At 38.8% G+C, this 72,089-nt stretch overlaps 2 protein-coding genes and 1 long non-coding RNA gene across 3 annotated transcripts in view; all 3 read left to right on the top strand.

Moving 5' to 3' along the window:
* LOC131694886 (regulator of G-protein signaling loco-like) overlaps positions 1 to 3,381 on the top strand; it is a gene marked incomplete at its 5' end in the record, with an annotated part of 3,493 nt that extends 112 nt beyond the window's left edge. The window contains 2 exons of the mRNA XM_058983402.1: positions 1 to 2,030; positions 3,358 to 3,381. The exon at positions 1 to 2,030 is cut by the window's left edge and continues 112 nt beyond it. Coding sequence (XP_058839385.1) covers positions 1 to 2,030; positions 3,358 to 3,381 — 2,054 coding nt within the window. The remainder of the gene's footprint in view (positions 2,031 to 3,357) is intronic.
* A 7,015-nt stretch (positions 3,382 to 10,396) lies between these two features.
* Positions 10,397 to 17,069, top strand: LOC131694883 (uncharacterized). The gene is made up of 2 exons (XR_009306552.1): positions 10,397 to 10,567; positions 16,795 to 17,069. It is a non-coding gene; the product is annotated as an uncharacterized LOC131694883 (long non-coding RNA).
* An 18,805-nt stretch (positions 17,070 to 35,874) lies between these two features.
* On the top strand, positions 35,875 to 69,935 carry LOC131694885 (uncharacterized; the record flags this gene model as incomplete). Its single annotated transcript, XM_058983401.1, has 3 exons — positions 35,875 to 36,292; positions 43,995 to 45,947; positions 69,903 to 69,935. Coding segments are annotated over exons 2-3 (1,839 nt in total), but the record flags the coding sequence as incomplete, so codon positions are not given.
* Between the last annotated feature and the right edge of the window lie 2,154 nt (positions 69,936 to 72,089).

The raw sequence follows: 72,089 nt of genomic DNA, 5'->3' as shown, positions 1-72,089 counted from the left end.
GCTGTGATATTTCTAATGTCAGTGCGATGGTACGACTGATACAACTTAATCAGGATCAAGATGAAGTGCGAGCAGGTTCGTCACGAAATCAGCCAGGATCTGAGATTTCACTGGAGTATAAGGCTGTCGTTGGGTATCTCGGAACTATAGAGATGCCTAAACAGATTGCTACAAGTTCCAAGCTACAAACCGTTAGGAGTTGCATTAGAAAGATGCGTCATGAGAAACGCTGTCCGACAACGGTTTTAATGACAATACTTCCGTCTTGTTTGAATCTCATAAACACAAGCAATGCCATTATAGCTAAATATTCATCGGTTAGACTTAGTTACGTGAGCAGCAGCAGCGAAAATGATAATCGTTATTTTGGATTGGTTACATCGGCAATATACGCTGATGGTCTAATGTGCGAAAATTCGGATATCCTAAATCAACGGAAGGACGTTGTGATATCCAACAGTTGTCATGTTTTTGTGATTGATTCAAAGCTAGTTGATCATGCGTTTCATCTCGAGAAGGCCGATTTGTTTAAAATAGTGTGCACAAAGGATCCAATCACTAACCTTTGCTTAGAATTTCCTAGCAGCTCGGAGTACGTTGTCAGTCTAATTCGCAGCATGTATAATCTGAAAGCACCCGTGAAGCCGGAAGGAGCCCCATGCAGTAGGCCTCCTGTTGCTAGAAGCCTTAATCTAGATCAACCAGTTCGTCCCTATCCGCGAGCTCTAAATGATGCAAGGATGAATGGTAGGGCTGTGGAAGATCCTCACGACTTGCTGGCGTCAAATTCTCCACAGCCGAGCAACCACAGCGAAATCACTACAACGTCCAGTAATTCTGATTCAGGCATAGGTTTCCACAACGACTGTCGAAACATATCGGACCGGATTCTCGTTGTTGATTTTCCGGGTATCCCAAATCACCAGCAGATAGGTAATGTGCGAGCACACTTTCGCAAGTCACATCCATTCGGTCCACCCGTGCGTCCAGTTGGAATTATCAACGAACTACCTCCGAAATTAGATCCAATCCGTAATATTCGATGTACAGGTCGATCGGAACCTAGTCTTCAAATTTATCACGGTAAATCAAAATCCGCTGACTACAATTATCCAATGGCCTGTGGCATAGACCGACTCACCGTTCGAGCCCGCCCAGATCCAAAATCCTTTATTTCGGACCGTTCCCCTAGTAAGGACAACGCTCTGAACAACCTCAGCCAGCAATCCCCTGTAAAGTACGAGCAGATTTACCCAAATCTACCAAGTCAACTGGATAGTTGGACCGCTGGCAAAACAGTGGATGAGCTAGGTAATGTTGTTCAGGAACGTCCGATCGATGTCCCTAAACTGGAAGAGGTTTTCCATGATCTCGAACGCTATAACAGTGATAACGTGAAAAACAGTCTACTGGCTGCTCGATCCTGTGACGATATGATCCTGTCGTTCGACAAAGAAATCTTCGAACCGAAAGTTCAACTATCCGCCGATGATCTGACACTGATGGCAAAGAAAGAAATGGACCCCGTCGGAGACGAACACGTGTTCCTACAACCGGCGAAACCGATCAAACGTTCGAAGAAAGCCTGTTCACATAAAAGTAAGCAGAGTGGCCCACCGGATGACGCTTCCATTGGATCTTCATCAAACCGTTCGTCGCAGCACAGCGGTACCGGCGGTGGAGATAAACTGATGTCGTACAAACTTAGCCCTAAGGTGTTCGGTTTAGCTCGGCCAATGTCGATGAGTTTTGAAAACGTATCCAGCGTCGGCACCACCGGTGTTGAAGTAGATAAAGTGCGCAAAAACGAGAAGGAGGAACACAACGGTGAACGAAGAAGTCGGCCGTCGAAGAGGCTTAGTGGTGGGTTCTCTGCTATTTGGGGTAGTTTGCAGGAACTGAGATCGGGTCTGAAGCATGAAGATAGTGCAATGAACATGGAACGGAGTGATAAAGTGACTAGAAAACAGCAGGAACGTCGACTGATTCTGGAAGGGGCCTACAGTGAACCGGATCTACGCTATGATGAGGTAAGAATCAATTGGAGATTTGTTTTTTCAGGAAATGGGTCAATGAACCATAATCGCCTACGCCAAAAGATAAGACTAACGAATCCAAAATTTTTAGAAACGTGTCCAATGGAAAATATACAGAAAGCGAATTGCTGAAACTTCGGAAATTTGCTCTCTGTCTATTTTCCATTGGACACGTTCTTGAAAAACCTTGAAAAAAGGGAGAAGCATGACTCACGTCAAAAGCTAGGATTATATCCAATTTTTTTTATCGATCGCAGCAGGAAAGAGAAAGAATGTTTGTCCGACACTTGTTATTACTGGTACTGTTGTGCACTCCACAAGTGTCACGCGAGGAGCGAGTTTAAGTTTATTTCACAACTCTGCTCGTTGAACTCCACAAATTTCTTCGCAACCAGCTGACTGATCAGTTCTACAACGGGTTCCAGAACGTACAGTTCGTCCTTCAATGCAGTCTTGACACTTTTACATTGTCCGCCAACATCGAACATGACCTGCCCCGCCTACGTCGGCCTTTTTGACATCTGCGAGTGTTAAGCTCAAAACCGCACGCGTCTTTGACGCCATAAAAATGACCGATCGCTAGATATGACACGTTGACCTGCTATCGACAATCCATCTCGATAGACGATTGTCCGGCATAAAGAAAACTGCACGTCCAGCTCCATGATCTTGTTGCTTCTTCGCATTTTTGATCTTCAAACATCTTCTCTTATCATTTCGGCTTTTATTCCATCAACTTTTTGTTGCCAACCATCTCTTACAGCTCATTTTGAAGTGTTCAATTTGATTATGAAAGGGGCACACTTTTTCCTTCTGTTCACCTCTCGCATCCGATTTCATCGCCTTAATATGTACTGACTGTACTCGTTCAACCAGCTTGCTTTCACCGAATCGACAGTCCAGTCTGCGTCCATCCACGTTTACACTTTGTACGAACGTACGAATCAACGGAAGAACACTGCGATCTGCAGCGGCGCATCCGTCTTGTGCACGACAGCTGCTACCTTATCGCACAATAAATTCCTCCGCGTCCACTTTAATATGTATGCGCACTGCTAAGCATATCTTAATAATGCATCATAGTGGATATCGCTGCTCCTTTTTTATGGCTCTTCTTGAACGCATTCCACATTCCCTTGAACTGTTCGCACCGTTAACAAGCCTGAAACGATTCTCTTCCAGAAACAGTCAAATATTAGCCTGAGCCCTTTGGTCCTTATTTCGCCACTCGTTCGTCACTTCATTCGGTTCGCCGCGTCACTATGAGTCAGAGATCAGAGATCAAAGAACCAGAACTCGTTCGGATCTCCCACTCTCCCAGATTGTCGCGGCATTAAATCCGTAGATTTACTCTGCACTCAAAAAAGAAAGAAGTATTGTAGTGTTGTTCATCCCATTTAGCGATTGTGTGCCCAAACTCAATTCTGAGTCCAAGATGTGTTCATTAATGAAATGTTAGTTAGTACTCCATAAATGCTTCTAACAGTAGGCAGTATTTTTAATATACAACAGCAGTAAAAAGTATTTTCAGGTCATAGTGGCAATAGCCGTACATTTTTCCAAAAGTGAATGGTTCGAGAGCGTCGTTTCGAGCAAAGGAGACCGTTTAGCTGCGCGTGATTTGTGTCCCGTTTATTTTGTTAAAAACACTGTTTCTCCTATAATATTTGGAACAAACCGCTCAAATTTTGCACTTATATTCTGTCAAAGTAGACTAATCTATTAAATAAATTGACGCCACATCGCTTTAAACATGGTGAACTAGTTGATAGCTCCTATGTTTGAGTAATCCGGGAAAACGAGTGGATCACAGGTTTGCTCGCGAGGGGCCGCCGACGCACCATCGGAACCCGGTGGATCCCGCTTCGGATCCTTGGTCTCAGTTATGCGACGATGCCAAGGGTTAATTGGTATATACCCTAATTTTGGGTAAAACGGGCAAACGAGTATATCACCAGTTTACTTGCAAGGGCCATTTGGTATGCAAATTTAAAGAACAGCTTATGACTGAAAGAAGGAATCAACCCTTACGTTTCTGGCAAATATACACATATACATATTTGCCAGAAGCAAGGATTGATTTCTTCTTTAAGACATGAGCAGTTCTTTGAATTTGTATACCAAATAGCGCTCGCAAGTAAACTGGTGATCCACTCGTTTGCTCAAACTTAGGGGTTGATTCCTTCTTTCAATCATGAGCAGTTCTTTGAATCAATATACCAAATAGCCCTTGAAAATATCGCATAACCGAGGCCAAGGGGTCAAGAAGCGGCGAACCCTCACCAGCAACCTACTCGTTTGCCCGGGTTACTCAAACATAGGGGCTATCAACTAGTTTAACTACCATACTTAAAGCGATGTGGCGTAGCCACATTAGGCGTCGACATTAAATATAACAGAGATTTCAATGTATATTTCAAATTATGCCAAACGATCATTATGCCAAATGACCATTATGCCAAACGACCATTATGCCAAATGACCATTATGCCAAATAAACATTATGCCAAACGAAAGCATGTGTCCCTTGCTGTTATGCCAAATGAACATTATGCCAAATGAACTTATGCCAAACGAACTTATGCCAAATGACGTGCTCCCATTGAAATTTGAGGTGAGAAATAGTGAGAACATAAATAAATATCACTTTATAATAACAAAATATTTAGGGAAAATTGTAGCTCGATTATAACTGTTATATTCATTGAAATATGTGGTCAACTTCGATATTCAAATACACATACCAATGGATTTAGTAGATATTTTAGGATTAGCCGATAGATAATGACGGTTCTTAGATACATGAATGTAAATATCTTGACTTTTTTAATGAGAATTCATCGCTTTTATTTTATTCTAATTCTGACGGATCATGCTGGTTGAAAAAGAAATAAAAAAAATCAAGCAAGGCTTCCAAATTGTGTAGTAGCTATCCAGGAAACCGTCATGTTGGATTAGAAGCTATTGCACGAGTTTGGAGTTTTCGCTTTTGGTAGCTTTTTCGCTCAAATATTCCTCTGTGCAATGGATCTCTCCCCTAGGTTAAGGGGTTCAAACGCTCGTGCCCTTCGCGATAACACAAACCTGGTCACAAACGCGACCATGCAATTGCAATCCTCTACACATACAGCCGCGATTTTGCCAACACCCCGGTAGTTAAGTAAACGTAACACCTATAAACTTACAAACGCGGTCTCAAACATTAACCCACCACTCGTGCGATCTTGAAACGGCCACGTCCGGATGTCCAACCGAGGTCCTAGCAGCCTAGACCAATGCCTCCAGTTGAACCAACCAAAAATGACGCTCAAGTTCACTAGACAACATGTTCCATGGCGACATGACCTGGAACGCTAGTGATATGGGGAAACTGATTCTCTTCTACCATCTGTACCATACACTAAAAATTAAGCTTTAGATTAACGGTCCGCGCGCGATCATTAAAAAATACACGCAATATGATTATAAAATCGAAATTATACACGCAGAGTCACATACACGTGACAAACACGTTAATATACAAATGCTTGAGCCCTTCGCTACCATCCACGGCACCTACACCTGCGATCTCGTAAATATGAGAACATCCCGGTGATAAAGTGAATGTCTCAGCTCCAATAAATTTTCAAACGCGGTCTCAAGCGTGAACCTAAAAACTCCCGCGGTCTCACGATTAGGAATCGGTCACTTCCGGATGTTTCTATCCTTGATATCAACAGACTAGGTCCATGCCTTCAATTGGATCAATTAAAAAAGAAAGCTCTCATATCCACTGGACACCACGTTACATGGCGACATGACCGAGGCTCTAGTGATATGGGTTAACTTACTCCCTGTCAGAATGTGAATTGTACACCCAAAACTAACTCTCAGAATGAAGGTCCGTGTGACCATCCAAGAACGCACGTGTATATAGGAATGGCCACACGGTTACAAAATTCAGTCTTGCACACGCCAAGTCACGTGAACGCGAGTACACGTGACAAAAACGTTAACATACGAACGCTTAAGCCCTTCGCGATGAATAACGCACATCTACGTTCGCGATAGCGCAAACTTAATAACACCCGGTAATAAGGAGAACGTTTTAGCACTTACGAAGTTTCAAACGCTGTCTCAAACGCGAACCTACAGACGTCCGTTTTCGCGTGCTCATGAATCGGTCACGTCCGGAAACCATTACTCTCTGTCCCAATAACTTAGGTTCATACATTCAGTAGGATCAATCAAAAAATAAAGCTCGTATCCACTAGACAACACGTTCCATGGTGACATGTCCAGGAACTCTAGTGATATGGAAGATCTCACTCTCTTTTAGCATCTTAGCCGTACACCAAAAATAAAGTAATAGATTCACGGTCCGCGCGCGATTATCCAAGAACACACGCGAATGTGCGAAAGGCACACGGTTATAAAATAGAATTTATACACGCGAAGTTACATACACGTTAGCACACGCGACATACAAACGCACACGCGATCGAACACGTTAACGTACAAATGCTCGAGCTCTTCGCGATGATACACGCGATCGCGAGTCCCTACGCCCGCACATACCTGAACCGTACCGTTATCGGTTATTAGTGTATAGTTAACATTTCGTCGCTGTTGTGCTATCTTATGACAAGCGCCATTTAGCACTTTTCGAGAAAGACGATTTTCAAAGTTTGAGATTGAATATCTTAAAATTTATTAATGGTAGAAGCTTTTCGGAGAAGGCATTCGATGCTTCTATCTGTTCTGAAGTAATTTCTCGATTTGCACGAAGATCGGTTAACTATATTTACAGTTTTTGCTCAAAATGTAAACCAAAGTCGCTCGCAAACGTGTCATAAGTGTGTATTGATGATAAAATATGTATGACGTGTCACAAATGTGCACAGAAGATTTCATATAAAAATGAATCATAACTGATTCGTAGAATTATGCGTTATAGATCACTATGTCCAATATTATACTTTTCCATGTGATAGTAGCAATATCAGGTTACAAAATAAGGGTATTGGAACACAAAGTTTTCCGAATTTTCCTTCTTTATTCGGGAAAAACAATAAACAATAGTTGGTTCTATTAACAATTTAGAGACAATATATATGTTATTGTTGACAGGCGACTAGACGAAGCAAATGTTCTTCTTGCTTAATCCATCATTATATCTCGGTATACTTTCCAGAACTAGTGGAAATTTCATAAATCTTGAAAATATAAGCCAACCATTCCCAGAAAAAAGTATGGTAGGAAAAGTTTTGCTCCCTAGACAAGAACCTAGCTAATGGTTATGGTTGATCTTTATAGGAATTACCTATGTCATCAGAGACATCTGTTGGCCAAAAAGCTTATAGCAAGTCAACAAACTATGAATGTTGTCCGTTTTTTCTTTGTCATAAGATAGCACAGCTCGATCACTCAAGAAACTGGCGCTTGTCATAATCGTGTTTCGCTATATCTCAGTAACCCAAAAGAATTTCAAAATTCTGAAAACGCGACTTTGTAGAGATTTTAGAATTTAGTAGTAGAATTTAGTAGCATGTCTAACTCAGTTCACCTCAAAATGGCGTTTGTCATAAGATAGCACAACAGCGACGATTTGCGCATACCAGAATAGCCGCACGTGGCATATTCACCGAGTTGTCAAATATTATCTTACCGGTTTGTGTAGATATTCCTAGAATATTGTTTTTCAAAGCTTTTGTATTAAATCCACGTCTATATTTTCTTTTTTAAATCAGCGGCAAAGAATTCCAGTTGCTCCTTTCGCACGATGCAGATTCGTCTGGATATTCCTTTAGTTTTGTAACTTATCATTTGAGTACCACGACTTTCGAGGAAACAAAATGTCCACTGTGTCAGAGATTTGCTTAATACAGTAAGGGCAACGCCCATGATCCTCCGTTCACGACTGGCATATTTTATACCCGTCAGCCATTCAGTCCTCGACACGGAGATACATCTTGACTTAGCGATTCCTGCTTTCAGTCGCCTCTTGCTACTAGGGAGCAAGAACCCAGTTGATCCATTCTTGGCTGAGATACTTCAACCCAACGGATGCCACACGGCCCAAAGGTTGTTTTTTTAGAGAAAGATAACAGACTTATCATCCTCCTAGTGGATCACAGCCAACACAACAGGTTCGTCCGTACATACCGAAATTTGTAGACAGAAACCCAGCAAAACTTCAGCGAACTTCATTCAGCTGAAAACCTTAGCAAACCCCACACTGTTAAAAATCCAGTAAAATTATGCCAAACCTGTGCGAATAAAGTTCAGTGTGTAGAGTGAATAGTTCACTGCATCACTGACATAGGAATGCAGGAAGGGCTTCATACTGGAGAAGTCGCCCCGATACTTCCCAGGCTTCGTTTGTTTTTGAGAATATTTTAAACCCCCTGAACAATTTTAAACATAGCACAGGTCGCATGACACTATGGAATTAGAGTTCCCTGTTTGTGGGTTTTTACCACCGGAACAGGTTGTCCATAGTGTAATTCTTAGACGGTTGAAACAACCACTACCCGAGCAGAAAGAAAACTTCCGAATGCCAAATTCAGGTATACTGCACCCAATACTTGAAGACCACAATAAGGTATTGAGGGGCCTTGCATAAGAGGTAAAATACCTGAAATAATAACTGAGACATGTACTACGAATAACTAGTTTATAATGAAACGTATTATTATAATACCTGAATAATAACAAAACCTTTTCATCCTTCCAATAACAAAATTCACTGTATGGAGGCATTCAATAAGGTATTGATTTGGTACATAGTAAAATAAAGTATTATACCTCATGCAGGTATTAAGCAGGTATTAAGGACTGCTCCCATAGATGGCCAAACAGCCTAATTAAGATGTTTTCCCAACAGAAAAAAATATGCGTGGATCATTGTTGGTAACCTTCTACAAAAGTACACAGAGATAAATCCGTAGATTTCCGTAGAAAACATCCTCTTTCCGTAAATTTCATCTACGGATCCGTAGATCCTCCGAAAACCTTCAAATTCGTAGATCTACGGAGATTTCCGTAGATCTGACATCGCAGGACCACCCAAGAGTACGCTCATCACCGAAGCCCAGGGGATTTTGTTATATTAGTTCTTAAGAACAAAGCAATCACTAAACGATTGAATATTTTTTCGCTCAGCTGTCCAACACCGTCTTTAGGCAGGCAAAGTATTTTTTAGGTTTTGAAATTGCCAAGAATATTTAAAATTTGTTTAATGAACATTACCACTAAACACAAAATAGTTTTACCCCAACCGCCAACTAGCCCCGGGCTCCCCTAATTTGTCAAATGCACATGAAGGTGAAACTAGAAATACATCTGGTTTGGCATTTCAAATCTTTATTTTGAGTTATTAACAGGTTCAGAGGTAATATACATCGCTTTGTTTGAGCTTCAACAAATTCGTCAGTCGCCTTAAGGGACAACACTTCATATGCGACCGTTTGTGTTCATTTTGGTGTTGTCCCCTAACGCAGCGGTCGTGAAAAAAATTTCCTAAAAACCCATTGCATTTGACAGAAATCTATACGAATATTCAATCAATGTGTGTGTATAAAAGGTATGAGCATTGGGAAGAAATGCTGGTGCGGGTGACAACATACCATCAGGTTTTACTAGTTTTATTTAGATTTTTTTAGACCCCACGGTGTTGGGAACTAGAGGATTAAATAAAGGGCTTCAAAACTTCCCTGTTTGGCGCGGAACACACCTGGTGTTGCATTTGCAATGCCAATACTGCAAAAAATTGATCTTCCATCGAAATTGTGGCCTGTCTGAGAAACTTTGACTCTAGTAGCATCGAATTATATTTCTCGAAAAGTGCTGTATGGCGCTTGTCGTAAGATAGTAAAATAGCGACGATATGCCCATTTAAATTAAGTGCAAAATTTCAAAATATGATCATGGTATTTTTCCAACATTTTATAAATTGCTTGTTGTTTCGATCAATACAGGTCTTAATGAAATCTGCTGTACAACAAATAACTCAGTTTGTTTACCCTTATCACCCAGAACCATTTAATTCAGCACACTTGACTTTATATCACACCATATAGGTACGAACGAAGCAGATATCTGTTTACATTTTCCGCAGCGAGTGCACTATATGACATATGTGTGTACGTCCACAATCATCGATACTATACATAGCATTTTCGTTTGTTTTGAGTATGAATGAATTTTACGTCTTCAAGGCATCTGGCATTTTTTGGATGCTGCGGTATGCGAGCGGCACGCACCACGCATTGCTGGCCGGACTAAGAAGCTTAATGAGACAAGGGAATATCGAGTACGCTTCAATGGATAAGTAGAGCGATGCGTTAACTACGTTTAGTTCATTGCTGAACGTGGTATTGCTCAGAGCTAGTCGCGATAGAATCCGGACGCCGCCGGTTGTGGTATATCCGTTCGTGGTTAAACAGAAGCGCGTTGAGTGTGAACTTTTTGTGAACTATACATTACCTGTTTAAATTATCAGTAGTGATATTGGAAAGGGATGTTTAAATTTTAGTTTCAATGAGAACAAAGTAAGAATGTCTATTGTGATTATTTGCAGGCAACTTCCAAGCATGACTCACGAGTATGTAGTGACGGAAAGCTGTCGAGTGTCTGTCTCCCAAGCATGAATAGAACACGAGCACTTGTGGAGAAAATTGAAGTTAATTGAATAAAAAAAATTGTTCTAATTGGAATCAATTGAATGCTTTCGAGTAGAGGTTCGAGTTCATTCAGGAAGGGTGACACGGATAAAGTCTGCGCGCTTCGTTGTGTGAAGATTGTACTTGTGTTCGTTGGTTGACTCTGGTGTTAATAACCGGAAAAGACTTTGATCTACAGGTCAATTTGCAATGCTGATGCGAATGATTGGCGATTTGTCATGGTTGTAGACCGATGAAACAGTAAACAGTTTTGTTTATATAATAATTGAACCAATATGATGACAGCAGCAGACAAGTGAAAAAAGCAATTGTTTCCGGCATTTTTCGAGTTCTTGCATTGCGTTGATAAGTGATGTTAGCAGCTAGTTGTTATGGAATTTTTTCACATTTCTCTGGCGGTTGAGCGGAACACGTTCTCTTCTCAATATTTTAGATCCCACTATTACTTGTATAGCGTATTTCGCTGCACTTCTTGTGAACATCGGAATAGATTGATAACATGGTATTACAGTAATGTTGAACTGTTCAAGTGACCTGGTATTAGGGTTACCAAATTATCTGAGAGTAAATTAAGGACACGGTTAATCTCGATCGAGATAAGTTGGAATGGTTTAGCTGCTGTCAACGATGTCGAAGTTCTAACAAATGGCAGTGCAAAAGTTTTAAGTACGAAATTATGGGTTCGAGACGGGCGATAAAGAATAAGAAAATATCGCAACTTGCATGGAACCTATGAAAAATTAAGCAATATTTTCATCAGAAAAGGTGCCAGTGAAATTTACAGAAAAGAATATCTCCAAAAACGTTTTTTGTCATATTTAGACCAGAACAATAAATCTACTATTTTGATCGGATTGAGCTTTCTAGTCACCATTCCAAGAGTGTGTTGGAATTGTATCAGGCTAATTTGGTGCATTTTGTCGCTAAGGAATTCGCCGAATTGGTCTGAATTCTAAAGAATGTAAATGACATACGTAGGACATGGATACAAATTGACAATACCGAATACGAGTACACAAGATCCCACAGCGTGAAGCGAAAGTTTAGAGATTTTTACCAAACAATGATTTGGTTTATTTACACAAAATGTGCTTCAGTCTGGCTTCTCCCTCTCGCAGGTTGATGAGATTGCCGGTATTGTAAACATCACCAAGCCACAATAGATTCTATATACAGTGTGTCCCACATTTATACGTTCACCCTGTTTTTTCGGTATAACAGTAAAGAAGCAGTATTCGTCAGTTGTAAAGCTCAAGAAAGCAATCAAATCATTCTAAAACAAACTTGGAGCAAGAAATATAGAAAATCGTAATGATAAAATGCCGAAGCGATCGAAACTTGTATTCAAAAATGATGGGAATTCGATTGACTGATAAATGTAATGTTGATTATTACCGGATATTTACTTGAATAATGCATTTTTTGGGAAAAACTATATTTTTTCTTAGTGAACGTATAAATGCAGGAACAACTTTTTTTTTACTTAAACTGCCATAACAAACAAACAAACAAACAAAACGCACCAAAGCTTCCAAATTTTGAGAAACATCGCAAATTATGCTTTAAAATAATCTTAGAAAATTTGGTGCAGTACTTTTGACTGAAAAAAAGTTAATCTGAGAAAATAGGATGAAAGGATAAATAAGAGACACATTTTTCACTTGAATTGCCATAACAAACAAACAAACAAGATGCATCATTGTTTCCAAACTTCGAGAAAAATCGTTGATTAAACTTTAAAATAAACACTGAAAATCTGGAACTGTTTGTGCGAATAGAGAAAAAGTTATCCAAAAAATAGTAGGGTGAACGTATAAAGGTGAGACACCACTTTTTTCACTTAAACTGCCATAACAAACGAACGAAACGCACCAGGGTTTCGAAATTTCTAGGAACATCGTTGATTAAGTTTTAAAACAAACACTGAAAAATTGGTGCAGTTTGCTTGAACGAAAAAAAAGTTATGCTGAAAAAACAGGGGAATGTATAAATGTGGGACACACTGTATTTATCTAAATATAAGGTCCTTCGTTCTTTTTAGTTTCTATTTGCACCAAGTTCTATTACTAGAGGTTAATTAGTTCTCACGTTAATAATCCATCAATCATTATGACTACTCAGGATTTATATAAGAAGCCCGTTTCAAGATGTTGATTACAATACGCCTCGATAGTGGTATATCGAGGAGGCCGGGAGGGTTGATGGGAACCTTTTTTCTGTTCTGTACTTTTTCTCTCTTTACCAGTTCACAATCTACAATCAAACAATAACAAATAGAAAATTGAGAATGGATGTGCTATGTGTGGTGGTTGGCTGTTCAAGTTTGCGATTTCACCAATCGGTCTCTTCCGGAAGTCTATCCTCGATTCTAGAAGCCTAGGTCCATGTCTTCAGCTTGACCAATTAAGAAAATGCGCTCATACCTATTAGACAACACGTCTCATAGCGACATGACCGGGAACCCTAACGATATAAGGGAACTCACGCTCAGCTAGAATCTAAATCGTACACTATGTTACAAAATCACGTCAGCATACAAACGTTTGAGCCCTTTGCGATTGGCCAAGCAACCTACGCCCACGATCTCGCAAATATGATAACACCCCGGTGATAAGGTGAACTTCTTAGCACTCATAAACTTACAAACGCGATCTCAAGCGGGAGGCGCTCGCGCGATCATGAAATTGCCACATCCGGCAGGCTCTATCCTCGGTACCAACAGTTTAGGTCCATGTCAAACAATGGGTAGGCAAGGTTAGAGACATAATCGAAATGAAGTAGAATACACTTAGGCTGTTAATTCAAATACTGCAATTTTTACTATCTTCTGCATGGTTGCATTAGAGGGATTCCATGAGAAACCAGCCGACCACGAAATATGACCATCGTCGATTCGAACGAGACGTTGAAGTTGAGTTCGGCTTATGAATCTCCTTGATTTTCTCTGACAATTGCAATGTTTTGATACTAGAGCAATTTTTTAAAAGGGCGTAGACATTTCTACGTGCGTTAATTTCATTTTTTTTGTTCGTTTACTGTATTTTATACAGCAAACTTTTTGAGAACGAGTTACAGGGAATTAACATTTCTGTACAAAAAAAAAACACATACAGAAAAAATGTTATGTCATTTCTCATAAAAACTAAAATTTGCTTGAGCTTGACCTTGAGCTTGTGCGACCACCCCTGGCTGCTACTCCGTTATCGATCTGGACTAGCTGAAGTTGCACAGGGAATCAGTAGATAATTATGCTTGGGAGTAGCGAAACATCTTTCAATGTGCAACTCCTGGTAATCCTAAAGTGTTTATTGATCAATACCGGCGCCGGCCAAGCCTGAACGTAGATCGCGGAAGGAAAGGGAAGGAATTGTTAGTCCGATACTTGCTTTTGTTAGAGGCCGCACTCCACAAGTATCACGGGAGGAGGATATTTTTGTTAGTTGAGTATAGAAGTTGGATATACTACTTCTTTACCGACGCCAGAGAGGTGATTCCACTACCTAGACTAGATATCGATCCACCAATTTCATGGACCGGGGACCAACGGCTTTACTTCCCTTCCGAAGGAAGACGTGACCACAGATTTTTTCACCTCAGAAAAATCTCAACGACCTCGGCTGGAATTGAACCCAGGCCAACTGGAATGGGTGACGGTCACGCTTACCACTCAACCACCGGCGCCGTCAAATAAAGTGAAAAAACATAAAATAAACCGGTCCTAATGTGGATCTACAAATCCCGTCATACATGTAGCAGTTATACAATGAATCTGGTTCTACTGATTGTTATAAAACTGTGTTTCTAGCAGCATATACGAGTTGTTATAGTTACATATACGTTAGCACACGCGACATACAAACGCACACGCGATCGCACGTTAACGTACACACGCTCGATTCTCTCGCCATAATACATAAGCAGAATAATTCGCTTTGCAGAACAACATAAATTACGTTGTCGAATGTAATGACGTTTCATACAGCATCCCAGTATATCATTATCACTTGCTCTGTATATGTATATGAAGCTGATATAACGCGTACATGCTTCAAGGATCTTTAAAGCATGTATGCTTTACCTATGCATTTAGTGCCATTATAGAGCAAATATTAAGCCGATATAATGATATCGCAATGCTGTGGGTTGATTCTTTATGCAACTTCTATGAAATTTATATTCGGCATATTTCATTTTATTCGACTATATGCAATATAGTCTAGACAGCAAAAGCAGCGCAATTGTAAGGGACGCGGTAAGGTTTCTGTTCGAGACTTACTAAATTCAATTCAATTCAAACATTATTCATATCGTGTAAGAACGATATTCCGATAAGGATATCATTACAATGCATTAGAAGGGAGTCAATTACGGTTCTGAACAGGATTTTGATATTTTTCCTTTTTGTTCATCATACTGGAAAGGAATCATAAAAAATCGTTGCAAAATCGCATTGCAGAAAATGACAGTCAATTCAAACTTTCTAAAGTCATGCCAATATAAGGCTTCCAAAAACTTACATTTGTGCACTGAAGCTATATAATAGCATTAGTACCGCAAAAACGGGCTGTCAATCTCTGCACAGTAATAGCACAATATTTCGCCTTTTCTGGCTTAATACTGGCATTTTGTCAGAATATATGGGTTAATGGTTCTTTAGGACTGCCCCTTTAAGTTGATCTAAAGCAGATATTAGGTTACGTTATAAAGCCTTTTGATTACCTTGGTGGTAGCACAAACTAACGTAAGCGTTCAAAATACATGTCAGAATACGGGAAAATGGATACCGTGGGGATCGTGTGGTGAGAATGCATTCAAAAAAACATCCCCTCCTACCTGACCATCCAATACACAACGGAAAACCTTGCAAAGCAACTGCTCAGAAAATTTTATCTATTACGACCAAACCGCAAACGGTTGCTAATCCAATGCTTGCGGATCATGCAATAGCAAGTACTAACTTAACAGCGATCGTGCCACGAAACCCACTACCTTTCCCAAGTAACAACTATTGCGCCTAGTGCCTCTGAACCAACAACCAGCACCACAAATAAGCAATAAATGTCAACGAAGAGGGATTGGGTATTACATTTACTGTGTTTCAATAATTTCGTGTTCACTCAATAACGTCTTTTCGCTATCAGATTCTGCTTAAACGTTCGTTTTTTTGTTTGCTAGCACGCCGCTATTCCGCGCACTCTGTTCCGGTAGTTTTCAGTACACAGAAACGTTTGAGGATATCGTGGATAAATTTACGTGGTTGTCAAAAAATAATATTCTTATTTAATTTTCATTTAGCACAACTTTTCTGAACTTTCAGCACTAATAATTGAGTACTTTCATCAAACTGCTGTCAACATTTTTCGTAAACGATAACTGGAAGCGCTGTTCCAAAATAAATTGCATGTTAGGTGTTTAACTTCGCAGCACTTTAGCATGTACCTACCTACAATCAAATTTAAACGTTCTAAAGTTATTGTTGAACATAATAATGCTATAAACAGATTAGCCTCGTTTCTATCTATATGCGCATTGAAAGAGCTCACTGTTGTCCATCGACAAAAAGTGGAACAAAACATACAATTCAACGCTTTATTTACATTTCATCTTACTGCATATCTATCTTCATTTATGCCGTTCAGGGTGGGTTTCCAGTCAATTAAACTTTCATTTTCCCGTACATTAGTCTAGTTGCGTGGTCCAGTGGCAGTTATTTCCCTTTTCCATAATCGTTGTAAAAGGGACAGTGTTGGAAATGGAACCAAATAATGTAGGTTATTGATTGAAGATTGATTCGCGGAATGTGTGATCTAATGGTGACCAGCAGCGCTGCTTGAACCTGCGACTAGCAACCTGTAAAATGAATGAACAATGTTCGTAATGTTTTCTCGTCATCGCACAAAGCCAATTCGAATTCGTCGCACCCATTAACTTATGTACATCTTGAACCGAACGTCGTATCGGTTGACATTAAATATAGCATTGACGCACCTGATGCTTTGGCTTTATTGCTTTAAAAATAAAGTTTTGACATCATACCTTCTTATCAGTTTACTTGTCGTTTCACGGTTGTGTACCATTTGTGCATCGGGTTTGAGTTTGTGCCGATTGGACCATAGTTGTTTCCATAAATACACATATAGAACATCAGATCATCAGTGATGCAATTTCCAGCTTAAAACGAAGTAACATATACTATCGCTTGCGTAATGAGTGAGAAGTTGCCATACGATAATCAAGTGTGGATTTTTAATACGTGCGCCAAGTGCCAGTTGTTGTGTTGTAAAATCGCTGCACCATTGCTTCAAGTGGACTGACCCGGATGACGCTGGGCGGATTAATGTGTGGATTCAATTCGACGGAACTTTTATCGGTAAGATTGTAGTGTGATGGATATTTTAGTTATGAGTACACACTTTATCAGCGTTTCAGTTCCATGATCCGTTTGGTCTTATATTTAGGATGGTTTCAGATATGTGACAGTGTGGAGAAGTATTTCTTAATATGTCTCGGAATATAATACTATCCAAATCAATGAAAAAATATTAAATTTGGAATAATATTCAGTCCATTTAGCGGGGTCTTTGAAATTTTGCTTAGAAGGGAGATTCATCTTAATTATGTTTATAAAGTACTTGCTAGAATCGAGGAGATACGCAACCGTGGAAATCCAAAAATAATGCGACTTTTTAAGCAAAAAGTCTGCAACCAAAATATATCCATTTTTGAATGGTTTTAAGGGGGCGAGACTATTTTTCAATTTCCGAGCACAGGATGGCTAAATATATTGAGGTTTTTTGCACATTGCAAAAAACACTTTGGTCTTACAAAACAGTTTTGATGGCATGCAAAAATCGCTTAACCATTCTCCCCCATTTCCGCTCACAGTTCGATAGCAGAAAAAACACATAAATTAACGCTCCAAAAGATTTGTTTTGGGTGTATGGGAAACAGGGTTGCCATTATTTTTCAAAGAAAATCTGGCAGTTCAACTAAAAATGTCTGGTAAAATCTGGCACTTGAAAGCGACCTCAAAGTCATCGAAATTTTGTATATATTTTAGTTTTCATAGAACCTGCATCAATGGATTTTTGTAAAATTTGGGACATTATTACCCAAATTTCCAAAATGTGCGTGTAGCAGCTTCAAAAATTTAAAAATCTGGCAGAATGAGAGGTTTGTCTTTTTGTCTGGAAGCTGTCAAAAACTCTGGCTGTGCCAGATAAATCTGGCATAATGCCATCCCTGATGGGAAATACATATCTTTCATTCTAGGGTTGAGCACAACGACTTTTCGAACATTGATTTTTTGCGACAGCCTAATGCACAGCGACAGCCAAGTTGGAATATATTGGACAAAAGAACATCAGAAAACAAACTATACCACCAATATCAACGGCTTATTTAGGCCAATGGATGGACGGATGATGGAATTTGTCTATGTTCTGTATTATTTCCCACAACTGTACTTAATTTGATCTATAGTACACGAAATCTTTTTTGATACCTGAAACAGCGTATGGAATCTCGTGAGTAAATTGCGCATTTACTGCAGGTTTAAATTTATATTTCAGTTAACTCTTACGTCTCCAACCCCTATTTCAGTGAAAATATTAAATTTCAAAATAATGGTACTCACTGCGTTCCAACCAAACTTGATGCGGGTTTTTAGAAACGATCACAAAATTTGTCTAGTTTTAGGAACCAGGACCATCTTTCCGGAAATGGTCGTAGTTCCGGATATATTGTTGGGAGTACTGGGACCCCTCTTTCCGAAAAACTAAAAACTTTTGATTTTGTAAAACAAATGGTTTGTAAACATTATGAGGGTTTTTGGTCGAAATGACCACATCATAGGGTATTCCGGGAACCTGGTTCCTCCGGCAAAGAGGACACTTTTCATCCGGCTGTAAAATCAGTCTTTCGGCATGTCAAACTTTATGATTTTGCAAAACAAGTGCGCTGGATGATTTTTTGAAGGTTTTTGGGTCAAATTGGCCACATCCCAGGGTTTTCTAGGAACCTGGTTCCTCCGGCAAAGAGGACACTTTTCGACTGATTATAAAACCCATCTTGCGGCTAGGGTTCGCAGTACCGACCCATTTTGGCCGGAACCGGTACTGCAGTACTGAAGCGCCCAGTACCGATAGTACCGGTAAAGTACCGGTACTCGAATAATTTTTTCAAAAAATTCTCAAAAAATGCTTCAAAGAGAAACTGAATGCTCAAACTGATGTCTCAGTGCAGCAGAAGGTATTTTTCAAATGCGGCACATTATTTTATTTTGAGATCTAGGCCACTTTGAATTCAACAACAGCTAAGCGATGCGACTTTCGTCGAATTCAACAGACGGTAAATGTAAGAAACCCTATTATCAACAGTAAATCGAAGCCAGAATGTAATTACGTGTACGTTAGTCGCATTTCCTCTCGGCATTATCGCTTTGCTGTAAATTGGTTTCGACTTTTATGCATACCAAGCCTTTTAATATTCTGTAAACTATGAAGTTTAGCTGACTTTTCCGATCACCAAAAATTACGAACCGCTCCATTCGAAGCGGTACACCAACTCTAAAATTGTAAGCTACCAAATCACTGTTTTTTCTTTAATGGCCAAAGATTTAAGCGCAAACCAAATACAGCCATGACGTAGGCCACAACCTTATTACGCGCCTCCCAGTGAATAATTGGAGCCAATCAGAATATCGCTAGTAAAAAAAATTACTCTTATGCTAGATGTTATTTAGTAGACGATAGTTGAAATTTTATTTCGACCAAATAGTGCAGGAATTTAAACGATCAGTACAACAGAAGTTAGTAATATTTAACTTCAAGAATTATTATGATGATGGCTCCCCTCATTTCCCCACAAAGGCGTAAGCTGAACGATTTATCTAGAAGATAATTTAATATTTAATTTAAAGCCACCTTGCAGATCGATATTTAGAAACAGGTCTCGCTATAGAGTCTACATATTTTTCATATTTGTGTGGTACCGAAATCCCGATACTGGCTTTTGTTCAGTACCGATAGGTACCAATAATGGGTCGGTATTCCCGGGATTTTCGGTACCGGTATAACCGGTACCACAACCCTACTTCCGGCATGTCAAACTTTATGATTTTGCAAAACAAGTACAGTGGATGACGATTTGAGGGTTTTTGGTAGAATTGGCCACACCCTAGGGTATTCCGGGAACCTGGTTCCTCCGGCAAAGAGGACACTTTTCATCCGGTTATAAAACCCTCCTTGTGATGATGATGATTTTGCAAAACATGTGCACTGGAGAACGTTTTGAGGGTTTTTGGTAGATTTCGCCACACCCTAGGGTATTCCGGGAACCAGGTTCCTCTGTTAAAAAGGACACTTTTCGACTGGTTATAAAACCCACCTTGCGGCATGTCAAACTTCATGTTTTTTGAAAAACAAGTACAGTGGAGGAATATTTGAAGGGTTTTTGGACGAATTGGCCACACCCAAGTTATTCTGGGAACATAGTTCCTTCAGCAAAGAGGACACTTTTCATCTGGTTATAAAACCTTCATAATACAAAATATGAAATAAGTGCACTGGAACGCATTTTGTGGATTTTTTGGTCGAATTGGCCACACCATTCCGGTATTCCGGGAACCTGTTTCTTCCGGCAAATAGGACATTTTTCATACAATTATAAAACCCTCCTGCCCTCTCGCAGGTTGATGGGATTGACGGTATTGTAAACATCATCAAGCCACAATAGATTCAATAGAGTTATCTAAATATAAGGACCTTCGCTCTTTTTAGTTTTTATTTGCACCAAGTTCTACTACTAGAGGTTAATTAGTTCTCATGTTAATAATCCACCAAACATTATGACTACTGAGGATTTGATTTATATAAGAAGCCCGCTTCAAGATGTTGATTACAATACGCCTCGATAGTGGTGTGTCGAAGAGGCCGGGAGGGCTGATATGAGCCTTTTATCTGTTCTATACCTTTCCTCTATTTACCAGCTCATAACCAACAATCAACCAGTAACAAATAGATAATTGAGAAAGGATGTGCTATGTGTGGTGATTGGCTATTCAAGTATTAGTAGTGTTTGAAGTACTAATGTATGTCTCATGTGATGATCATAACTTCAGCTGTATCTTGTACCTATCTAATCTATTACGTCTCTCATATATTGTCTTTTATTTCTTCTTTTCGAGTCCTATACTGCCATTCTACACCCGCCTTCAGCTGGGTCAACAAAGATGGTGATAGTGAACGTCTTGACACTCACACATTCTCAAACGCGGTCTCAGCGGGAACCTACAAAAATGCCCTCGCGCACGCGATTGCGAATCGATCTCGTCCGGAAGTCTGTTCTTGATCCTAGAAGCCTAGGTCCATGCCTTCAGCTGTACCAATTAAGAAAATACGCCCATACCTATTAGACAACACGTCTCATGGCGACATGACCGGGAACCCTATCGATATAAACGATCCCACTCTCTGCCAGAATTCTAACCGCACACCGAAAATTTAATATCAGACTCACGGTTCGCGCGACTATTCAAGAACACACGTTACAAAATCACGTCAGCACACAAACCTTAGAGCCACTCGTGATTTTCCAAGCAACCTACGAACTCGCAAACATGATTACACCCCGGTGATAAGGTGAAAATCTCAGCACCCATAAACTTACCAACACGATCTCAAGCGTTAACCTACAAACTCCCGCGCTCGCGTCATCGTGAATCGGGATCGTCCGGAAGTCTCTATCCTCGGTACAAACAATCTAGGTCCTTGTTAATTAATAAAAAAAATAATAAAATTGAAAAATAACTCCCATATCCACTAGACAAAACGTTCCATGGCGACATGACCGGAAACTCTAGTGATATGGGATAACTCTCTCTCTCTGTCAGAATGTGATTCGTACACCGAAAACTAAAGATCAGAATGACGGTCCGCGAAGATATGAAGCGCCGCAGGGTTTCAAAATCGAATTTATGCACGCGAAGTCACATACAAGCGAGCACACGCGACAAACACGTCAACATACGAACGCTTAAGCCCTTCGCGATCATCTACACACACCTATGCCCGAGATCGCGTAAACTTGATAACACTCCGGCAATTGTGTGAACGTTTTAGTACTTACGACGTTACAAACGCGGTCTCAAACGCGAACCCGCAAATGCGCGCGATCATGAATCGGTCACGTCCGGAAATCTTTAGCCTTCATTCTAGCAATTTAGGTCCATACATTCAGTTGGACCAATCAAAAAAAAAATAAAGCTCATCCAATAGACCACGCGTTCTACGGCGACATAAATGGGAATTCTAATGATATGTAAGAACCCACTTTCTTCTTGAATCTGAACCGTACACCAAAAATCAAAAATTAAGTATCAGATTCACGGTCCGCGCGCGATTATTCTAGAACACACGCGAATATGCGAAAGGCACACGGTTATGAAATAGAATTTATACACGCGAAGTTCATACACGTTAGCACACGCGACATACAAACGCGCACGCGACATACAAACGCACACGCGATCGAGCACGTTAACCTACAAATGTTCGAGCCCTTCGCGATGATACACGCGATCGCGAGTCCCTACGCCCGCACATACCTGAATCGTACAATGAATATCACATTCAGAAGGGTTTTTGGGCGACCCTCCTTGCGGCATGTAAAGCTTCATGATTTTGCAAAACAAGTGCACTGGGAGACATTATGAGGGTTACACTGCATAATATTTCGAGGTATTTTGTGCAAATTGAACACAACCCGAGCTTTTACCTGAACTTAATTCCACCGAAAAAGAAAACCCTTTTCGAACGGTTTCAAAACCTGTTTTGCCTACCATGTCAAAATAGTATCTCGTTTTCGACACTCTTTGAAGTCCTTTAGATTTCTCCGGGTAAATTATTTGATACGGTTATTTCCGGAAAGATGGTTTCTAAAACTAGACAAATTTTGTGATCGTTTTTAAAAACCGCATCAAGTTTGGTTGGAATACGCCAGAGTACCAGGAGGAATTGGGGTAAACAGGTTCACACGTTTCAGGCGGTCATTCGCGTCCACGATAATCTGGACTTTTATACATAAGAATTGCTACTTTTGATCAGTCACACTAACTTTGATCAGCCGCATTAAATTTTATTCCGAGTTATGTATTCAGTATTGAAAATAAACTCAAACGGAGCAAAACAAGCACGATACCTTACCGTACGGTCGTTGTATATATTAGCTATTTCAAAAAAGTCTCGCCTGGGAACATTTTTTGCTCATTGTGCATCGTTTGGAAGGTTCCTTCACAAAAGTAGAGTTCACCTCTTCAACTAAAAGTAATGAACCACTGCAGGAGCTTTCGATGCAAACACCGGGAGAACTCGACTGCTCCCGGCCGTTCGGAAAAGACCCGGACTTTTTCGCCCAGTAGTAACAGCCAGGCTTGCGAAATGTACTGGAGAATGACACGAATCAGCAGACAGTCATGCAGTATAACTGCCGGCAGCTGCCGAACGCAAATTGCTATAACAGCTACGACTGAAAATGTCAAGGATCTCATCACATTTTCATTCCGGAATGTTATGTTCGTTCTTTTCTATAACTTCTCTTTTTCTTCCGAATCCAAGACCGACATGCTGTGGTAAACAGCTACCCTTTCTTCATGCTGTGACCGGTGAGCTACACAGTTCGGTTTTCGCTAGGCGCTCAGTGAAATTATTGCTATCGGTACTCACCCCATACAGAACACTCAATAATATATTCCCGTTTCGCTGTGCATCGGAAATTTTCGTTTTCTTTATTTTCGCTTCCTGCTGCCTCTCGGTAGGCTGACACCGTACAGTAGCTCAGCATTCTACGCATTTAGTCTATCAGTGCAAGTTCGTAAGCCGTTTGGAACAGTTGATTGAATTTATATGCGCAAGTACCCATCGAGAGCCGATATATGTATTCTATCTCAAAGTAATATGGATTGTACATGCTTATGTAGAATACATTTCCTTTGAATATATGAACAGTTCAAGCAATGAAATCAAATGTTATGAAATACTCCGTTTTTTAAGTATTTATGTTTAGCTAGCTTGAAAATTGATCAATATTCTTGTACTGAATGAACTTTAGTCTTCGTGCCACGTGTCGATGAAACGTATAATTATTCCTTCTCTAATTTATAGACATATAATGAGTTTTACTATTGGCGAAATACTCAGTTCATGCAAACTATTCTAAAAGTCGAACATGACTTTTATTTATAAGTAGAATTTATAAAGAGAGACAACTGCAGAAATTTACAGTTCCTCTCTTTTGAAACTTTCTAAGACAATAGCTACTATATTACTATACACATTTTTGCTAAATATCAAAACTGCAGAACTGAGATTCCATTAAATGTTGAAAGGTAAAAGTGTTTACATTTTGATATTTATAGCATCGATTTAAACCAAGATACTTTGCTGAACATAACAACTAAAAGAAATGCACTCCCAAAGCGCTAGATATTTTGTCTTGTTAATTTTCGTTCCTGCCCAACTGTGCAGTACTGTTTAGCTGGATTGTCCAACATTTAATAAAATATAATATAATTTGCTCACGAAGAAAATATTTTCGACCGATTAATAGTGTCAGATACTGCAAATGATGCGAATCAAGAGTACCTAATGTAAATTTTCATTAAAAAGCTGTTTTTTTCTGGACGAAGACCCTTATTTATTTATTTATAAAGGATTAGGCCAATAAATCAACAATTTAATGCAATAAAATGTAGAATAAACATATATTTGAAATTCCGCGCCCAAAAATTTTGGAACATATATTTTTCAGGCGCCCCAACATCTGAAGTGAAAATCAACTAGTTAAATTTACTGATTTAGCGTCATCTACAGTTGGTGTCACTGTTATTGAACAAGATTTAGATTTTAATATCTGAACTCAAATATGTACATGAAAATGGCATTCGTCGTTTTATGGAAGCTACCACAGCTACCTTTCATAAATAGGAACAATATCTCAAAATCTTATTGTCTATCTCGAGATAATCTTGCATTATGTCATGTTGTTGCTGTAAAAAAAGTCGAGAAAGTTTCTAATTTAGGAAAAAAATAATAACTCTGTCACTTTGCCAACTGATTTTGGTGATAAAAAGGTTGTCATATGCGGATTTAAATGTTCTTTCTAACTTTTATTGAAGCAAAGACGCTTGTTTGTAAAAATGTTGGGCAATTTTCACATTTTTCATGAAAAAATCGTAAAATAATGGTAATTTTTATATTGTTGTCCCAAAATAACATAACACCGTTATAAAGGTCTATTCGTCCTTCAAGAACAATCAAAAAATTTAGGATCAGTTGAAAAGCGTAGTTTTTTTAGTGCCGAAAGTTCCAAAAATAGTTTTTTGGTTTTGAATAAAGATTTCGAGGATATATTAAATTGATCAAATATTGTGATTTTGTGTTGTATTGGACCAAACCAACAACCGTTATTAGATCACTTACATAATACATTAATTTTTTTATTTTGTGGCTCTGTGTCATGAATCCGAAGGGATTTATATATTTCATAAATTACTACAGTTTAATGAATCTCTTTGCTTCGCTTATAAGAAAAAGATTGATAAAAAAGTGGCTTGATAATTGCGGTGAGTCTATGAACATACAAGAAACACTGCATTGAAAAAATATTTTATAATTTTATCTTTACCTGAATGCACTATTTAGAGAATTAAAATGATGTAACATTAATGGACGATTCAGACGATACATCAGCTTCCGTCAACGTCAACGGAACGTCACCGTTCCGTCAGGATAAGTTACATGCAGTTAAATGGGGGCATTCACACATATCATCAACGGCACGGAACGTTTTGGCATGCGGCACGTGTGAACGGGCGCAAAAGAAAAGTATTTAACATATCTTGACGGAACGGTGACGTTCCGTTGACGTTGACGGAAACTGATGTATCGTCTGAATCGCGCTTAAAGCTTTCCAGTCACACGACTTGACGTGCTTTCTATAAAGCGCGATTCAGACGATACATCAGCTTCCGTCAACGTCAACGGAACGTCACCGTTCCGTCAGGATAAGTTAAATACGTTTCTCTTGCGCCCGTTCACACGTGCCATACGTCAAAACGTTCCGTGCCGTTGATGTTGTGTGTGAATGCCTCCATTTAACTGCATGTAACTTATCCTGACGGAACGGTGACGTTCCGTTGACGTTGACGGAAGCTGATGTATCGTCTGAGTCGTCCTTAACAGTGTTTTTTCAACTGGGGGTGAATTCACCCCCAGGGGTACGTCAGATTATAAATTATTCCGGGTAAATTTCGACTTATACTAACATTTCCATCGAATTATTGTCTCTATATCATAGAGTCAATAATTCGATGGAAATATTAGGATAACAAATTGAAATTTACCCGGAATAATTCATAATCCCACGTACCCCTGGGGGTTAATTCACCCCCGGTTGAAAAACATTGTTCTATAATGAATTTTTTTTTATATCCTGGTGGATTCATTTTGGACTTCAGCCAAGGATGCAACACGATTTCTAGAACGGTTTGCCTCCTATCCAATAGAAATGGAATTTTCAGAAAATAAGCTTAGATATTTTCCAGCCCGATAAGCATACGTAATGCATCCAAAAAACCAAATGTTTAGTGAGAATAAAAAGAATATTATATTAGGTGACCAGTCTCTCACTATACTTTAGCGCCCGTCCTCCTTACGTCCTGCTAATGGCAAAACCAATACGTTCTCTCCCAGCTGTCGGAAGGAAAATGTTATGACATCGCTGTTATAGCTATGAAACAGCTCCGCTCTTGGGCGGTCATGACATCTCGAAATCATAACATTCCCGAAGAACAAGTTCAAAACGAATTGGGCAATACCGTGTAAGTTCATTAATACACTGCACCACTCAGAAACAGCAATGTCTTCGGCTACTGTTGGTGAACGCAACGAAGTGAAGAGTTCCGCTTAACGCTCGTGTGTGTCATACCTCTCGCGGTAACCCGCAGCACTCATTAAGCCACTGATATGTTACAGCAGCATGTGGCAGCAGTGCCTGTGGCTGTTTGTGATTGTATGCAATTCGGTGCCAGTCGAATTTGATGTTAACGGTTCGCAAGCCTGGTAACAGCAGTGTACAGATTTTGTGCAGCGAAGACAAATCGATTTAGTTATTACTTGGTGCACTTATGTACTGCTCTGTCTGAAAAAAAATAATTTAATCCAAAATACTTGGAAACACCTACTTAAACTATGAGATCATGGGTATAAAACTTCCATCACAGATGTGAAAAACTCAGAATGCAATTTATGAGAAACGAATTTCATTAAAATTCAACTAACAATATGTTTTATGGTAAGCATTTCAAATAGATGTATTGAAGCTTTCATATTACAAATTGTATTTACTTCTTGCTTGATTGCAAATAAATCTCCAGTTCTGCTGCTGAAATTGTACACATTTATCAAATTAAGCTAATGGCAACATTTTTTTTCCTTTTCAGGTAAGATTTCGGATTTACTCATATTTGTTGGTAAGTAAATAATTTGCGTGCTTCATTTCGAAGACACGAGTCAGAAAAATAGTGAATTTTTCTTTTATACTGTTTTAAACGTATTGGGGTTATTTGCTATTCGTTTTGCTTGTTTATTGATGACCAGACTATCTCATTATCGTCGAACGCTATCGTTATTATTAAGAGGATGGTCCGCTTCACAATATCGAAAAATCTAGTTTTCTCAATACTGGGCAGCTAGAAAGAAACCAGTAAGTTTCCATTGAATTAGATGTAACAAAAAGCATCCATCAAATATAACGGAATATTATGTGAGATTTGAAAATTATATGATCATAGCGTCATTAGATAAAAATGAAAACCGGCCATACTTAGCCACGAACTGGCAACCATTTCCTCATTGAGCAGGCCTCTTTACTAACTTACTGCGTTACTGTGCGTAATTTTACAACTTGCCCAACTTTTTTCTAGCGCGTATAGGGTTTCTAAAATATGTTATCTTTAGATTGTTGTCGTCAACGAACAAGAAAAATATATAATATATATCAAAACTTTATTTTTCAACTTTAACTTCAAATGTCCCTGACAACACTAATACAGCGAAATCTAATCAGTCTAAGTGCGAAGCATTGCATTTGAGTACTTTTACGGCGTTCACATGAAGCACGCGCATCTTACTAACAAACAACATCTTACTAACAAACAACACGGTGAGTCAAACCGCGAAGAGGATAATACAAACTGTTCATATTTTTTTATGCGATCTAAGATTTGAGGTTTGCCACACAGAAAAAAATTCGTTCATAAATTCATGGAAAAAAGCTCACGATTTCGTGAACTGAACGATTTACGAAAACCGGATCCTGAAGTTATAAATAATAAATTTCGTATTTATGAATCTATTCTTGTTTCCAAACAACTAGTTCCGAATACAAACACATCTAGTTCACTACGAATACAACGCATTCGAATGTTTCTTTGGATTACTCTGGTTGTTCTCTGGACATGTTTAGTTTGTGTTATGATTCTTGTTCATAGTTAGGGGATATACTGATTTGCATGAACTACATCAACTAGAAGTGCCGACAGTTAAACGATGTTCATGATTTCAGGAACTTTATTCGTAAGTTCGTATTTCTCTGGCAAATTAGCGTGGTTTATATTCATGATTTCAGGATTTTACTTAGGATTTTCGTAATGTCTATTCACGTTATCGTGATATTTTAAGTATGAGTAAAGTGATTCATGTTCGTGATTTCAGGATCTTAGTCATGAGTAATGGGATTTAAGTTCATGATTTGAGGATTTTAGTCACGATTTTTGACTTCGGATTGATAATCGATTATCACGCCAGAAACATCAGTTTAGATGAATATCCACTGCACAAAATGCAACATGCATATCAGTGCGGAAAATCACTCTGCTTCACGATATTGTTTACAACATTGAGAAGGCCTTCTCGCTCAAGCAATCTAGCTTCGGTGTATTCCTAGATATTAACCCATTCATGCCCATGTTGTTTGTGGACAACAACGTTTTTAAACAGCTATAACTTTTGATTAAGGCAAGATTTGCTCACAAAAACAAGTAAGGCTAATAAATGTGACTATTGGTTTTCATTTGAGTATTAACGGTTACAAGGATCAGCTCTAGAACTGAAGTTATTGCAGTTAGTCTGATTGAACTCCGATGGAGCAGTACTGCCAGGGACCGTTTACGTTGACGACGGAAAATAAATTTTTCATATAACTTCGTTATGTTGCAATATTAGTGAAAATGATAAGACTTATCAATTTAGACTATTTTTGGCTACGTTTTCCACGCAGTTGGACTATTGTAAATATTTTAGGAGAATTGTAGTGAGCATTGGAAGGTAAAAATTGAGCAGCTTGTAGCACTGCAAGGAAAGCACCTACCTTTATGAAAAAAGGTTTTTCGAGTTTCTTGATCCCACCGTTTTAAAGGAAAAATAGTTTTGAAACCCGACATGCACTAGAAAAAAGTTGGGCATGAAAGGGTTAAGAGTGCTTTTAACTGTGTGTCCTTCCAGTATATTCGGGAAACGACGCGCGGTCATGGAGTATCTGCATGTATCTTGGGTTGGATAAACGCAATGCTTAGTAACCGCATTCTTTGCTCGTCACTGAGACTGGCAGATATAAAGAAGTTGTGTATTTGTGGTCCTTCTCAGAGTGGCCTTCTGGCATCTTTGCTATGGAACCAGGATGCCGACGGTTTGTTGGAGAACCTCAATGAGGTTTAATTTCCAACCTACGGGTTTTCTGACGACTACCAAATACTAATTACTGGACTTTGCATCGGCACAATCTTTGACATTTTACAACAAGGATTAAGAGCTGTTCACAAGTTAAATTATTAGTTAATCCAAAGAAAACTTCAATTGTTCTTTTCACGAAGAAGCAGATAACAAACGGCAGGGTTCGTCCCTTGTAGAGATGGTCGGGTTTCAATTTTTTCGAACCCGAACCCGACCCGAACCCGAGCGCATGAAAATTTAAAAACCCGAACCCGACCCGAGCCCGAAATTATAAAATTTGAAAAACCCGAACCCGACCCGAGCCCAAACATTTTAAAACTTAAAAACCCGAACCCGACCCGTACCCGAGAATGAAAATTTTGTAAAACCCGAACCCGACCCGACCCTAGAATTTTAAAATTTGAAAACCCGAACCCGAAAATTTAAAATTTGAGAAGCCCGATCCGAATCCAACTTGCTAATACGGAGAATCAACCAAAGATCTCGAAGATTTTTAATTCTAGGCATCCGAGCTGGACCCTTGACTCATCTAAGAATAGTAGAATCACTCGAATACGCATTGAGTTATATCTGCATTTGGAAAAACAAATCACTACCGAGTAGAATCCGCATTTATATTTACTATTATTGAACGTCAAATTTGTAACGTGCTGAGAAACTTGATAAATCATTGATATCTTAACCGGCAATTAAGTTAAATCGGCGGCCAACTCATGAGGAAACAGAAAGCTTAATGGTCACAGTTTCTAACAACCTTGCCCGTCGTAATTAACCAAAATTTCTGATTTTTTATCAGAAACCATTCCTGCAAGGCAGTTTCGTATAGTTTATTACATGTATTAAATTAAGCTATGGCAATTGGCAAGTCGTATTCGACAGTTTACATGACGTCACCCAAGTTACTGGTTGGAACGGTCAACCCTGTATCGAAGGGTATCAATCATTTTCTGACGTTATTTTATGCTTCAGATTAAACGGTATGCGCGCCAATAGAGATGCTTCGACATCTCCAATGGAGCTCTCGGAACGACTCAAAACTTAAAAATCCGTTAATGGCTTCAACAGAACACACAAAATTTTTGCGATCATTTCGTTAAGTTCGTGGAAATTCATGTATTTTTATGAAGGAATCCGGATCATGCAACAGCTCAGCCCGGGAACAATCTGACAGAAAGTGTTTGTATCATATATGTACCACTGATTTAATAATGGTGCTATTATCCCATCACCATATGAGTGTCATGAACAACGAAACCTGGCGGAAGTGAAGCTAGGTTTAGGTCTGATGGAACAAAGACAGTTTCTAGAAAATAAATTTGGCCTAAACTATCTGCTTTTAAAAAAATAATGTACCCTTTTTAAATTTGAGCCGCCATAATGACACCAAAGTACCACCAAATTTATGAGTCCAGTCCTTATTTTTCCGTTGCAGTTTATTGCAAGAATTGCAATAAATCTTTATCATAAACCAATTTGATTATTAAACTTCCGTGAAGGCAGGTACAACCTATTTGTTTCATTTGACCAATTTAACAGTGCTTGCTTAAAGTTTGTTTGGGGTACAAATGTACCCCACAAAACCGTTAGCGTTAGTGTTTTGTCATGTGTACATAATTCAAAAAAAATTATATATATATATTATTAAAAGCAAAATATCGATACATAGTAAGCGAGAAACTTGTGTAAAATTGTATAAGTATCAACTTTGCTGAATAATAGTATCTGTTATTTGGTATAAGAAAGCACTATAGCAAAGCAACTAGAAAATGCGTTTGGATCGGTATCGTAATTTTTGCTTTTGCGGATGAAAGAGTCAAAACACATTCGTGAATATGATTTGTATATACTATGCAAGACGCATCATTCGAATCGTTATCTTCTGCAGCCCAGGCTCTGGATCATACTTACTTTATATACACGTACAATGCACCGGCTCTACCTTTTCCTTCGACGCCTTCCTGTTTCATCTCTGTTACTGCATATTGCTGTATTTTTAACGTTTGTATTGGCGTTTGGTTTTAAAAAAGCATCGGAATAAATATACTTTTTGACCGGTTTTTGAAAAAAATTGTTCAAAAGGAAATTTAATAAGCTTTACAACGTCGTATAAATGGTCAAAATCGATTTGAAACTACCGGAGTTATAGCAATATGAAGAAAAAAAGAGAATTTTGACGTATTTCAAAGACTTGTTCTATACAAAATGAAATATTACCTAATTAAATAGCCAAAACACGAATATTTTTAAACAGGTTACTTTACGAATGATTTTAGAATAAAACTATCCAATTTAATTATAAATTTAATAAAAATTAGACATACTAGAGCGATTTTCGTTCTGGGGTACGAATGTACCCCACAAAACCGTTTACATAGAGAAAAAGTCGCCGCGGTCTAAGTATCGGTTTTAAAGTACTTGTCGAAATTTATATTCCATTATAGAAAGTTGAACCGATATTTTCTGATAAATTCCTGTTGACTTGGTTTATTACTAATTATCATGAAAAATAATGCGCAAAGAGATTTTAGATGTGAAACACGTATTGTTGAATGATCTTTCATGAATGTTCGTTTAAAAAAATAAATAATTCAGGCAGTTTGCGAATCTGAAGAGACGGAATTTTATGCAAGAATGAAAAAACACAATATTTGAGCACCAGAAAATACGACGAATTCTAGCGATTCAGAGGTGCTAACATTTGGTACGGTTATATGTGTCATCCATTCGTATTACGAAGTATAATTCACTACTACAAAAAAGACTGCGTTTTGTGTATAGACGCAAACAGTGTCCTGAAATGGATGGGTTGTTTTGTTCAAAACCCGAACCCGATCCGACCCCGATAATTCCTAATTTGAAAAACCCGAACCCGACCCGAGCCCGAAAGTCCAAAATTTCATAAACCCGGACCCGACCCCAACCCGAGAATTTAAAATTTGAAAACCCGGAACCCGACCCGAACCCGAGAAGCTTAAATTTACAGAACCCGAACCCGACCCGAAACCCGTCGGGTTAGGGTCGGGTCCGGGTTTCGGGTCCAAAAACCCGAACCCGACCATCTCTAGTCCCTTGCAGTCTTTGACTCTGAGCTACTGTGTGCAGATTAAGTTAAATACGTTGGAGTTGTATTGGATTTTTTTGATTTGATCTGCTTACATTGAGTTTAGAGTTAAGAAAGCATGCATGGCCTTCGTGCAGTGCAGGCGGACATTCGGAAAGACCTGGGGTCTCAAACCATCTATTGAATTTACACTGCAATTGTAAGTCCAATTTTATCATTTGAATGCTAGTATGGTGACAGAGGGGAGAGGTGATGACGGTTTAGTTGAAACTAAACCATCTGCTAAGAATGGCGCTCATGGCGTTGACTGGTGCTTTCACCTCAACTCCGACTTCTGCCCTTAAGGACCTTCTAAATATTAAACCATTACACATACACCTTAAACAAGAAGCACATTCATGTACCTAGAGACTGCAGGTTACTAGACTTTGGAACAGTAACCATGTTGATCTTGCTACCATTCAGTTAGTAGTGGAACGGCAAATGACCCACAGAGGTTAAAGCCACGAATTAACAACAACAACAGTGGAGTGACGTGATGATGCTGGTGTCTACTGTCGTGAAATGAGATCAGAACAGAGTCGCTCGCTAGGTAGATACTGTACTGTATTCCAAGCAGAAATCTTCGAGATTTTGTGCGGGGTACAATCGGCCCTTCAACAGAGCTTGTCCGGCAAAGTTATAAACTTCTGCTCCTCTATTTAGGCTGCAATCAAGCTCAGATGAATCACGGTCCAAGGTAGTGATCGCGTGTAGAACCCAAATCGAACAACTTAGCATGCTGACCAACTCAATTATCACATTTATCAATTATCACATGGCAACTATTCAGCGCGTTGAGTCTTTTTCATGTGACCTTTGTGAATCCGACTACGGAGCCTCATATCATCTGATATGCAACTATCTAGCAGTAGCGCAATTGCGATTTCGAGTTTTCGACCGTCCTTCCATAGACGACACCATGTTTGGACGACTGAAACTTAGAGACATACTAAAGTTTTTTTTTATCAAATGTGGTAAAGAGCTTTAGGCTTATTCGCAGGTGAGTTGAATTGCTTGTGAGGTTAACTTACCTGCTGTTTGTTTTTTTTTTGTTTTTGTGCTGTTATTTTTCCTATTCTTCCAATTCTACTTCCCCACACCGCCTTCTCTTTTCCTTTCGCTCAGGAAATGATGAAAACACACGGCAAGGCACAAATACCCGACTACATACGGGGAACGTGCCATTTAAGCCAATATATTCTGATTCCTGATTCTTGATTTTTCTATTTTTTTGGTTCATCGAGTAACTACAAGTCTAAGCTTCACAAATCTTGAATTTCCTGTGTCAGATAATTTTATCAAGAGTTATGGTTTTCGCCGCGGCGCTCCTCGACGTAGAAATGGTTGGACGTCTACTCTTGGAACGCACGTATGCGTGGCTCTGGTTGACCGAAAATATTTTTTTTCGTGCGCGATGAATTAACATTACACAAAAGATCCATTGTAGAAAAACTCATAGTAAGAGAACTGCGGAGAAAAAAACAGCATTTTTGGCAACGAATACCCCGGCATTGTATGGCAAAACGTCCAATGTTATAAGGATAGGCAATGTTCGACTGGATTCGTTTTTTGACAGCTAAACGCGAATCCAATCGACCCAAAATGGAGTCTCCGCAGTTCTCTTTCTAGAGTTTTTCTAATCCATTGTTGCCTTGCCTACAAAATCGTAAAACAAAATATTTTACAGACACCCCTTTTAATCTTGACGTAATTCTTTAAATCGCACATTTGAAAAATCTGAACACCCCTTTATTTTTTAATGGATCCAAAACTAGAAGGAAACTTTTCCGAAAACATTATGGATCTAAAAGTAACTATTTGGTCGTTAACATTTTCGTCTTCCTAAACACGGCTTTGGGACCATAGTGCACGGCGTGTGGGCCGAATATACCGGAAAACAACAATAGCAAATACATTTTGGCTCGATTCATCCAACCTGCCGTCTCTTTCGTTTCATACAACATGTCCTAACTTTGCTTTGTGAATGTTATTTTTATTCGTTGAAAATAGCGGTGTAGGTTTATGTGTCCTAATTATACGTTTCGAGAAAGTAAAAACAAAAGAAACTGGCTGATTATTATTCACTAAAAAGGACTTTGATAAGATGACTATTAAGGGGCACGTCTTGGTTTCGTGCCGGTCTACTGATGAACCAAGACACATGCGAAATGAATATTTTTATTGCTAATTATTATTTGCCAGGTTTTTTGCAGTGCAATGTTTACTGTACCGAGGGTTGACTGCTAAATTGTTTGCATACATTTAAATAAAAGAACCCTTCCTCGAAGCAAAATAAGTGCTTCTCTTTCCTTGGTAATAAATGCTCGCATAACGTATAGCAAGTTCAACTCGATTGATTCACCTTTCTAGAGAAACCTAAAAATATGCCTTGCTCCAGCTGCTACCGATGATTTCTTACCGCCTTTCAAAATGTTCTAACTCACATCTCTGGCAACTGCCGCTGTCAAAGGCGATGAGTAACATTTGTTGGAATTAAAGCATGAGTCGTGTTCTATTTACCGGTCTGTCCATACGGAAGAGTTGCTATAGACAATTCTACCTCTTCCAACGATGTGGCAGTCCTAATGTTGATCTTGACCGTTTGAGAAAAGCAGCAGCAACAGGTTGCGGGAGGCAAAGAAGTAGGGAAAGTATTTAATACCGGCTAAGTTTTAGGCACACGCGGGGGTTGAACACATGTCTTTAATACTGAAACCCCGAACAGTTACCTGCTGCGGTTTCTGATCCTTTGTTGCACACTGCAGCTCAAGAGAATCCGGATAACTGCTTCTGTGATCCTCCTATGGTCAATCTCTATTCCCATAAAATCGTGATGGGATGCCATTTAGTAGTGTACAGTAATTGTTTGATACTAGTTCGAAGCGATTTTACTAGCAGACGCGTTATGAATCGTTGGAACTGCAGTGTCCTAATGATCACTGTCCCTAACGCACCCGGCTGATCGGGGATCGTCCGTCCGCAAACCCGCCCTCCAGCGCGCGAGAGCATTGACTGACAGCAGGTTAGAGGGAAGTTTTTTTTTAAAGAAAAAAAGTTTTACGTCTTATAGCTACCCTTCCTTCGGAACGGAACGGGACCGTTTGCAGCCGGCAGTGCAGGTTTTGGCACTTGCTTTGGTCTGCTGGCTTGCGTTTCCGTAGAAGAAATTTGTGAGTCCAATCGCATACATGTATGTAGTGCATGCTAGTTTGCGCGGGTAGCGTGGACGGCCGGCATTTATTCCTTTTTCCTTCTGCCTTCTTAGACAGCACCTTAGCACTGCATTTCGCGTGTCTTGATCCTCTCCTTTCCCGGCCGGCCGCGCATTCGTTCGGCAAAGGAAGTCAGTTATGGTTTGCTAGTTGGAGAGGGGACTTGATCGCCGGATACGATCAGGCTGAGTCAGTAGTTTACCTGTGGACGTTTGTTGTGGCGGATCGAAATTCGGAAGTAATGAAACGGTGCGTGCTGGAGATTCGCGAATGTGCGTTCCTGGTTGACCTCTCGTGGCAGTTTCGCGTGCGAATGTGATTGGAGAAAGGAAGATGTGCAATTTCAGTGATAGTGTAGTGTGTATATTTACGAAAGCTACCATCCAAAGCAAAATCTTTCAATCGGAAAGAGAGAGTTCGTGCCACTTTACTAGCTAAACCTGTTGGTGCATCGATTTATTGCTTTTGCGGTGACATATCTTAATCGAAGGTTGGCTCATACGATCGCTATTGGAAACAAGAGAGATTATCGTACGTTATGGACGACTAGTATGAATCATAAGCACCATCATTGCAATATCTTTGAGTTGGCTCATGCGTCATCGCATATCGCATGGCTGTTGGAGGGGATTGTCTAACTTGTTCTGAATCTCAACTTGTCGAAAGAGGTGGAATAATCAATAATTTCAAATACAGTAGCGTCGTAGTGGTACAGTCGTCGCACGTTCGATCTCCGACTCAGTGTCAGTCAATTAGGACACGTTTCTGTGAGCTTTTTGATCCGATTTTTTCCGCCTATTGAATTCGGTAAAGATATGATTATGTAGAAGATAATTAAATTCTGATGAACAGAGCACTCTGATTTCTGTCAATCAAAAATAACATTATATGACGTGAAAGACAATTTGAAGAAATATTAAAAATGAAATTTGAAGAAACGAGAAAAATTTGCCTGGACGAGTTAAAGACATTCTCCACGGCTACACTCGTCCGTGCGCTCGCAAACCTGTTGGCGCTCCTGTTTGTTCGACTCCGTATCTTCAAAAACACTGAATTGCCTTCCAAAAGTCTAATGGTATATTCTTAAATAGTTATTTACATATGAAAACTTGAAAATATGCATGTATTTGAATGATTCTTGCAGGTTAATATTGCTCATTCTTGAGAAAATATACTTTTGCATACAAAATATTAAAATATGAAATTTAACCGAAGACACGACGCTTTTCAATAACCATGATCTTGAGTTACAGAAGCTTAAAAATTTGCTCACGAGCATATTTTTAAGCTTATTTTAAGCACCCTAGTAGATGACATCCAAATGCATGTTTGCATCAACAAACAGCACTCGTCTTTCGCGAGAAGACCACAGGATAAATCTTTTTCCTAATGTATGTAATTATGTATGTTTTTAAACAAGTCCAACTGATACTGAGACTTAATGAACTAAGACTCAGGGTCTCCAGTGTTATAAGGCTTTTGTTTGTTTGGGAGCAGGGAAAAACCCGCTGGAGCTGAATTTTGTTTTAACTCTTTCCAGTAGGCTTATGTTATGTCCTCATCTTTTATAACAACAGATAACAGACATTCAAATGATACATGTCGACACTTATAACTTACAAATAAAATTAACAGCATAATCTTAATAACTAGAAACTAGCACTAGGCTACAGCTAACAAGATAGAAACGATTTCTTGACAGCACGATACGAATGAACCATAATTTGCTCTGACTACCGGCATGCGAAAGAAAGGATGGGTTCGAGGACTACGACGACGAATGTCGATGTCCAAAAGTTGTAGAAGTTCGGAGCAGTCGATTCGAGATTGCAGTAGATCGGCAATGAAAACGGCCTTCGAAACATTCCGGTGTACTTACAGGAGATCGAGGTCAATAAGCTTACAGCGATCTATGTAGCTCGGTAGGTTCAGTGGGTCCCTCCATGGGTTTCGACGAAGTGCGATACGAACAAATTTGCGCCGAAAAGCTTCAATGCGTTGAATATCTTTTTGGTAATAAGAAGTGCCCAGACTGTATTGCCATATTCGAGTGTAGAGCGGACCAAAGCACAATAGAGTACTTTTCAACAATGTATGTTGGTAAAGTTCTTAGTGACTCTCAAATAAATCCTAGCAGCTTAGAAGCCGTAGAAATCGTGTACTCAATGTGGCGCTTGCAGTTTAGTTTGGAATCTAAGTAGGCTACCAAATCATTAACAGCTGATCCCGTTTGAGAACGTTTTATGAAATATTGTAGTCGAAATTAACTTTCCAGTGGATATAACCGAACGCTTGAAGGCATTTAACATATTGGCATTGAACCAATTGGTGAATACATTCAACTGGGACTGCAAGAATTCTGCATCTTTCGCATTATTGATAAGCCGAAATAGTTTGAAGTCGTCAACAAACGAAAGTTTCATGCACTTTAGCAAATGATTTAAGTCGCTTAAATAGAGCAAAAAATGAATGGTCCGAGGTGACTGCCCTGAGGTACTCCATAGCTGTTGGCAAATGGTGATGTCGTGCAGTTTCCAATTTCACTACCATTTCACGTTCAGTTTGGTACGAGTAAAGCCAATCCAGAAAGGAGTCAAATCCAAGTCTACTTTATTTGGAAACAGTTATCTAATGATTAATTTTCTTAAACACCGCGAAGAAGTCGTTGTACATGGCATCTACCTGTAGTTTTTGCTTGCAAACGTTGACTAAAAGAAAGATGTGTGAGATACTAAGTTTGTAGTAGTTGACCGTTTAGGCATGAAGCTGAGTTGAGTATCGGATATGTAGCTAGAGCAGTTATGGGAATAGCTTAGATACTGCACTTAATGCAGCTTTTCCTCGATAGTTCGAAATAACGCCATTTTTGATCACTGGTAAAACGTGTTTTTTGAAATCAAACATAATCTTCCCATTTTTCCTAGCACCGCCTAGTAAGTAATAATTTATTCGATATCGAGCAGAACTCGATCTGGTGATGAACATTACTTAACACCAGAAATTGTATTCTCGCTAGCGCCGCCTATTGGATAAGTTCTGAAATAATTGATTTGTCGTCGGTCAGTATTCGACCTGCTGGTGAATATTGCCGAAAATACCACCCTTTTAAATTATTATGATATACAATTTGAAATATATAAGATGATTGCTAGCGCCGTCTGGCGGATCTATTCATATTTGATCACTTAACCACCATGCACCGTCCAGAAGCTCTTGATTTCCTGGACAAATTTTCTGGGGCACCTTCGAGGTCCAATTAAGTACAATAACCTTGTCAAAAAGTACGGCGCTTACATCTTAACGCGGATGAAATATTCGGCCAATTAGCCGAAATCTTCCTACTGCACGGATACAGCGCAGTAGAAATCCGCGTAGTTGGAATTTGCGTAGTAGGCAACCAGGGATGTTATGCACCTCAGAGCAAATAAAGAGAAGAATAACAAAAGCTCTTTGCACTTTTCATGCGAACCACCGCTCTTCTCTTTCACAATAAACCCCTTCACTCCGAAGTGTGTTGCTCCCACATGTAAGTGGTGACAGCATACTACCTTGAGGACATCCAGACACTCAGTTTCCTTATCTCTATCTATCTTGATGATGAGTGCAGATGTCGGTTGCTAAGCATTGCGTTCGCGATATATGAAGATACTCGCGCTGCTTCCAATATGGATTCGTAAGACACGTTATTAAAAGCACCTTTAATAGCAAAATTTTTCCTAAGCTAGATTGCTCCTTCGAAAAAGCTTCTTCAATTTTATAGACAACAATAGCTTAGTATATTTCCCCCTTTGATATGCATGTTGCATTGCACGTCACGCTAATGGGATGTATGCTGTACTACAAGTAAGAACTTTCTTCAACATATGCTTGAAGTGTTCATATTCTCTTTGAAGCAGAACTGGAATGATTCCTGAGCCTTATATAGAGCAAATCTAGCAAGCACCCATTTGATCGATTCGGTTGACACAGTGCTACGAACCAATGCCTAAGAATCAGAATTACACGAAAAGAACTCAGAGGCAATCGTCAGTAATGGTTCCGTACAGTGCCGAAAAGACAGTTGAGTACTTCAGATTCGTCAAACGAGTATTCGCCAGTAGCAGTTCTAATTGAACTAAGGTGAAAGATTATTCTAGTAGCCTCGTTGAGATTTGAGACATTTGTGCAAAGGCTTTTCTAACCACTTCATTTATAGAATTGAAGGTCATTTCTGTAAACTTTGCGAGTTCACTTAAATGCCTCCGATCTGTCTCTGCGTCTGCGAATCCAAGCTCTTCTTCGTATCTTTTTAAGTCCAGTTAGTTCGGCGTTCTACCAATGGGTTGCTCTAGACGTTCGTAAAACTCGAAGCGGACAACCCTCTTGGTATGCTATGCTGTGGTATGCTGGTGGTAAAATGAGCTTGTTTTATCCACTACCTCGTAAAAGTAACTTAGAGATTCAAGCATTGGAAAATACCTATGGAACCTAGTTGCCAAGTACTCTTTGTGGAGGTCCCAGTTCGCAGATTTCAGATTACGATAAGTGACGATATCTAGTGAGACGTCTAAATGATCAAAATTATGTATCTATTATTAGATAACGATGGTTTGGTACGAGCCAAGCTTGTCGAGGCACGAGCTTGTCAACGCATGCATAATACTGTCGGAGCAGAGGGTTACATCAAAAATCAAGCTTATTAAGTTGCTTTTAAGGGAGGGGGAGGGGGGTAAAGGTTTCAGTGTGAAAAAATCAGTTTTTTTGTCAATTTTGTTTGAGAAAGTTGGGTGAAGCTGATTAAAACTTTTGTATATTGAACTACATCATTTCAGTAACATCCTGTAGTTTGTTCATTCAAAAATATCTACTCTGTGACGAAGCTTTTTGTAGAACGTCTCTGGAAAAACACGATTTGCGGTGCTAACTGCCATTCAAAAACTACTTGACCGATTCATTTCAAACTTTGCATACACATTCTATGTTAAAAAAAAACTTAACCCCTACTTTGAGTTTTTGAGATAATTTTTCAATTAAGGGTTTTTTTTTGCTAATAAATTGTGGGAATAGCTATTTTTCAAGAAAAATTCCGCCGTACACAAAAGAAAAATAAATTTCGAAACCTCGAAGAGGTGGAGAACGCGCACAATAACCTTGCAAGCGGGTTAGCACTTTTCTTTGTTCCATTACACTGCACGTACTGGGATGATCGAGTTATCGGTCTGAGAGTCATCGAACGAATGAGAAGCACCAGCCTCTTGGTATGCTGCTACTATTAATGAGTTTGTTCTATCCACAACATAATCCAAGTCACTTGAAGATTGAATTGTTGGAAAATACCCATGAAACCTTGTCGTCAAGTCATCATGTGTTCAGATAATGATAGTTCAAGTCAGTTTGTCAACTCATGCGTAATGCTGTCGCAGCAGAGGGTCACATTTAACATCTCTTCTCAGCCAGATCGTGAAAATGTTAACCGATCACCTACATTATAGATTGAGTAACGAATGGTACGGAATGTACCTCTCAAATTGATATCCGATTTGCCTCAAATTATGCGATATGGGTCATTCCGCGCGAAGTGATCAAGGCACGTATGATCGACTTTCACGGATTTGAACAAATTTTGGAGGAATTGCTCATCTAGGGCCAATATATATTGAAATCCAAATTTGTATGCCAATTGAACCACCCCTCGGGCCATGGGAACACTTCCCGTTTTAATAAATTGGTAAAACCTTATAATATAAACACTTATAATCTTTGTTTTTCTTTAGATTATATCATCGGTTCTATTTACTTAAAAATCAAAGATTCTTCAAGGAGTCTAAAAAAATAAAGTTTTTAGCGGCGGTGCTTCCAATTATGCGATTTTTTCAGTTAAAAAAAATAAAGTTAATGTTTCTCGCAATACATATATTTTAACTTTCAAATTTTAATTCCATCGTGTTCCTCAGACATTTTTACATAAAAACACTTATAATCTCAATATAATTTAAGCTTATCCTGAGATATATGGTTTTGAAGCGAAAAAAATCTCAATTTCTCATATAAAATCGCAAGCGCGCAACGACAAAAATCCCTCTTTAGTGTACTGAGTTCACGCATAATTTATTGTGAAGTACACGAGAAATGACGAAAAACTACGTTTTTGTTTTGCCTCTAGTTGATCAGGGTCGGTTTTATGACCATTTGAAGGTTTCTTAATATTTGTCGATAAACATAAAATTTTATATGGTAAAATGCGAGAAGTGTTTTTTAAGTAAAAATGTCTGAGGAACATGATGAAATTAGAATTTTCAAGATTAAAATATATGCATTGCGAGAAAAATGAACTTATATATTATATTTACCTGGAAAAATAGCATAGTTGGTAGTACTGCCGCTAAAAACTAATATTTTTCTTGGCTCCTTTAACAATTTTCCTCCAGAAACATCTTGCGTTTTGATTTCAGAGTAAATAGAACCGAAGATGTAATTAAAAGAAAATCAAGTATTTTTCTATATATCGGCTCTAGATAATTAATTGCTCTAAAATTGGCTCAAATCGGTGAAGCTCGATTATAAGCTTCCATCTTTTTGATCACTTCGCGCAGAATGACCCATATACATTTACGTCACTGCCGGTTATGCGTGGAACAAGGTTCCAGTGACAGTATGGTACAACTCTTTTGAAATCATCAGAAGGCGATGATTCATTAAGCGGCAAATATGCCGAACAATTGACGAATTTTTTGTCTATTTTGTGAATTGACTGTGACTGCAAAAATAGGTCTGAAATGAGTCAAATTTATTTAAACGGGTCTCCCGAATTCGGTCAAATTAAAATTTCGATGAAAGATCCATTTTTTTGGTAGTATTTGGCATTGCAAAAGCAAATCCAGGCTTTTGAAAAAAATTGACCATTATGTTGACATTTGAAGTTTGTAGTCCTTTTATTGTAAAAATATTACTTTGGGCGACCAAACTGATCGATTTTAATGAGCTTACAATTTTGTATGTTTTTTAAACAATTTTTCATTGCAAAATAAATTTAAAAAAAAATGTTCTGCACGTCTTTTTTGGTCGAAAACAAACACATAACCACTTTTAGTTCCTAACAACATGTCACCGAGGAAAACGGCCCGTAATTTGTAACGTCGTCGCGCATGGATTTCAACCAACGGATTGAAGGCCTAAACAGATTGCGTCGTCGTGAACCCACATGGACCAACATGGTTGTTGCAGTTTTTATCGCATTATCGAACGCTAATGAATGGAAGTGCGCGGCAAGCTAGCGTCTCACTCTATAACTTTGAATGACAGATCTCGATAATTAGATACTGGATTCGGGTACATTTTCGGCTCGAGTTGAAAAATTTCTGGTTCATATTTTCCAATTTTTAAATTCGGGTTCGGGTTTTCCTAATGTTAAACTTATGGGTTCGAGTCGGTTATCTTGAAGTTTTCGGGTTCCGGTAGGGTTTTGTTTTTGAACAAAAATTGAATCCACCCATCTATAATGCTAGTCTCAATCTAAAATGTGGAACACGCGTGGAAATTTGAGCGTTGTTTTAATATTTCGAAATGTTCCATACTCATAGCTAAAACCGGACGTCGTTGAGCTTTATGAAAAATCAGCTCAAAAATATTACTTTTTTATATATGACACATTTTACCTTCCCTACGCTTCACTGTTTTTTTTAAATTGTAGGTAAAATAGTCTGCACTGATAAATAACTAAAGATTGTAAAATAATAGGCGGATTTAGAATCAACATTGGAATGTTTGCAAACAGCAGATTTTAATGGATACTTACAACCAAATATGCCGGTATTAATTACTTTGATAACTGAAAATTGCTTGAGCTGAGCTTGAGCAGAACGTCACCAGAGGTTGTGGAAGATACTCAGACGAATACATATTTTAGTACCCACTTATATTCCCACAATTCTATTGTATTTGATCGTGAACGAATCGCACGCAGCTTGCCTTGCAATTAACCTCATTAGTAATTCTGACGCTTGTTTATGATTATAATCGCTGGCTTCAAATGTGTGTGCCGGTAGACGATCTCTCTTTTTTCCAATCGCGTTGATAGACGCACTGAAGTTATCGGATATTGAATGGTTCACTAGAACCTTTAGTACTAGTTCCGTGCTGGATGCCAGCGCAGTCGGCGGCGTGTCTGCCATGAGGCGTCCCATTTCAAAATTTTATTTGCTCAATTATTCAAGGTAAACCGTGTCAGTAAACTGTGTCAAGAACTCTTCCGCGGGATCGATCTGTTTGCCAATAGAGATGTTGTCCTACTCGTTGCGTGGATGAAAGTGTCTCTTATCGCTGTTCAAATAAAGCGCAAGCAGTTCTGATAAGAGTAAACGATGGACTGCGCTTCGCAAAACGTCGCTGCCACTGCGGGCGTGGAAAATGAGGCGAATGACGAGGAATCTTCAGTGCCGGCTGTCACGACTACCAAAACTTCCGAGATAACGATTATTATGAAAACACTGGTGTCAAATACGACGAAAAAGACGAACGGTCGCGTAAAGAAATGTGAATGCGGTGATGGGTCTAAAGTCGGTAGTACTATAGAAGTTACGACCAGTGTAAGAAGTGTTTTCGAGTGTCCGGCGGAGTGCAATCGAAGTGCGGCATTGGAGCCGATTCTGAACAAAAATTTCATGACCTTACTGAAAACCGCAAACGATTCGTCCTTTGAGAGTGTCTTGGAGTATAAATCGTTATTGCAAGTGCCTAAACAAGATATAAGTTTGAAAAGCTCGGCAGAGAATCTGCTGGGCGGTGATGTGGATCAGGATATCCGAAAGTTTCTCAATGATCTCAGTCAGCACAATGCAAGTGTTTGTTGTAAAAAAGCATCTACCGGTGAAAATGTTGTGTCTTGCGTGAATAATAACAACGCTGGTGAAGGATCGTGTTTGGAGAAGAACGATCTTAGTGTTATAGAAAATTCGATTGATCAGCAGAAGCATTGCCTTAGTTCGTCGGAATCAGACAACACGACAAGCGATTCCGTGCTGAAGAAACCGAAGATTAGCGATGATATGAAAAGTGTACGGTTCACAGTGTCGAAAGTTGATGAAAGTACCGACGAGTCGCGTGGGTTCTTATCGCTACCCAGCTCGACACCCATAAAGATAAGCAAAGTTTCGGAGGAAGTGCAAAATGCAGAAAACTATAAATTGAATTTGTTGACTCCGCCGGCCGATGCCTCATTTATTGACTCTGACTTCGAATCGATGGAACAGGATCAGTATGATACGTGCAGTAGTAAGGAAAGTTTAAAACTTGAAAACGCAAGTCCGAAGAAAGAACCAGTACATATTGAACCTTTCAATCCAGAGGAACTGTTTCCCGAACCCATCCGGGTTTCAAGCCCGCCTCTGGATACGCACGAAACACCAACGCGAATAGTAAGAAAATCATCATCTACAAAAGCGTTCTTCGAGGAAGCTCTTAAAACGCCACTTGCTCTAAGGAAACGATTCCAGAAGCGGCGCAATTCTGAGCACCCAAGACAACCGTCACATTCAAATCTACTGAGCTTCTTCTCGTCGAAAAAGAAAAGCAACAGCTTAGAAGGAGTTCAAAGGCCTATCCAAAGTAAGAGGTCCTTAACCATCAGTGACAACAGTTCGGACACTAGCCGTTGTGCTTCACCAACTCTTACGGAAGAAAACCTGCGCCGATTTTCAAACACTATCCGTGAAGCAGATCTCTCCAATCGGACACTTATCTGGGGCGAAAACTTCGATTACTCGTATGAATGCGAACCGTCGCACTCGGACGTGGAAGAAGAGGATGAAACCGACCCGGATCCGGTGGTTACCCGTTTGGTTCAGTTTAACATATCACCGGACTCATCCTTCGAGATGCAACCGCCGATTGTTCCAACGTTCAAAATCGATCCACCACAGGCGATCAACATTGCCTCGGAACTGGCCCAAGGGCTTATCTGCAAGGCTTACGCAGTAACTTCGAGCAGCATAAAACGCTCCGTTAGCGATCCATTGAACTGTAAAGCACGTAGTCACAGCTGTACTCCGCTGACCTCAGATATCGGTGAATCGGAAGAGGAGGAGGAGGTGGAACCAATCATGAAGCAAGCACACGTACATTTCCACAGTGTTCATGAGGCTTCGCTGCGAAGCTTGGACAAGGTCGGCGTAAGTACCCTTCACCTTTCTTATTGCTTCTCCGATCGGATTTATTGATATTCCCATACGAAGCAGTTGCCATTTGTTGATAAAACAATCGACTTCATTGAAGTGTACTAATTTGCAAATTCTCATACACGTGCCTCTCAGCGAACCATGTCCGGTTTCCGTGAAAATCTATTATTAAACTTGACTATAGGGTAGCAGCAAAAAATTGATCCAAAACATGGGAACTAATTCCTCGCTTGGTTAGCTGCCGTTTGAGCGAGCTATTGTTTTCCAGAAAGAAATGCGTGGATTGACTTTTCGTCGGAATCTGAGGCATAATTATAGCTGAGAGTAGGCCACTAATTACAAACAGATCTGGAAAATGCAACTTAAAGTTATAAAGTAGCAGTTAGTAGGTGGGAAAACTCTTTTTTAGATGCAACTCACGTGATTGAAAATAGTGGGGAAGGTATGCTGTGTGAACTGTGCAGCAGTCGCATGTTATTCGCACGGTCTAATTCCGTAGGTTTGTTAGTAAACAATTGTGGGGATGTTGGGGGTAAGACGGAATCTTTCGAAATATCAAATATTTTTCACTAACCGTGAAATAGCAATTTTGATGTACTCCCGGCCCGGAGGAGGTCGTCGAGATCGGAAAAAGTCTGTAATCATTTTTTCAGAGACAGCTGGACCGATTTGCACAAAATTATTCTCAAATGAAAAGTACAACCTTGCCAACGGCTGCTATTTTGTGTCGATTGGGATTCAGGTTCCGGAGTGTGGCCACACAGTGTTTATCCATTTAAGCTGGTACCACTAGTGATATCAAAATGATGCAAAACTTATTATTATTGCAAAATTACTTGGAGTTGCCAGTCTGAGTCCATAGAAGCATATATTGAATAATGTTCAAAGGGGGTAAAGGAAAATTTAAAAATCGAATTTGTATTTTCGATGCCAGATGCATGAAACGTCAAAATTTGATGCAAAATCGAAAAATAATTTTGAAGAAGATTGACAGAAAGTTGTTTTAAGACGTTGATTGCAATACACCTTGATGGTGAATCGAAGAGGGCCTAATGGGCCTATTCAATGCTGCATGCTTTTCAAACACTCACCACCCTTAACTGAAGCTCAGCTAGTGGTTAGTATTTGAAATATTCGTATGTTGTTGTTCGGCAAACGTATAGTTGTCATGTGTTGTATGTTTTTGGCTTTCTCACTTTTCATTTCAATTACATTTTGCCGTTCTGCGTATGATTGTCACAATATCTAATGTCTTTCTCTAATATATTGTAGTATACGTATCGTACGTCCATCTAATTTTTACTGAATAAATATAATTGTTTATTGAGTGCTTTAACCAAATGGTCATTCGCTCGCCATTGAATAAATGTGTAAATTCACATTTTCCTGCTTCTTTTTCTTTACGGCGACACTCAAAAGCATAGGGGAATAATGACGACCACATGGTTATAGAAGCGCTTTGGTACACACAAAATTACAAACTCTCACGCCATAACAAAAACGCGCACAACAACATACAAGCACTGCCCAAGTAACAATTGAAGTTTTAATAGAACGCTACAAGTGCAGTCTAAGTTTTATCAGTGGCTATAAAACTATCATAAAACCACAATTGTTACTAGGGTGAAGCCTTCCGTGATAATACATACTCGGACGCAGACGCGATCATCACGAGTACCTAAGCCCATGATCTCCCAATCATAAGAATTTTCTCGGCGATTATGTCAACATTTGTGAATGTTTAAAAGTAGTATGAACGAACGCAAACGCGAATCAAATACATTAACATAGAAACGCTTGTGTCCTTCGCGATAATGCAAATCTGGTCACGCATGCGATGATATAATCACACCCTCGTATTGATAAAAAGGCTCTGGTGATCAAGTCAATATATTGGTACTTGTGGATTTTTAAACGCTGTCTTAAGTGCAATTATACCAATACCCGTTCCCACACGATCATGAATCGGTCACATCCGGAAACCCCTACCTTTGGTCCTTGCAGCTTAGGTTCATGCCTTCGGTCTTCGTCTAAAACAACAACCCATATACATAAGAAGTCATAATTTTTAAAGCATCAGCCTTAGAATTTGAATGGAAATGTAACCATTTCTTTAAAAAAATCGGGAAGTTAGGGTTTTGAAATATTTTTCTCTAAAATCTTCTATTTTTTATAACCCTCCCCTAGGTTGACGGGTATTGATGGTATTGCAAACATCATCAAGCATATTGGTGCATCAGTTTTAAAGGACCTCTGACGGATTTAAGATGGTTATTGCATTACGCCTCGATAGTGGTGCATCGAGGAGACCGAGAGGGTTTATGAGCCTTTTTTATGTTTTGTGTTTTTTCATACTCTACACCAGCCCAAACTAACGGTCAACCAACACCCTGTGCACACTGGCGTGGCCGATTGGCGAATCACCGTGGATTGATTTTTTCTGTGGGCTATGTTTGCAGACATTGTTTAACACATTAATGGAAGTGTTTGTGAGCCCGACTCGCAGTGGGAGTTATTGTTTGTCAATTTATCGGTCGGCTTCGTGAACGTTCGCGGTCGCATTAAAAAAAATAACAGTTGATCCCTATTAGTTATGTTGTGTTGTAATAATTGTAGCTTTTAGTACTAGTATACAATTGTTACGTGCCAGTAGTATGTCTATCTGTGTATGTGTTTGTCTGATTATTTGTGACAGATGGGTCAGGGAATGTGTGCAGAACTGGCGTATATGACAGAATAGCGGGTAATCGTTCTTGGGATTCGTTGGTCACTTATTACCGATGTTCAATTCGTGCATTCGATTCATTCGGGAAGATCGAATTAGATAAATTAAGTTACGATTAATTTACCGACACACATGAATAATCCATTCCCGGTCAGCATACCATGAAAAACTTCTTACGGAATTCAATTGTCGTTATTGGTAAATAGGTATCATTTGCTGGCATTCAGATGATTTCAAGGAGCTTGATTGCATGTTACATGTGTTCTCTTCTATTACTTCATTAGTCTGTTTTTTGTACTTCTAGTAGTTTGCTTTTCCACTACTCATGTGTACCAAAAATCATGTCGGTCAATTTCGCTTCTTTCTTTCTTTTTTCTTTATTTGGCATATTATTTTTTTCTTTTATTGCTACTAGATCCATGCTAACACTCGCTAACACAATAAATTGCTTATTATATCATATAAACTCCCAATCTCTCCCATTCCGAACGTGGCCTTCGCGATAACAAAAACCTGGTCACAAATGCGAACACCAAGGTAATTAAACGAATGTTTTAGTACATATAAATTTACAAACGCGGTCACAATCATAAACCCATCGCTCGCGCAATCATGGATCGGCCAGGTCCATAAGTCTCTACCCTCGATCTTAGCAGCCCCAACTCATGCCTTCAGTTGGACCAATAGAAAAAACTAGACAATACGTTCCATCGCGACATGACCGGAAACTCTAGTTAAATGGGAGAACCCAGTCTCTTCTAGCATCTGAACCATGCACTAAACATTAAGTATATTCACGGTCCGTGTGTGATCATCTAGAACACGCGAACATGCGAATGACCCCACGATTATAAAATGTAATGTATACACGCGAAGTAACATACACGTTAGCACACGCTACAAAAACGTCAACATACAAACGCTCGAGTCTTTCGCGATCATCCACGCACACCTGAGCCCCCGATCTCGCAAACAGGATAACACCCCGGTGACTAAGTAAATAATTTAACACTTATAAATTCACAAACGCGGCCTCAGGAGTGAATCTCCAAATACCCAGTGTTAGCGCGATCATGAATCGGTTTCGTCCAGAAGTCCCCCCTACTAGCATAAATCCAATGCATTCAGGTGGGCCAAACAAAACCATGACGCTAATATCCACTAAACAACAGGTTCCATGGCGACATGAAAATCGCGTTCTCGCAGACATGATATAAAAAACGAAAGCTCTCATATCCACTGGACAACATGTTCCATGGCGACATGACCGGGAACTCTAGTGAGTAGTGGGTAACTCACTACCTGTCAGAATGTGAACCGTACACCGAAAACTAAATATCAGAATGACGATCTGCGTGACCATCCAAGAACGCATGCAAATGTTTGAATGGCCACACGGTTACAAAATCGAATTTATTCACTCGAAGTCACATGCGATGTTCGCGATTAACCACGCACACCTGCACCTGCGATTTCGCAAGCAGGATAACACATCGGTAATAAGGTGACCGTTTCAGTACTTACGAAGTTACAAACGTGGTCTCAAACGGAAACCCTCAAACGTCCGTGTTCGCGCGATCATGAATCGGCCACGTCTGGAAATATTAACCGTTCGTTCTAGCAACGTAGGCCCATACATTCAGTTGGACCAATAAAAAATAAAGCTCATATCCGCAAGGCAACATGACCTGGAACTCTAGTAATATGGAAGAACTCACTCTCTTCTAGCAGCTGAACCGTATACCGAAAATAAGGTATCAGATTCACAATCCGCGCGCGATCATCCATCAACACATGAGAATAAGCGAAAGGCACACGGTTATAAAACAGAGTTGATACACACGAAGTTACATACACGTTAGCACACGCGACATACAAACGCAACGCATACGCACAAACGTTCGAGAACATCGCAATGATACACGCGATCGTGAAGTCCCCATACCCGCACATAAAGGGCGAACACGAAATTATTGCGACACCGAAAATGTCCTGCCAATTTTCTTATAATGTTTAAAATCAATCCAAAATTTTAGGGTAGTTTTATACATATATTTACTTCAAAAATCAAAAGAAAAGTTAATCGATGGAGCCTTGAGTGTAAAATTGAACGCATTTTCGCTTGACGCCCTCCATCAAAGTCTTTACAGTGTCATCCGGTACTAGTTTCTCAGTTTTTTTCATTTTCTTAACATGTCCTTCTCGTCTTTGACTATCTTCTTGCTCTTCCGAAGTTCCCGCTTCATCATTGCCCAGTACTGCTCCACCGGGCGCAGCTCCAGACAGTTTGGCGGATTCATGTCCTTTGGAACAAAATGGACAGAATTGGCCTCATACCACTCTAGCACACTTTTAGAATAGTGGCATGATGCCAAATCTGGCCAAAATAGCGGAGCTTTGTCGTGCTGCTGCAAGACGGCAAAAGGCGCTTCTCGAGGCACTCAGATTTGTAGATCTCGCCATTTACTGTGCCCTTTGTCACGAAAGGTTCACTCTTCAGTCCGCAAGAGCAGATGGCCTGCCAAATGAGATATTTGGAGGCGAACTTCGACATTTTCTTCTTCTTAAATTTGACATGGAACTCGCTCTTGCCGGTGAAAAACTCCAACCCCGGAATTTGCTTAAAATCCACTTTTATATACGTTTCGTCGTCCATCACACAGCAGCCATATTTTGTCAGCATCTTCTCGTAGAGTTTCCATGCCCGAGTTTTAGCCGTCGATTGTTGCCGCTCATCGCGGTTTGGGAAGTTCTGTACCTTATATGTATGTGGTCCAGCTCTCTTCTTTGCATTCTGGACGTAGTTCTGCGACATGCCGATCTTTTTAGCCAAATCACGGCTTGAGACGTTGGGATTTGCTTTAATCATCCGCTTCACCTTCCCTCCGTCTTTTTGTTCTCCGGTCCCGGTTTTCTTCCAGCTCCTTTGCCGTGGTCCAACGTCAACCGCTCTTGGAACCGCTTCAACACTCTGGAGACGGTTGAATGGTGAATGTTCAACATTTTTCCCAACTGCCGGTGCGACAGGTCAGGAAATTCCAGGTGTTTGGAAAGAATTTGTTCTCTCGACTCGCGTTGGTTCACCTCCATTTTCGTTGAATCGAAAAACACGACTTCGAGTTTGACAGCATGTAAACAATACACATCAATGAGAAAGTGTGCAAAATTTGGTTGATTTTTACCCAATCGTAAAAAAGTTATGCCCTGTTGAATGTGTCGCAATAATTTCGTGTTCGCCCTTTATCCGTACCGTACAATGAATATCACATTAAGAATCACGGCTCGCTGCAACTGGCCTTAACCAGTGTTTTAGTGGGTGACATTTCCCGTCTCGTCTGCAATTGTAATGAGTGATTCTGACGAGGAGCTCTTCCGAGAACCTAGCTGTACAGCTCTAGCAGGACAATTAAAAAAAAACAATTTTATATCGGCTTAAAAGTTAAGAAGGTTTAGCTCTAAAGAAATGTTTCTTTTTGCTATAAATCGAGATTTTGAGGGTGTACAATATTTTTCAAACATTGTTTTGTGTTGCATTCAATGAGATTCAAAACTTCTACTAGGCTATTTGAAAAGTGCTAAATCATTGTATCATCATTGGAGACTGTTTGGTAAAATTCTCGACACATTCGCTTTACGTCAACCAGTAGAGTGTATCTAGTAGCTTGTTTGAATTATGATACACTTTCTAATAATGTAATTTGTGCTCTTTAGTTTCTCCTTACTCTTTCTGACTTTTCGCTTCATTGTTGCTCAATAGATTTATTTTGGACACAGTTCAGGGCAACTCGGTGGCTTCGTGCCCTTGAGGCCTCATACCATTCCCGCACGCTGAAACTAAATCGACTATGATTGACGTGCAGCTCCAAAAATAACAAAGGACGTTGTTGGCGACATTCCGTTTTGTGTATATCGTTGTTGATGGTGTTTTTTCTACGTGTGCAGATGGCTTGCCAAATAAAGTGTATTGCTATTCATTTTGATATTTTATTGAGATTTTTTTCCTTTTAAACGATCGTTTGCAATAAAAAAAAATGATTTCCGGTGTGTGCGGGCGGGCGTAGCGCAGTTGCTAAATCGATTGCCTTGTATGCAGCTCACCAGGAGTCGATGCCAAACCCTGCACATAGGGTTAGAAATTTTTCTTAAAAGATCTTTCCAATCCGAAAAAAGAGTCGAATGACTTTAAGGACAATCGAGGACAATCTAAGTAAAAAAATCCGGTGTAGTATTCTTGTGATTTTTTTGAAATCTGCTTTGACATTTGTTGCGTCCTTTATCACATAACGTTATCTGGTCAACATCTTCGTGTTGGGCTGTTTAGCGCGGTCTTGGCAACAGTTTACTGATGTCCAAATTGTGCCCAAAAATCGTTTGTTATACATTCTCCATAATTATATAGGGATAAAAAATCAATCGACGACCTCTTAAAAATCCTTCACGATGTCCTTAATCTGGTGTCAAATCCTGGAATATTTAACTTCATATTTAGATGAAATATTAATCTTGTCCATCACTTTTTTGTCAACGTGCTGACACACCCTGGCGGCAGTATTATCCCACGTTGTTTTATCTAGCTAGACGACCATTCAACCATAATTTAGACATGTGTATACATACGTCAATGCGATTAATGTGTTAATGGGGTTTAATATCCACGGAAAATTGATCTGAATCCAGTGTGTAGTAGTCTATCGCTGAACATGGGAAATCTGCTATAATAAGCACCTACCGAGCCATCCCGAGCATTAGTTTAACTATCAACTAGTGTGTCTACACCTAGCTTTATAATGAGCGCTAATTAGACGTTACACCTCTTCGAATCGCAAATCTACAACCGGTTATCAATTTTACTTCAAGCGAAGCAAATGGTACTTTCATGTGCAGCACGTGTCGCTGTCGAGTGATTTTTACAATGAATGCAGCGGTTTTATTGCGGTATCTTCTTGGTATTGAAAAGTGAGACAGAGCTTCATAATTCAACTTTTAGTTACCTTTTCCAGTTACAACAGTTATTCGAAACCGAGCGAGGAAAACTGCTGTAACATTTGCATTCTCTGTGGAGCAGTAGATTTATGCTATGTGCTTATGTGGAATATTTACTAACGGGAAAATTATACTTGCTTTGATTGTGTACAAATGTAATAAATTATTGTTTTCCCTCAGATAAAACGACAGATCATTTTTTATGGATTATATTCAAGTAATAAACAATCCTGTATGTATAGTGTGTTGAGCTCATTTTCACTCTATTCCTATTATCACCCTATCCATTCGAAGCCATTGATTGAAAGAGCGTATGCCATCCTTGCTCAACATATTGACGCAAACGGTAGTGTGAAAATCGGCGCCATGGACTCGAGTTTTCATTTCACTTGAATTCGTGTATATCATGGACAATTATATTATCATACTGTTCCTTATGAATGAAGTAAACCAATGTCTATGTATTACACCGGTTGCATGAAATAGTTCGGCGTCTTATCTAATAGGGACAAAAAGGCCATCATCCCAATTCTTTATAACATCTATCCGGAGACATACAACGTGATACTGACTAGTGGTAAATAAATAGTAATCCGACGGTGCAAACTGTTGAACTGTTCAGTTTATCTGGTTTCCTCTCTCTTTTTCTAAATTGAATCACCCACAGCTAGGATGTACCGCTTTGAAACAAATGGTATACTTCTCATTGGTAAACTGCCCTATCAAGTCGCACGGTTGCTACAACTATGTTGCTCAAGTATGCCGGCGGTAGACAGTTTTGATTTTCTTGAAGCTTCAGTGTGCGTTCGTATCCGATGCTACGAAAACGGCACCGCTTTCTATGGTGCTGCATTCGCGTTGACTTGCCATTAAAATGTAGAAGTGCATTTATAAATGATTTGCTTCTGCCACTTGTAGCTGCCGGTGCCCGACGAAGTAATTCAATGATAAATAGCGGCATGAAATTGTTCTGTTTTTCTTCCGTAGCGTACAGTGCATTTCCTTATTTATTACTTATTTCTAATCAAAAAGACATTTCAGATTCCATGTGGGTTGATAATGGTAGTGGTATCTCAACGGCCTCGATGTACGTGCAGTAACCTACCAAACAAGCCATAGCAGCACCGTTAAAGCGTAAAGATGAAGTTACAATTTGTAATACGAAGTGTGTGGTGCTGTTCAGGGTCCGGAACATGCTTCGATGCACACGAGTGGTGTTGCACTTGATATTGAAAATTCTTCGATGGCGGTGAACTCTACTAGTTGTTTACGTTGTGACTTAGTTGGTGCCCACAAAATGTGGTGCACAGCACATATGGTATGAGCGGGGTCGATGTAAACCTGACATCCGGTGGTTGTCAGTAAGGTTGAATGAGAAGCGTCGTTTTTATACTCGATTCAACTAGATTATTATGTGCACAATTGGTTAATTGTTACTAAATGTAGTTGCGTTGTTACGATAAATTTGACAGACGGCATACTGGCTTATCAAATTTCCTAGATGATTATCCAACCAACCCATATTAATCCAACCAACCCATATTAAAACATCAACAACACGGTATCCAATATCCATCATTGACAATCCCCCCATCTTCATTGTTGACGGCGAACGATATACGATAAGGTACATATCGCATCCCACATACCAATAAGACCACTGGGGTATTAACATTTCGTTTTGCGTCCCTAATCTCCATGTGATTACGATGATGCCATTTAGCGATAGACACCAGTATGAATGTACCAATCAGAATAACTACAACTTGGTGGAATGAAAAATAATGTGTTGTAAATTTTGTTGTCCTTTTAAGAAGCATGTCATCAAAACTAGACGACACAAAAAGCACAATATCTTAAAATAGATTCATACTAACACTCACTAACAGGATCAATTGCATATTCTCTCTTGTACATCCACAATCTCTCTTATTACAAACAAATTTTGAAATTTTCACACTCGTGAGTAGAAATAGGTGATATTTTACCTATTTCGACCAGCAAAAAGAAAGCAAGTATGTGATATAACGTTTTTAGCTGTCCAGCTAGTCAAAGTTAAAATGAAGTTAAACCTCGCGGAAGCTACGTATATTCAGCAACACCACGTCAAAAACTGTTTTGATTACGTTTAGAACAGTGTTTTCAACCTTTTTCATTCAATGTACCCCTTTCCGAATATAGATCCTCATGATGTACCCCTTTCTGAAAATTACATACCATCATTACCCACCCTGTCAGAATCAAATGATATGCAATTGGATGAAAACCATATCTTTCCAATTGGAAACCTGTTCCTGGACAGTCTCAGTAAACGTAAACGTAAACAGGAATTTTAGAATAAGTTAAAATTTATCCCGCATGATTCACCCCCTACAATAGTCTAATTTACCCCTGGGGTGAATTCACTCCCGGTTGAAAACCGCTGGTTTAGAAGTTTAGCACAGGCAGAAAACTTCATTGCAAAGAACAACATGCAACATGAGGTTGAATTTAGTAACATCAGAATGAAGATCGGGGGAGGGGCGGTCGTAGCGTAGTTGGTAAATCGATTGCCTTGTACGCAGCGCACCTGGGTTCGAGTCCCGACCGCGCACATAGGGTTAGAAATTTTTCATAAAAGATTTTTCTAACCCGAAGAAGCGAATAACTTTTAGATTAAAACCTCTATAACCGAAATAAAAAAAATCAAGATCCCCATTTATATGGAAAACGACATGGTGGACGGTCGTATCCATGATTTGGAGGCGTGCGCTAAAGAAGATTACATCAAACGAATTATGTCGTAATACGGAGAAGTGGAAACTATTACGAAAAACACTTGGGAAAATTTTTTCACCGCTATTCCCAAAGGCGTATTGTGAGGACGAGAGTGACTGAACCAATACCTTCTTACAATGATGACTCTCGAATGTGAATCACCGAAGGATTGCGTAACTTATAAGCAAACAACGCTGATCACATATCCCGGGCAGACCCCTGCATGCCAATTCTGTAAACAGGCAGCCAACTCCGGAAAAAACATGCGCCGAAGAAACTAGTCAAACCTCATCTATTACAGCCAACTCTAACGAGCATCCACCGACATTTACAGACAAACCAAAAACAACGATCGAATTAATAATGAAGGGACTGTGACCACGACAACCGCTCCCAAACCAACAGCTAGCATCGCCAATAAAGAAACGAATGCCGATGAAGACGGATTTATAACAATAAGAACAAGAAACAAATAAGAACCTCTGACCGTGAATAGCAAGAAAGTAGTACCGATGGTGACGTAAGAGAATGCCGACTGAATGACCCCCAATCTACGACTATAACGCAACTAATGTTTCACCCCCAAAGAAAAGGATCTCAACACGCGGCAGTAAACTGCATCAACAAGGTCTGACACACTAACATTCTTAGTATTTTTTATTTTTACTTATTGTAAAAACTCAAAGGACCCACGGCTCAGTTGTGCCAACGCATTCAGTTGTGTCAAATAAACCTTTAGAAAAAACACCAACTTGGTTACAAACGTGAACATACAATTGTCCTCATCCACACATGCTATCTCGCAAACATTAAAACGCCCCAGTAATTATGTGAACGTTCTAGCGCTAATAAATTTGCAAGTCTCAAGCATTAACCCACTGTTCGCAGGACCATGAATTGGTCACGTCCGGACATCTATACTCACGGTCCTAGCAGCTTAGACACATGCCTTCGGTTGGAACAACAGGGCAGGAAATATTCGAACCGAACCTATGTTCGAATACTTTCAAAGCGCGAAGCTTTGCGTTACTGGTTCGTATACACAAGCTTCGCATCACAATCGCTTACCATCGTAATTGCGGACATTTGGGCGATACTTTTGCATGCTCTTCGGCGAGGACAAATGAAGCTTCTTGTTCATTTCATTGATGTTCGGAAAGATATGTAAAAGCTTTTGCGTAGTTTTCGACGAACACGAGCTAAGCTCTTGGTTCGTGTGATCGATATGTTTGAAACATTTACATGGAGCTTCGAAACGATGTTCGCGAACACAGAAAAAAAGATTACTTCGAAGTATTTCAGAATCACGAATACCGAAAGATTATACCAATTTAGCATCGCGAGGGCCATCGCTAACATGTTCGCCGGACGATATTAGTTTTCTTTATTCAAATACATACCTACTAGTTATGCAAAAAAGTATATTCTAGACAGAGGCCTTGTATTAAGGGTGGAATAGGTGAAAAATAATTGTGACAATGTGTAGCTTATGGATGCTGGGTTTAACTGAACAGTGACGTAACAAGTTTATTTAAGATACCCTACTGATATATTACCAGTAGGGATAAAATAAAGATTTCGTGACAGGGCGGGGATAAATTTTCAAATGAAATAAATTAGGGCTAGAAAATGAAGTTAAACACAATGTACACGACGTATTGAGTGGGTCGCTTATCTTAGTCATGTTCCTATAGTTACCTACCAGTTATGTCGGTTTCTTGAGGATAAAGATATCGATATCCATTCAAAGGAAAAAATCGATTATCAGTTAAATAAATAACGTCATGATGTGTATGATGAATCCTAGAAATAAATAGGGAATGTCAATAAACTCGACAATTCCCGATTCATATTTGGCAGTGCTGGTCGTTTTGTAAATCTTGTTTTCGACTAACAGTAAAACCATTTTTATTCAGAAGTATGTTTTAGAAGGGCGCATGTTTTTTTCGTGCAATTATTTAAAAAACGCTTTGAATCCATCTACCAGTGTGATGAGACATTTTTTATAACTGTTTTCGAATATTATATCGGTTGAGAACTTTTAGAACGTGATGTTTCGAGAAATTTTGAAAGTGAAATTAAATCAGTTGTAAAGTTATAGAAAATGGCCTTTTAAAATGAACGGACAATTGAATTATTACTAATACTTTATGAATACATTATCTAAGTTCTTCATTCAATGCAATATGTATGCAAAAAGTTAAAAACTGGATTTCCCTTAAGAACTGGGCCAAAAATGGAAAAAAATGTGTTGGCGATCCGAGAACTAGAACAGAAATTGTAACTCTTGGACCTCTGAAGTGCATGCGTACAAAATGCTGTAGTTTAATGTTTGTTTTCATTCATTTCATTTAATAATTTTCAGTTGAGAAATTCTGTCGCAAACTGCATTGTGGAGCGAGGGTTATAACTTTCTAAATTTAAGTTTCCTATTAATTTAGTACACTCTCTTAAGGGGTTACACCACTGTAAAATTTAAAAAAAAAATCGAAATTGATCTTGATTGATTTTATTATTGAACTAAAATATGGGTCTTCAAAATAATATATCAAAATATGGAATGGGACAAAAAGCGAATAATAATGGAAAGACAGTATTCGAAAAAGTTCGAGTTTAGAACGACTTTCATTCTACTTGGAGTTATTTATTTCGCTTCTAATTTTCCGAGATGTGTTCCAGATCGATTTGATGGTTATGTGTTAGTAAATTTGCTGTCATAAGGTAAATGAAGATTTGTGCACTGATAAGTAATCAAGGTACATTCAGACAACTTGGAATTATTCGGTGGTTGTTTCTAGCTGTAATAGTGAATGAAATTCTGATTTCATCCTTTTCCGTTTTATAGAAATGAAATTCAACTAGTTTGTTTGAACGGATCATTACTATATTGAACAATAAATAAGCGCCGATGGGTCATCCACAAACAACAAGCTACAACTTTCAAAGTATTCAACATAGATACTTGGTGTCTTCAGCAAACTTGTTCGCAAAAGTAAGAGCTACGAATTCAATGAAAGCATCATCTCAATCAAGGATGCAAAAAATCGTTCAACTAAAAATCAATCGAATCTCTTTACAAAAGGTTGATAAAGGCTGTTTTCCGCAGCACTGAGAATGGAGGAAAAAAGCAATTGCCCAACTACACAATAGTACGATCTCCTAAGAAGATTAACACAAAATCATCGGTTTCTATAAACAAAATCTTTTTCCCGAGAAGAAATGATGCCTTCTGATCTTTTTTGCATTACATCTTATGATTTTTATTCGTTGCTAACGCTAAACAAGAGTGATCTGTAAAATTATCAAACAATGAGTTGAACTTTTATATATACTAGATGATTACTAAAATGAACGATTTTTTCATCGTTGATCTAAATATGTCAATGAAAACACATCACTTATAGGGAGATTTATCTGAGAAAAAATACAATATCAAAAGAAAAATTATATTGCATCCATTAAATTGTCCGTAGATGCTATTGGCCTAAAATAACCCTGGTGGCGTAAATAATTGATTGCATGTTTTTGGTCTTCTTTCGAGATATTGGAAAATAATAAAAATCCTTCGTTCGTATTAAATGTTAAATATTTGTTACATACATACACACACATACATTGTCCCCAATCGTCGAGTTGAGTCGGTTGATGTATAAGATTCCGCTCTCCGGGTCTCGCAAAACATACTGAAAGGTTGAGTGAATTCCAGACATGTCCTTTATAGGAAACTAGCTATTACCCACCGCGCGTTGCTGCGACTTTCAGTGCAATAGGAGGAAAACACAATTTGTTCCGAATCGCCATCTGGCGGGCAGATAATCTCCAACTAATAGCACACAAACACGCCCCATACCAAATACCTACTGTGTGCAAATTTTTACGGCAATCGGTTAAGCCGTTTGGGAGCCTATAAATCATATACATACAAACTTTGACTTTTATATAGATAGATAGATAGATAGATAATAATATAGATATAGATAGATCGATAGATAGATCGATAGATAGATAGATAGATAGATAGATAGATAGATAGATAGATAGATAGATAGATAGATAGATAGATAGATAGATAGATAGATAGATAGATAGATAGATAGATAGATAGATAGATAGATAGATAGACCGATAGATAGATAGATAAATAGATAGATAGATAGATAGATAGATAGATAGATAGATAGATAGATAGATAGATAGATAGATAGATAGATAGATAGATAGATAGATAGATAGATAGATAGATAGATAGATAGATAGATAGATAGATAGATAGATAGATAGATAGATAGATAGATAGATAGATAGATAGATAGATAGATAGATAGATAGATAGATAGATAGATAGATAGATAGATAGATAGATAGATAGATAGATAGATAGATAGATAGATAGATAGATAGATAGATAGATAGATAGATAGATAGATAGATAGATAGATAGATAGATAGATGTAAAAAAGTACAAAAACCATCGAACATGCAGCAAAACTTTTTTAAATTAGTAGCATTAATCTTTCTTAGTTGAAACATAAACATTAAAAATGCATTTTCAAGAAATAAAAAAAAAATACAAGGGGCCCTAAATATTTCTTTCTTTTATTTTTTATTAGTGAAAGTCAAATAAGGGAAGATTACATCATGGAGAAGATAAACCAAATTTTGTCCTTTTTAGATTTTTTTTTTGGATTTCCAACAAAAAAAATCACTAGAACATTGTTTGTAAGTTCTTTGCGTTTCTCCATCAGTTATAAATTAACAAATACAATACAAACAAGTTGGAATATCCTTCTCATTATTTATCACAAAACACATGAACAAGTCAGGAAATAAATTTCATAAAAGTGGAACGAAAGTGTGATTAGGTATTCAACCAATAAACTTATAAAACAATATTATAAAAATCATTTGGAAGCTTTCCGCTTGGTTTGGTACAGATGCCTGGAATGCGACATTATAATTCAATTAATGACAATAATAATGGATTCAAGTATGTAGGTATTTGTTAATAAATTCATTTGGTAAAATTAAAAATAACGTTTAACACACAAATCATCGCATATTATTGAGTGAATATGACTAGCCGATTTAGGAATGTTGCGCAAGAACGTTAGAAACCGCAACAAGCTGAAAACAAAGGCCAACGGACTACGCCTAACTACCCCTCAGTGGATGCAAATAACTGAAGTTCGCCGTCTAACTGAACTCAGACGTCAGCAGTGAGATTCTATCCGAAAATTGTTCTTTTTAGGAAGAATTTGTTTTAGATAGGTAGATTATTAAGAGAGGGGTAATAGTTTTACCGTGAAAAAAAAACGCTATTTGCGATTTTTTAGAAATTTGGGCGAAGCGAATTTATCAAAACTTTTGTACATTATAATGTATCATTTCATCCAAAAAAGTCATTCCACAAAAAAAAAAAAAATTTCACGCTGAAGCCCTTACCCCCTTAAACATACTTTATACATCTTCACCTAAACTCCTTGGCAGGGAAAATATACTCCGATTGAAGCAGAAAAGACGAGTTTGCAATCAAAGTTGCTAGTAAACATAATTGTATTCCGAAAAAAAAGAATTTGAATTTCACTACCACTACGCACTACTCTCATTCAAATTCGTGGCTCATAAATTGGTAAGGTATGCAACGCACCTAATCCCTAAATTATAATCTTAAAATAATCCATTTTATTTATACTCAAAATAAGATTTACAGTTTATGATTTTAAGACAGATAGTCACGTAGCGAACATGTTCGCGGTGGCCTCATGATGCTGATGCTTGAAGCGATATAAAACTTCGATGTTCGCGATTCTCAAATAAACTTGGCATTCGCTTTATATGTGTTTACCGAATATCGCTTCGAAACTCTGTGCAATGTTCCAAAAACGCAAAAGCCACGAGCCAAGAGCTTACCTCGTGTTCGACGATGTGTGCTTCTATGGTTAATATGAACTTTTTCGAACATTGTAAAAAGCGAACTAGATGCGAAGCTCGCTTCGTCGAAGCAGAGATAAGTTTTACCCCTAAATGTTCGCAGCGATTGTGTGAAACTCATCGATTGCATGTGGTATGCTTGAGAGGGTGCTTCGTGAAGCTTCGAACAGCAATCAATTCATTTTGCGAACTTTTCCTGCCCTGTGGACCAATAAAAAAATGTCGATCGTATTAAATGGACAACACGTTACAATTGCGACATAACCGGGAACTGTAGTGGTACGGGGAAACTCTCTTTTGATATCTGAACCGTACACTGAAAATTAATCACCAGATTCACGGTCCGCGTGATTATTGAAGAACTCAAGCGAATATGCGAATGACCACACGGTTATAAAATCGAATTTATGCACGTGAAGTTGCATACACGCTAGCAGACGCGCCAAACACATTAACATACAAACGCTTGAGCCTTATTCACGCACAACTACGCCCGCGATCTCGTAAGGATGAAAACACTCCGGTGACTAAGTGAACGTTTTAGCACTTATAAATTTACAAACTCTCGGTTTCGAAAGTAAACCTACTAACGCCCGTGTTCGCGCGATCATGAATCGATTACTACCGGAAGTCCCTACTCTCGGGCCTAGCAGCCTAGGTCCTTGTCTTCAGTTAGACCAATCAGAAAAATTACGCTTATGTACACCAGACAACACGTTCTATGACCGGGAACTCTAGTAATATGGAAGAACTCACTCTCTTCTAGCATCTGAACCATACACTGAAAATTCAGTATCAGATTCACGGTCCGCACTTTCATCCAAGAACACACGAGAATATACGAATGCACACACGATTATGAAATTGAATTTATATACGCGAAGATATCTACACGCTAGCACACACAACATACAAATGTGCGCGCGACGTATAAACGCTTATGCGATCGTGCACGATAACTTACTTACACTTGATTTAGTGGGTGCTATAACACTTATAATCTGATTACCGCGGTCTCAAGCGCGTAAAAATAAACGCTCAGTCCCACGCTATCGTAAAGTCCCTACGCCCGCACATCTGAACCGTACACTCAATATCTCAATCAGAATCACGGCCCGCTGCAATTGGCTTTAAGCCGTGTATTAGTGGGTGACATTTCCAGTCTCGTCTGCAATTATAGTGAGTGATTCTGGCGGGGAGCCCTTCCGAGAACCCAGCTCTACAGCTCCAGTAGGACAACCCTCGATTTTTTTTTCATCTGACATTTTTATAGCTGAAATCTGTGTGATGCAACAGGAAAACGACTTTCTGAACTCATGAATTTTCTCAAAGGTACTAGTCATTGTTGTTATCTGTTCGTGGCACCCAAAGGTAGTGCGACGAAAGTAGGGCTTGAGAAGAAAACTAGGGATGGTATACTCGAAAGTTTAACATTTAGAGAAGTTTTGAGCATTCATCGATAGTTCGCACAATAAAGTGCAGCTGTAGGGGTCATTCATAAATTACGTAACGCAAAAATTGCTCAATTTCGACTCCCCTATTACGTAACATATTCCTGGAAAAAGTTTTTTTCTTTAGTAATACATGTTACGTAACGTTCCAGCATATTCCCCCGCCCTCAGGCGTCACAACATGTCACAATTTGTCGTACCCCCTCCCCCTAAACGCGTCACGTAATTTATGAATGGTTCTTTATCAGCATACGCGAGTGTACCCTCTGATGCAAGTAACGAGTAATCCTGCTGGCACGGAAGCTCTGTTACTTTTCTGGGGTACATACCAAATCCAATATTTTCTGATTTTAGAAATGGTGGATTTGCTTATTGTTCTTGAACTGCTTTACCGACCATCGAATTTTTCGACGATTAACTATTCAATCATCATGTCCCAAGAAGAATTTATTAATTTATTGATTGCTGGTGTGCAATGAGCGGAACTATCATCACGCGATTTCACATACTCGGTCGGGTATGTAAGCTAACCTTCTCCGAGCAGCCTAGATAAGATGTTTAGTGTCGGTAGTGGTTGTTGAACCGGCTAACACTACACTACGGACCACCTGTGGTAAAAAACCATCAAACAACCATAATTCCGATGTGTCATGCGAAACGCATGATTAAATTTTTGAGAGTGTTTAAAATACTCTCGATGGCGAACGAATTCTGGAAAGTACCGTTGTATACAATCGGCTGGGACAAGAATTCTGTTGCTCTTACTACCAGTCGTACACGACTATGGTCAGTTTCCTATTCCTTAGACCAGCGACGACTGGGTGCTCTATCAGCCTTCTGCAGATAGTAGCAGAATGAGGGGGTGCGAACAGATCTAGTCAAGAAAACACTACCGTCAAAATCAATAGTTGTTTGGAAATCAGCCCAAATAAGACTTTAATCTGACTAGTATCGATGATCACGGGTGAATACGCACTGAAAATTCGTTGCGTCTGTTTTTATTAATCTAATTTCAAGTTCGGTCATTTCTAACAAGTTCGTGTATCAGGTTAACAATCCTTTGTATTTCCCTTCAATGTTTGTTATTATCGTTCGTATACGTGTATTTCACAAACAATCTTATAAGGACAATAAAAAAATACTTTCTCGTGCTATCATAACTCTTTGTCTGTATAACGTGCTGTCACTCGATAGTTTTCATCCCAATAAATATATCGTAGAGAAGGAATAGAGAAATTTGTCTAAATATTGCCACAATAAATAGTGCTCCAGCCCATTATGCAGAAAAGATTAGCTTTTCTAGGCAATACTCCCACGGTTGGGTGTGTGGAGTTCAAATTGCTTGAGTTTAGAAAACAGGATACTCTCGGTAGCCGGCTACCCAGAGTTTAAAAAGAACCAAAAACGAAACATGATCCTTTCTTTTTCGAGTGATCGTGTACTCGAAAACTAATTCAACTACTAACTAATTACCTATGCTTTACAGGTCGCATCGCTTGCTTGGACCTAATCCTAGACCTTATACCGTTCCAAACCACTAACTCCGCGATACCTATGGAAGAGCCTTATGAATCGTCTAGCTTTCGTTAAGAAGCTGGAGCGTCAACACTTCCCGTCTATCTTATCCTTTATCCTTCCCCGTGAATGATGGCGACGGGGGCGGCCGGCATGTTGAGGTTTTAATATGGGTCGGATTAGTATGAATTCCTACTTACCACATCCTAAGCAACTCTTATTAGATAATCAGTCGTCAAACATGATGAAGTCAGTGTCGCCAAAATCATCGTCACAACGCAACGCAACGCAACAAACATTCCATTTAAAAGTTCCTTCTCGAAAGGTGTGGTTGTCTGGTTATACGGAGAGCAAGCAACAAACGCAAGTGGCCTGTTACACCTGGACCTGGTGCTGGTATCTGTTGCAGTGGAATGAGATTGGAAGGATTTCACTCGCTATTAACTACATAGCGTACTGTATTTCAAGCAAAAATCTTCGCGATCATGTGCGGGCAACAATTAGATCTTCCAAAAACCGGTCCGGCAAATTTATAAACTGCTGCGCTGATAGGTCCATAGCTCGGACAACTTACTGTCGAAGCTAGTGATTACTTGAACCAAGCATTGAAACTATTGGTGCAATCTACAAACTTGTCTTAAACAAAAGATTTTTTTTAAAAACCTGCTGCTTAAAACGGTCGTAGTCGCTAAAGAAGACGGACTTTGAGAGAATTCTGTGCGACAATACTCTGCGGCGACGCATCGGAAGGCTGATAAAATGCGGCAGATTACAGTTGGATGCACATGTAACTCGAATGTCGATAGAGCACCTAGTTAAAGTTATGTTCCAAAAAGAGCCTTAACCCTTTCATGTCCAATTTTTTTCTAGTCCATGTAGGGTTTCAAAACTATTTTTCCATGAAAACGGAATCAAGAAAGACGAAAAACCTTTTTTCATAAAGATAGGTGCTTCCCTTGCAGTGGTAGAAGCTGCTCAATTTTTACCTTCTAATGCTCAATGCAATTCTTCTAGAATATTTACAATAGTCCAATTGTGTGGAAAACGTAGCCAAAGACAGTCTAAATTGATAAGTTTTATTAGTTTTCAAAAATTTTGCAACATAACGAAGATTTATGAAAAATTCATTTTCCGTCATCAACATAAACTGTTCCTGGCAGCACTGCTACATCGGAATCAAATCAGACTAATTGCAATAACTTCAGTTCAGGAGCGGATCCTTGCAACTGTTAATACTCAAATGAAAGGCAATAGTTACATTTATTAGCCTTACTTGTTTTTGTGATGAAATCTTGCCTCAAACAAAAGTTATAGCTATTTAAAAACGTTTTTGTCCACAAACAACATGGTCATGAATGGGTTAAAAACCTCACAGTTGCTTCATCATGGACTTACGTGATAATGATGATGATAATATCCGGGTCAGAAAAATATCTCCTAAAAACTTAAATGGTTAAATAGTAAAGTCTCGCCCCGTTGGTTTTTCCGCTCAGTCGACGGATGCTTCGTGCTCGATTCATCGAACTCTTGAACTTATTTACACAGTTCTAATAGCTTGATCCTAATAAATTTCTTCCAATTTGTAGTTACTAACAATTTTCTTCCAATTTGTAGTTACTATTACTCTGGTCTTTTTGGCTATTTGAAAATAACCTTGATACGCTGATCTTACTGAAATGAATCCGTAGCCCACTGATATTTCGACTGAAACAGTAGAAAAAACGCGTACTCATTTTTCTAGCACAGGGTTAATTACAAAAAGTCACCTGACAACCAATAAAGTGAACATTGAAACATTGCTAGACTCATTTGTCACCCCTTCGATTTATGTTACCCCGTCAGAAGTTAGACGAGAAACGAATCCTTTTTCAACATTGGCCATCATTTCCGTACCATTTATGTACATTCTGCTGATGGGAATTTCAACCTGTATTTTTCTGTTAGCTAGGTATTAAATAAACCGCCAAACGAAAACAAAGCGAAGATAGGGTCCCCCCTACTTTATGGTTTGGTTTTCTACAACACCGGTTTACCTGGTTCAGAGGTCGAGATGTAAAACATATGTTTGCTCCAGTGTCTAGTATAACCATGGTTTCTGTTCGTTTTTTTGGTGCTTTGTTCAGTTCACTTCCGCTTATGAACATACTCACAGTTTTTCATTACCTTGTCAAGTAATATTTTTATGTAGATGGAAACGCGATCTTCGTGTGGTAAGCTATGCACCCTTCACTGGAGCAAGTCCGATAAACTGACCGTTACTAAATTTTCAGCCAGATGATTTTTCGCATGTATGTTTTGGCGTAGAGTTAAATCTGTCAGTTTTAGTAAATCTACAATTGCGCTATGCCCTCTCCGTCTTATTTCTTGTTTGTGGCTAGTTTATACACCAAAACTTTCGCTTTGATTAGACTCCGTTGATCTTATGCAATTATTACCCTTCGATGAAGCGTTAAAATGTTCCATGTGTCGCTTCAGATCGTCGTGGTCGATGGTTCTTATGCTTTTGGTAACTAGAAGGTAAAAAACAAGATTGAAATTAGGATCGAGTTGCAGTTTGGATGTAGATAAGAATTAGCGGTATCAGTTGGGTGTGGGAATCGCGAACCGAGGCGATACAAGCACCCCTGCTGTTAAATTGACCTCCTATATAGGTACAAATACATCATTTAACCCGATGAAGTTGGCTTATTTGTTTTCGGCAACTTTTTACCTGTTTCGTGAAAGATTGTTAGGGGAATTGTGGTTAAAACCGACACCTTAAGCTTAACAATTTTTCTAAGTTGCCACCAAACCAATAAAATTATAGTTTTTATGCAGAATTCTTCTTCAGAAAATTCTTAACAAGACTTAATTTTTTCAGCGCTTCAAAAAATTAATTTCATTAAAAATTATTGGTTGTAAAACTTGGAAAACAAAGTGACTTTTTGTAGGCACTGCGGGTAAAACCGACACCCTATAGGGGTAAGATCGACACCCCTTTAATATAATTTCTCTCCACTTTACTAAAATCTTTATCTTTATTAAACATGAGATATATGCGTGAATAATAAAGTGTGAGTATGTATGATGCAAATATGTGCTTTTTATTGCTTCATCAGTGAAAGGAAGAAAGCTCGAAAGCGTAGTACTATAAATAAGAGTATTTTATGCTATAGGATTATTTATTGATGAGTATTTCCAAATAATCCTTGCGCACATCGTTGCAACCTCCAGTTTCATATTATTTCGTAAGAGAAGATTTGCAAGCGTTCTACGTTCTGCTAATTGGACTCATTCACTTATAAGTGACACACACACTTCTTAGTAAAACTATCTTTTTCAGATTTGATTTTTCGGACTCTGATCATCAACGATCTATTGGGGTATACATAAGATCACTGTCTCATTGTGATAAAGTTCGTCTATGACAAACCAAGAGAACACTAGAAATTCGGTTTGATGAGCTTTTTGCAGAAATAGCAACAGCTTCGATAGAATCAGATAAGCAAAAAATCCAATTTTTGATTTTTAAAGAGACTTACAAGAAATAAACACAATAAAAGTATTTCTGTGCATTTCTGTTGATACTATAGTGTTCTAATAGGCTAATTGAAGTGTCACAAAGAACCCCAGTATTTTGAAATGAATCGCAAATATACACAACCATCTTAACAGCGTGTCGGTTTTACCCTAACCATAGGGTGTCGGTTTTACCCCAACAGCGCACATTTTTTTATAAAAGCGATTAAAAATATTGAATTTCTCAAACTCGTCTTCAATGCACCTAGTTGATCATAGGACAGGCCGATAATAACAGGTACTGAAAAATGTGGTGATTTGAAAAGCTTTTGTTCGGTTAAAACCTTAAAATCTACCAACGAAATTTAACATCCAGACGAGTATGAACGCTGCTGTTGTATGTTTTGTTTATTTTTATTACATTCGGCGTACTAACGTAAATCCAATTTTTCTTCAAATGCTCTAAATAAACGTACTAATAATAATGTATCATTATGAAATGAATAAAAATTTGATTTCTAGGAAATGTTGTGGGGTGTCGGTTTTACCCACAGTGTCGGTTTTTCCCACAATTCCCCTACCCCCAAATCGTGATTTACGACTTACACTATTTGGATATTCCCATCCTTCTAAATAAATTTCCGTCTATCGCTAAATGTTTTATGTGTTTTCAGCGGATAATCGCGTAGACAAATAAATAGTAAATAATTTTATTTGTACTCAACTCTCCAGACACTTCCATACCAGTAATTAGTGTGCGTGTGTTTATTGAAACGAAATTCCGCGGCCGGCTACTTAGCGGAGGGGTATCTTTTTTTTAAACCCAAACTGGAGAGGTTCTTCAGTTTACGAAACAACGCGACCACCCGTGTACTCGAACCGCGATAGTCAGTCGGGTGCTGCGAAAACAAGTGAAGGTACTTTAATCGCGTGAATGCCTTTCACGAAATTAAAATTAAATTTATTAGCAACGATTGATGGGTTCGTGGCTGGCGGTGCTTCTTTCGTATTGATGGATATGTGTTGTTGAATTTTGAGAAATGTTAATTCATCGCAAATCTAACGTGTGGGTTTTCTTTTTCTTTTCAGGTGAGTGAACAGAATATATTGGCAGCAGATGATGTAAGTAGTTCTAGCTGACTGCTTTTAGCAGAATTGAATGATGGATCCAACGCAATACGTTCAGATTAGTGTATTCTGGAAATGTCTATAACACGGTGGTTCAGTGATTTTGTACTTTTCAAATGATCTAGTCCTATAGGTTGTAGATCTCATCAAATTGAACACAAAATACTGTATGAAAAAGGGTTGTACACCTTAACATTTGGCTTAAAGCAAAATAACTATTTTTCGGGACATTCGTACTAAAAAATTTGCATGCTGTCATTTTTAGGCCGATTTTCAATTTCGTTTTTGTTAGGAGAGGAAATGACCTTTCCAACGGTATGCTGTCATGTTCGTGTTTTAAAAATACTATGCGCTTTTTTGCAACAATATGAAAACAACCATTACTTTGCGATTTTTTCTTGAAAATCATGAAAATTACTCAACATTTTTCTTACGCAGTGTATCTGGTTCAATAAGAATTTAGAGAAAACATTTATTTACGCATCTAAGGACCAGGTTTTCCTCAACATCGGTTGATAAATGGAAGATTTATAACTTTTTCCCAAATTAGAGAATTGCTCGCATGAATCCTTAAGGGTTTCGTAGGGCATTGTCGCGCACTAAAAAATTCTACAATTACGTCTTCCGTTATTTTTTCCAATTTTAACTTCAAAGCTCACACACATACTTTTGACTATATACGTAATCGAGCAAAAAAAAACGATTTTTGAAATATTTCATATGCCCCCTTAAAAGTTCATGCGAGCAAGTTCTTAATTTGAAAAATAATAACTGTAATTTTTCAACCGATTTTGGTCCTTGGATGCGGAATTAAATTTCCTCTTAAAAATTTCATTTAAACTAAAAATTAATTAAAAAGCTTCTTAATAAAAATGTTGAGCAATTTTCATATGTTTCATGGCAAAATCGCAAAATAATGGTTTATTTCATAGGTTAGGGCACAGGTTTTAAAACAAAAGAGCATAGCCTAGCATACCGTTGAAAAGATAATTTCTCCTTCTTTCCAACACACACATGAAAAATAGTTTAGTTAGCCAACAAAATCGATATAGTAGAACCTTACGGCAATCAAAACATAATAACAAAACGCAGAAGGGGAATCCGTGACAACATTTAGGCGTATAACAAGAGGGAAATGAAGGAGCAGATGGCGAGGAAGCAAGTAGCGCACAAATTCGCACGGTCAACGCTATTATTCATTTTTTTGTTACTTCCATTTCTTACATCTTATAAATATGTAACAAACCCGCGGATCTGTTGAGATACTGCCGGTGAGTTGTGTAAAATTAAAGTAATTGTTTCAGAAATCATTTTCATATTTCTGGCACTAATCGTGACAATAATCGAGAAAAACAATCGGTTAAAAATTATTTGATTACCATATCTACTAATCGATAAATCGAATCAAACTTGAACATAAAAATTAAAGAAGAAACTACTCCTATAACTGTATGGCAACAAATAGAATAAACCAGGGAAAATGAAGCTAAAAATGTTACAATATTTTTTTCAACCGCTTTGACTAGGATTCTAAAAATAGCGTGGCCAATAATTTATAAATATTTATATGTAATAAACGTTACTTGTAAGCAAAAAAATAACCGCATGGTATTATCTAGTGTTGTTTTTCTTTTTCTGTTTTTTTTTTTTCAAAATGTTTCTTTAGTAACGGATACGTTAGAACTGAGCTGTGTTGCGTATAATTGAAAATGCGGAGGGATATTTATTAGGACATACCATTTTCGAAAGATGCGGGCATTCCGTTGAAACACTGTCGGATTGTCTGAGCAAAGTGGTCAAATTACGGCTTCAACATTCAATTCTATTTTATTTAAAGAGTAGTCTAGTCCGGCGACAATCCTATTTTAAATTTAAGCTGGGGTTTGTTGGTTTTTTCTTTTATTTTGATTACAGATGTTTTAAGTTTGTATTATGTTCACATTAGCACTGATATCAAGTGATATGCGGATTATCTTGATATCCTGTGATATACATACCATATCACTTGATACACCATACATTTAGGGTCATTCGCCTCTTTCCAGGTTAGAGAAATCTCTTTTGGAAAAATCTCTAACTCTATGTGCGGGGTTGGGAATCGAACCCAGGTGAGCTGCAGGTTTGTTAGTCACCTCAGAAGACTTTGAC

This window comes from Topomyia yanbarensis, unplaced genomic scaffold (genome assembly GCF_030247195.1).
Source record: "Topomyia yanbarensis strain Yona2022 unplaced genomic scaffold, ASM3024719v1 HiC_scaffold_186, whole genome shotgun sequence".
NCBI classification, from domain to species: Eukaryota; Metazoa; Arthropoda; class Insecta; order Diptera; family Culicidae; genus Topomyia; species Topomyia yanbarensis.
This window is presented reverse-complemented; position numbering and strand designations above follow the sequence as displayed.